This window comes from Diospyros lotus, chromosome 14 (genome assembly GCF_014633365.1).
Source record: "Diospyros lotus cultivar Yz01 chromosome 14, ASM1463336v1, whole genome shotgun sequence".
Classification (NCBI taxonomy): Eukaryota; Viridiplantae; Streptophyta; class Magnoliopsida; order Ericales; family Ebenaceae; genus Diospyros; species Diospyros lotus.
In genome coordinates, this window is record NC_068351.1 from 7,918,400 (window position 1) to 7,990,488 (window position 72,089).

The 72,089-nt window shown below is 33.2% G+C and overlaps 1 protein-coding gene across 2 annotated transcripts; it reads right to left on the reverse strand.

Annotated features, from left to right (window-relative positions):
- Nucleotides 1-24,088: 24,088 nt before the first annotated feature.
- LOC127790545 (uncharacterized) lies at nt 24,089-26,121 on the reverse strand. Of its 2 annotated transcripts, none has more exons than XM_052320105.1 (2): nt 25,612-26,121; nt 24,089-24,215 (listed from the first exon to the last, which is right to left on the reverse strand). In XM_052320105.1, the coding sequence occupies exons 1-2, from the start codon at nt 25,889-25,891 to the stop codon at nt 24,190-24,192; spliced, it is 306 nt and encodes a 101-aa protein (XP_052176065.1). In that variant the 5' UTR covers nt 25,892-26,121; the 3' UTR covers nt 24,089-24,189. The 2 variants fall into 2 exon arrangements, with proteins under 2 accessions (XP_052176065.1, XP_052176064.1); XM_052320104.1 differs by lacking the exon at nt 24,089-24,215 and adding an exon at nt 24,241-24,583.
- Nucleotides 26,122-72,089: the final 45,968 nt, after the last annotated feature.

Here is a 72,089-nt window from a genome sequence, read left to right on the forward strand (position 1 = left end):
TGTCCTTTTCGCGAGCTCCCTCCGTAAGTCGCGAACTCATGACCTCGAGCTCGTCTTGAGCTCTTCCCATAAGCCTCGACCACAAGCTCATCCCGAGCTCTTCCCATAAGCCTTTGAATAGGAGCTACCTGCTCACACCCATAAGCTTTTATATTTTACCTTTCACTTACTTTAATACATAAATGTAAATAAGAAAGTACCCCCTATTTGGATTCAATAAAAATATCAAAAAAATCAAAATCCATAAAAATAAAAAGATAGAATTTTGGTTTTAGTACAAATTTACGAATTTACAATTTTACCACCCTCGAAATACATAGTTTTCGTTTCTTGAAAAATTCATTAAAAATCATTCTTACAACAATGAATACTAGTTATCAAAATATCGGGAGTTAGTTTTTCAAAATGAAGACATTTACAAAAATATGTTCTAATTGGCCCTTCGCCTTAGAAAAAGTTCAGATTTCTTTTGACCGAAAATTTCAAAGCAAATTTTGAAATTCATTTTAGGAGATTCTTTTAAATATTTTTAAACTCTTCATATGTATAAGAATAAAGGTAGTTTGGTTTTCATTTGAACAAAACTATATTTGACATGCGTGAACAACTATCCAGTATTATGAGATGGGCATAAAATATATATAAGTATGGCAACAACTTGTGAGAGGAAATTCTTTTTGGGTTGCCATTCTTTCTTATGATTGAGATATGAGCGAATGCAAGTAAATGCATACCATCACTGGTTAAATGAAATCACAACAATCATATGATGAGAAAAATAGTTATTAAATTTATAATACTCCTCAGCTGGTGAATCGAGATTTAATATTAAATAGCATCTCTCAAAAATTATTCTTGTGTTGTAAATTACATTAAGTATTTATGTGTCATAAATTACGTCTTGAATGTGGTAAACGTTATGAAGTAAGATATGTTGAATTTATCTGATGATGAAAAAATACCCAGTATGGGTAAGTGATGTTAACAGTATGAATATCGCGGAAACAAGAATTTAAATACACGTGGTTGGCAAATGCATATATGATGCATACATGTACATGTTATATATATATATGTCTTGTGCACCTATTATTTTGCGCAGAGGGAGAAAGGGTACCCTAGAGCACCTGGCGCGAGACGAGGTGGCCATAGCCCGACAAGTTGGCTCCATACTTATTGTGAGGTTTTATGGAACTTATGCACTTTTGCATGCATCGACTTATGGCTTGTGAGCCAGGAGAATTGATATTGATAATAAAATGATGCACTCTTGCATGTATTGATTGATGGCTTGCGAGCCTGTGATAATTGATAATGATATATGGTGACATGATATATTAAGTTGAATTGATAAATTCATGAATTATGAATCTTATATATAATTGTGGAGTCCTTGATTACTCTTTTTGGTGTCATCGTGTTCTTGGATCCTATACATTGTTCCTTATTTCTCGAACTTGCTGAGCCTTGTGGCTCACTTGATTTTCTTTGTCATTCCAGGTAAAGGAAAGACGGTTATTGGGGGCGAGTCCAGTAGGACTGCAGCCCAGGGATAGTGGTGTACGGAGACACGTCATAGCTTTAAAAATCTTAGTTAGTGATTTGGTGAGATTTGTAACAATGAGAATTTACTATGTTATGGGCATTTGAGCCTCTTATTATTTTGTATGGCCATCAAGTTTAGAGTTATGAGATGTTGGGAATGTAATTAAATTTTATTTAAATTTTCGCTGCTAGAAATAAAATGAGTTGAGTTCAGTTTTGTTCTATCATCTCTGTAATGACATTTTTTCAAGTATTCGGAAGCGTGCCTTACAGTAATGGCGTAGTGGTTGGTCTTGGTGGTGATGATGAAGATTTTTTTTCTAGTCACGATGATAACGACGGACTCTATTCACAATGACAACAACAACAATGACAGTAAATGCATCTATTTTCTCTCTCTATCTTTGATTTCTTCATTTTTTTTTCTTTTCTATTCTTCAAACTTAGATATGGGTTTGAGATGAAGGGTTTCACTCTCTTTCCTTTTATCTCTATTTCTTTCTATGATTTTTTTTTCTTCTTCTTCTTCTTCTTCTTCTTCTTCTTTTCTTTTAGGTTCGAGATAAAGGGTATCTATCTCTCTCTCTCTCCCCCCCCCCCCTCTCTTATCTATCTAATTTTCTCTCTTTCCTTGATTTATTGTTCTTGTTCTTCTTTTTCTTTCTCTTTCAAACCTAGATTTGGTTTTGAGATGAAAGGTTTCACTATCTCATTTTTTTTTTCTTCTCTTTCTTTCTTTACATGATAAATCTAGGTAAATGGTGCACTACAAGAAAAATAAGTTTTAGTGATGGAATTTAGTGACGGAATTATTTCATCGCTAATTAACAATGGATTCGTGACGGAATTAGTGACGAGAGACCCGTCACCAGAAAAGAAAAAATAAATAAAATTTCAAATTTAAATTTTAGAGAAGGGAAAACCTGTCTCTAAAAGAAAAAATAAAACTTAAATTTTAAATTTTAGCGACGGGACGAACCCGTCGCTAAAAAGAAAAAAATAAAATATGAACTTTAAATTTTAGAGACGGGCTAACCCGTCGTTAAAAAGAAAACAAATAAAATTTAATTTTAGTGACTAGCAAACTCATTGCTAAAATGAAAAAAAATTAATTTTAATATTTAGCGATGGGACGAACCCTTCGCTAAAAAGAAAAAAAAATTAAATTTAAATTTTGGCAACAGGACGATCCCGTCACTAAAAAGAAAAAAAAATTAAATTTTAAATTTTAGTGAAGAGCAAACCCATCGCTATATAGAAAAAAAAATTAAATTTTAACGATGGGATAACCGGTCGCTAAAAAGAAAAAAAATTAAATTTAAATTTTAAATTTTAGCGATAGGCAAACTCGTCCCTAAAAGAAAACAAATATATAAATTTTAAATTTTAGCGACGAGATAACTTGTAGCTAAAAGAAAAAAATAAAATTTAAATATTAGCGATGGGACGACCTCGTTTCTAAAAAGAAAAAAAAATTAAATTTTAAACGTTAGCGACGGGCAAACCCGTCGTTAAAAAGAAAAAAAATTAAAATTAAAATTTTAACGTAGTTTATATTTAAATTAAAAAATTTATAATTTATATTTAATGTGAAATTCATATTTTAATTTCATATTTTAGCGACTAAATTTATATTTTTGACTCAATTTAATCAAATATACTTAATTTTTTTATTGTTTTGATTACATCTATGAACTTGTATTTATCTTTAATTTTTCATTTTTTTTATCACATTTATTTTTGATTACATCAAAGTAAATAGGTTAAATTGATTAAAAAATAAAGATATAAAAATTAAATTAACTTAAAAATACAAATAAAAAAGTGTAATTAAATAACAAAAAATTTAAGTGACTTTACAAAAAAGCGTAAAAGTACATAATTGAATAATATGTTGTCCTTTAGTAGATATCCATCTTTTTAATTTATCTCTTCTTTTTATTTTAAATTTATCAATTAACTCATTTAATTTAATTTAATTCAAATAATTTATTTTTTAATTAATTAATTGAATTCAATTAATTAGTTTAAAAAATTTTAAACTATGAGCTTCCCCACATAGTTTTCATAGTTAAATGTAAAATTTATAAAAATTCCAATTAACTTCAAAATAAGAACAAAATTTTTCGTTGCTAATATAATAATTTATAAATTTCTATTTGAATTAGTAATGAAAGAAAATTAATAAATATTAAAATTAATATTCATTAAATAAGTTTAGAAAATTTTGGAGTGTAAATGTAATATTGAAAAGTTTAGAAGAAATACTATAAATATATTTTATGCAAATTCATAATTAAGGAGTCTTCTAGATTGGTTGGTTCACGCGCGTGACTTCCTTCCAAGTGGTTGGGGTTTCGATTCAAGGGGCATGTAGCTGAAGGATTATTGCTGGGAAATAATACTAGCGCGGCCACATGGCGAGCAGAGGGAGGGTTAGCGTGGGCTAAATTCAGCGACAAAAACCAATCCCATCATTGATTAGGGATGGGGGCTATCCATCACTAATCAACGATAGGATTCCCCCGTCGCTAAATTTTAGCAACGCCAAGTTTAGCGATGAAAATTGATCTGTCGCTAAATCTGTCACTAAACTATTTAGCAACCGATTTTTGAGGTATAGTGACGGAAAATTCCAACACTAAATGCAGGATTTTTTGTAGTGGTGGATGAACCTAGGCCTAGTTTAGGCTTATTGCGATGAATGATTCATTCTCTCTCTCTCATGAATATAGTTCATTATATATAAACCCATACCATCTAGGTTCACTTGGGATAAACCCAGATCTAGTTTGGGTTTATCTTCTCTCTTTATATTCAAATGGCCTTTGGGAATTGGTGATTGGTGATTGGTGATTGTTGATTGCTTGTTGTTTTCTTATTTTTATTTTCATTTTCTAAATCAAAGGAGAGGAGTGAGAAAGAGAAGAAAGATAAGAGAGATGAAGGGTAAATTGGTCATTTAGTTTTTTTTTTTTTTTTTGTAAAATAGAGGTAGTTATTGTCATTTCTTAAACATCAGGAGATTTCTTGCAATTTTACCAAACCTCATGTGTGTGTGTGTGTGTTTTTAATTTACTCTTAATTATGCATGATATGAAAATGTGTACAAAATTTGTAGGCTATTAAATCATTTAATGAGAGGGTTCACTAAAGAAATTCTAGGTTTAATTAAGTCTCTCTCTCCCATCCAAGTTATAATTTTCTATTTCTCTATTGTTTCTCCCATTGAAAACTTTCATATAGTTCTTAGTGAGAGGAGGGAGGGAACACCTATTCAGAACACATGAATCTTCTCAAGTGGCCTTAGCAACAATGAGATGTCAGAGTGTATTGGGTTGCGTATTGGTGGCAAGGCAAATCCTTATGAGTGATTGTCAATGGTCTAGTCCTATAGACATCTGTTGGGTTTCCAGAGATCATAAACAACGAATGAAGAGATAAATTTGAAAGAAAAACGAATTTATTTCACCAAAATAAATTCTATAGATGAATTATACAAAAACTCTCTATTACAAAAATTCTCACTCTCTAACTTCTCTGGATCCTCTCAAGCTGAGATATCTAACACAAGAAGGGATAGGGTATTTATAGGGGATCCAAGGGTTGCCAAACTTGCCACCAAAGTAATGAACAGTGGTTGACTTGTTGCCAAAGTGATGAACAGTGGTTGACTTACTACCAAAGTGATGAACAGTGGCTGACTTGCTGCCAAAGTGATGAACAATGGCTGGACATCTTTAATTCTCCCTCTCCAGCCATATTTGGATCACTTGTTATTTGACAAATATCCTAGCTATGTCTTTGCTTAGCTCTAGATTTTCTTGAGTAACAACCTTTGTTAACATGTCAGCTGAATTTTCCTTCATATGGATCTTTATTAATTTCAATAGATGTTGATCCATCACTTCGCGTATCCAATGATAGTGAATATCAATATGTTTTGTACGGGAATGAAACATTGAATTCTTGCTTAAATCCAGAGCACTTTGACTATCACAATGTATCTTGTAATCCTTTTGTATGATACCTAGTTCTTAGAGAAAACGCTTTAATCACAATATTTCTTTCCCAATTTCTGCTACTGCAATATATTTAGCTTCTATTGTGGATAGAACAATGCACTTCTGTAATCTTGATTGCCATGAAACGGCTCCTCTTGCTAAAGTGTAGAGAAATCACGACGTAGATTTACTACCATCAAGATTTCTTGCCATATCTATATCAGTATATCTTTCCAAAATTGGATTAACTCCCCTATAGCAAAGACATGCTTTTGGCGTACCTTTTAATAATATGAGAATCTATTTAATTGCCTCCCAATGTTCCTTTCCAGGGTTAGAGAGAAAAAGGCTTACTGTGCTCACTATGTGAGCAATATCTGGTCTGGTACATACCATCGCATACATCAGGCTTCCCACTGCTGAAGAATATGGTATTGATGACACCGCCTCTATCTCTTTCTTGGATGAGGGGCACAAACTCTTGCTCAACTTGTAGTGATTGGCTAATGGAATGCTTACCAGTTTATCACTGTGCATATTAAACTTCTTGATCGCTCGTTCAATGTACTTTTCTTGAGATAACCATAACCTCATGTTCTTCCTATCTCGAACTATGTGCATTGCTAAAATCTGTTGAGTCGGTCCTAAGTCCTTCATATCAAAGGACTTGTAGAGTTCCTTTTTCAGCTGTTTGATTTTCGTTGCATCTTATCCCATAATCAATATATCATCTACATATAGTAAAAGAGCAACAAAGTTCCTATCAGGAAACCTTTGAATATACACACACACTGATCAGCAACAGCTCACTTGTAACTTTGACTCACCATGCAAGCTCTTGTACCACTGCCTTGGTGCTTGCTTCAGACCATACAAGCTTTTCTTTAGCTTGTAAACGAGGTTCTTACCTAAAACCTCAAAACCTTCTGGCTACTGCATGTAGATTTTTTCATTCAAATCTCCATGAAAAAATGTTGTCTTGACATCCATCTGTTCAAGCTCTAGGTTTAACTTGGCTACCAAGCCAAGAATGACTCTTATTGAAGTCATTTTTACAACTGGCGAAAAAATCTCATCAAAGTCAATTCCCTTTTTCTACTAAAATCCTTTGACTATCAACTGAGCTTCGTGTTTCACCACCTTTTTGCTGCCATCTTTCTTTAGCTTGAACACCCATTTGTTTTTCAAGACCTTTTTCCCCTGTGGAAGATTGACTATCTCATAAGTATGATTTTTCTGCAGAGATTCCATCTCATCCTGCATTGCTAATAGCCATTTTTCTTTATCCTTATGACATACAGCTTTTTGAAAATTCTCTGGTTTCCTATCTTCATTAAGTAGAATGTACTCGGATTTTGGATATCTTATTGACGGAATCCGACCTCGTTCAGATCTACGAACTTCTGGGTTAGGAGGTTCACTATTATCTAATTCTTGTGATGGTCTTACAGCTTCTGGTGGAGGGGGTTGTGGCTTCCTTTGCTCAACACCTTCTGTAATATCCAAGTATTTTAAGAATAATAATAATTAATTTTTTGTGTTTAAAATATTTTTGTCATCCACTAGAAATTATAATTGAGAAAACTAATGTGATTAAAATTAGTGGGTTAAGTTAAAAAAGGAAAGGCTAAGTAAATGGGCTTAGAGTTAGTGGGCTAAGTTGAAAAAAGAAAAGGATAAGTAAATGGACTTAGAGTTAGTAGACTAAGAAAGTGGGTTTAAAATTAATGAACTAAATAAAAGAATAATCTATTCAAAAGAAGATTTAATGAAAAATAATTAAGGCGAAAAAATAATTAAAGATAATGAATGAAATAATTGAGAAATGTGGGGGACAAAGTAAGGTGTGGACAAATAATTAAGATTATGGGTGAGATTTAGTGGAACATAATTAAGAAAGATAACAAAATAATTAAAGATAATGGGTGAAATAATTGAGAAATGTGGGGGACAAAGTAGGGTGTGAACAAATAATTAAAGATTATAGGTGAAATTTAGTGGAACATAATTAAGAAAGGTGACAAAATAATTAAAGATAATGGGTGAAATAATTAAGAAATGTGGGAGACAAAGTAAGGTGTTGACAAATAATTAAAAATTATGGGAGGATTTAGTGAAATATAATTAAGAAATATGACAAAATAATTAAAGATAAGAGTTGAAATAATTGAGAAATGTGGGAGATAAAGTAGGGTGTGGACAAATAATCAAAGATAATAGGTGAAATAATAGAAAAATGTGGGAGACAAAGTAGGGTGTGGACAAATAATTAAAGATTATGGGAGAGATTTAGTGAAAAATAATTGAGAAATATGACAAAATAGTTAAAGATAGTGGGTTACTATAATTATGCCAAGCTTAATTCAACTTTTTATAAATAGAGAAAACTTGAAAGGTTTGAGGACTTAAATTAGAAAGAGAAATGTTGTAAGAAAAAAGATTTGAGAGTGAGAGAGAGATTTGAAAAAGAGAAAGAAAGAAAATAGGGAAAGCAAAATATAGAGAAAAATATCAAAAATTCATAGAAAAATTCTATAGGCTGGGTTTAGTAGTTCGTATGAAAATTTGTGACAGAAGATATCGTTGGATATGTAAATCGAGATTTCATCATAGTATAGAAGAATACCTAATCACTCCACGAGAAGGTGAGTTATCTTCGAAAATTTATTAAAAAATTTTAGAAATATGATAATGATATTTTAGAATTGTTGATGATGAAATTAGAAGAGAAATGCATGATTGGTATTTATTATGAATTTTTTAGGCAATAGATGCTTTAAAATCAAAGAAAAAATGAGAAATAAATAAAATATGGATTCTGAAAATTATGAAAAAATTTCTAGGGCTTAGGAATATTATTTTAAGAATTATTGTAGAGATAAATTAAGAAAATTTTATGAGAAAGTATTTAGTTCATAATCTTGAGGAAATAATAGGAGGAAATGGGAGAAATTAGAAAAATTAAATAAAATTAGAAATCTGATTTTTAAGTAATTATGATGCCCATGGTACGTCAAGACTCATAATTGAGTACGATTGGAAGTTTGACGTGAATTTTGAGGTACAATTACGCTAGGGGCAAAATTATATTTTTGCAAGGTAAGTGGTACTTCCCAATTGGATTTAGTTTTATGAAAATACTTGGTTTGTAAGTGGTACTTCCCAACTGGATTTAGTTTTATGAAAATACTTGGTTTGTAAGTGGTTCTACCCAAAACTCAAATTTTTATGTAAATGATTTTGTCATGTTGTCATGTCTTGATGTGAGTATATCATATGGATTGCATTTATACGTATTGATGATAAAATATGCATATGAGCATGATGAGATTCACGATCATACGTTGCATGGATTTGGGATTAGGTACTCACGTCGTTGCTTTGCTAAGGGTGCACTCATACATCTCAGTCTGGTGGGGAGACTGTAAAAATGGCGAGTAATCTTAAGGTGCAGTCGATCCAAACATGAGAGTTATGATGTTATGTGCATTGCATACATACATGAGCATTAAATGTTTTATTCCCTTACTTAGATGATTTATTATCTAACTTGGGCTTTGTCCCTAGAATATTCAAATGTTTCAGATGGAGATTGTAACAGAAACGAGGATGAATAAGGCATGAAATGGCACTTAGCAAAGTGCATGATGAGTTGAATGTATGTTATATAATCCATGTATTTAATTTCTGCAACTTTGAATTCTGAACATTTTGAGGAATGATGATGTATAGTCTCATTTATAGTTAATTATGATGTATAACCTTATTTAGGTTAATGAGAATGTAAGAATTGATTTATGATTAATATTAAGATGTTAGGTTTGATTCTAGTTTCCGCATTTAATGTTTGTGTTGATTCTCTTTCGAGATAAATGTATGAAAATTTTGGGATGGATAAGAGCAACGATATGGTTTAGTTTTAGTAGTATTGAAAAAAAAAATTATTATCTCAAAATTGTCCTAAGTAATAGCGCGCTCAAAAAACGTGGCGTTACACCTTTTGCTTCTTCCTCCTCTTCTGCTCCTGGTATTTCTTCAGGCACCAAATCATTATCTGTGGCAAACTGTGTTGGTGCTGGCTTTGAAATATATTCCTGGGCACTAGAATTTGGATTATGAGATATTGTGGGCTTTTCAATGTCTTTTATCGTCTGGTTTTCATGGAACACTACATCCCTGCTTCTGATCACCTTATTGTCCTTTGGGTCCCATAACTTGTATTTGAATTCCTCATCTCCATAACCTATGAAAATACATGGGTTTGTCCTTGCATCGAGCTTTTGTCTAAGCTTCTTGGATAAAAGTGCAAAAGCTAAGCAACCAAATACTCTCAGGTGAGAATAGGAGGGATTCTTACCAGTCCATATTTTCTCCAGAACTTAAAAATTCAGCGGTGTTGATAGTGATCTATTGATTAGGTAACAGGTGATTCTAACTGCTTCTCCCCAGAATGGTTTTGGCAACTTAGCCATACTGAGCATACTTCTGACCCTTTCCATAATAGTTCGATTCATTCTCTCGGCTACACCATTATGTTGTGGGGGTGCATGGGACTGTCTTCTTATGTCGGATGTTGTGTCTTACGCAGTAGGCATCGAACTCCTTGTAAGTGTATTCGCCTCCATTATTTGACCAGAGACATTTCAACTTCTTTTCTGTTTCACACTCGACCATGGTATGAAACAGTTTAAAGTAATCAAATACTTAGTCCTTTGTCTTTATGAAATACGCCCACACCTTTTGAGAAGTATCATTAATGAATGTAAAAAATACTTGTTTCTGCCTAATGATTCAGCCTCCAAAGGACCGCATACATCAAAGTGTACCAGACTGAGCAACTCTGATCTTCTTGTTGAGGAGTAATTGAAAGAAACTATGTTGTTTTCCAAATAAGCAGTGATTACAAGGATCTAGAGCAGTATTTTTGGTAACAGTAATGAGTTCCTTCTTTTCTAGGGTAGACAAACCCTTCTCACTCATGTGACCAAGTCTCTGGTGCCACAGATTCTGAGAAGGTTCCATTTCTACTATGTTGAGGTTGTCTGAACATATCTTCACATGAGTCTTGTATAATGTGCCATAAATATGTCCTCGAGCGACTACCATGGCATATTTTATCAACTTCCATGTGCCATTGCTAAACTGATTCTCAAAACCCTATTTGTCAAGAACTACTCCCGAAAGTAGATTCAGCCAAATATCTGGCACATGTCTAACATCCTTCAAGGTGATTATGCTCCCAACGCTTGTTCATAGCTGAACATCACCAATTCCATCAATCTTAGAGGAACTGAAATTTCCCATCTTCACTGTTCCAAAATCACCAGCTTTATATGTTGTGAAGAAATACTTATGGGGAGTCACGTGGTAAGATCTTGTAATATCTACCACCTATTTTGTGTCTTCTCTTGAGACATGAAGGCATGTCTCATCATGGATGGAACAGTAAGCTACATCTCCATGGATAGTGACTAGTGTTTCTCCATCCTTATTCTTCGACTGAGAACTATCTTGACCTTGCTCTCATAGCAATTTTCGGTAGTTCTTCTTTAAATAACCCTCAATACCATAGTGGTAGCACTTGTATGTCAGCTTTCTCCCATCTATGGATTTGTCCCTACTTTCGCTCATTCATTTCCCCTTACCGCGACTACTTCCTTGCTGTTTCCCTCGATTTTCTATTACAAAGGCATGAGTTTGGTTCGTGTTCATGTCATTTCTTCTGACCTCTTCGTTGAACAAGGCATCATTAACCATGGATATGGTAAGTTTTCCATCTGGGGCCAAATTGATAAGAGAGACTACTAACATCTCCCAGCTGTCAGGAAGGGAACTGAAAAGTAAGAACGCTTATGTTTCATCCCAAAGCCACATTTCTACAGATGACAACTAATTTACCAGGCTCTGGAACTCACTAGTGTGTTCGGTAACTGAAGTTCCACTTCTCAGCTTTAGATTAAATAATCGCCTCATTAATAGGGCTTTGTTTCGAGTGATCCTAGCCTGGTACATGTTCTCTAACTTCATTCCAGAGGGCATATGCGTCAATCTCTTGTGCTACATGGTGGAAGACACTATGATCAATCCACTGGCAGATCTGACTGATAGTTTTTCTGTTTAATTTTTTCCACTCTGCTACCTTTGAAGGATCAGGGTTTACACCTATTAATTCCAAGGGATCATACAAATCTCTACAACTGAGGAGATTTTCCATCTGAGGTCTCCATAGTGTGTAGTCGGTGGAAGTGAGCTTTATCATAGCTCTTGATGATGATGATTCCTCCATTCACAATAATTTATTCAAAATCAAAGTTAAATATTCCAAAATAAAGTGCACCATTGCTTCTGGAAGGGTAAAAAATAGCATATTTGATTCTTTTGGGGTCAAATTCTAATTTGTGAAAAAAATAAGGGCTAAAGTGTAGTTTCTGAAATTTTAGGGGTTAAAATATAATTTCATAAAGATTTAGGGGCCAAATTGCAATTTTAGAAAGTTTAGGGGTCAAACTATAATACCCCATGTTCGTATGAGGTTGCCACGTAATTTCGATAAGTTTAAAATACCAAAAAATTGGTTTGATAGTAGTTATAAGTATCGAATCGACTGCAGAGAATGTCTTAGGGTGAAATTACCTAAGGAAAATAATATGATCACGATGAGCGTTCCGAGATAAGATTTATAGTATCAAAAGAAATTGAATTGGGAACAGTTTTCGGTACAGCTAAAATGTAGCTATCATTTAGGTTGCAAAATCAAATCGTTGTAGGAGGTTCTCAAAAAATTAACGAAATCTTAGGGGGCTCCGATTTTGTGTAGTGAACAACCCTTCAGTAGTTTCGGGATGAAACTACAGCCCGGAAAGGACACTGGGGCGAATTGTTCTTTTTAACTAAGTTTCAAGTTATTAATTTTGAATTTTCGGTATCGTAATATCAATTAATTTGATGTTTAAGGGCATAGTTGCAATAAAGAAATTAGTCAAGTGAAATTAAGAAGGAAATTTGGATTTAAGTGTAATTTTCCTTAATTAAATGTGTAATAAATTAGTGTAATATAGCTTTATAATTTTATATATATGCATTGTGCGTGTGTGCAAACTGCTTCGTGAAGTTTTTGGAAACGTCATGGCTGAGTGTCAGAATGGTGGCCAAGTTGCAGAGGGGCATGGCTGAGGTATGGGCAAGAGTAGAGAAGAGCTTGGCGCCCAAGCTATGGAATGCATATAAATAGAGAAGAAATGGGAAGCAAATGGCAGTGAGCAGCTTCTGCCGAGAGAAAGGAAGAGAGGGCTAGGTGATCGAGGGAGAAGCATGGAGGTGATGCTGGAGGCCCGAGGCAGCTACAACGATAGCCGAAAGCTGTCGAGGTGGGTTGCAACAGCTTGCGGCAGCTATGGCCGTAAGCTCCCAGCAAAACCGAACGGGGTAGCGGCGACCATCAAGCGAAGCAGCAACGTCCAACAAGGTGAGGCAACTCGGGAGGATCGTTGGAGGCTGGAGTGTCGGCCGGAGTGACCGAAAGGCGGCCAAAGCCGGCCGCACAGCAACAGCAGCCATGGCCGCAAGGTGCTGCAACAAGGCGGCAACAGCCGCGGCTAATGGCGGTCGCATACGACTGCCAGCAGCGATGCGACGGGCGGAGCGAGGGCAGCAGTGGCCGGGGAGGCTGGCGTCATCCGATGGATGGTAGAGGCGGTTGGAGCAGGGAGCCGTGTGCTGGAGTTGCAGGTCGCACAGGTGCAGAGGAAGAAGAAGGAGGGAGGAAGGAGAAGAAAAAAAAAAAAGAAAAAGAAAAGAAAAGAAAAGAAAAAGAAAGAAAAGAAAAAAAAGAAAAAATTCTTGAAAAAATCCCGAAAAATAGGATTTGGATATTTACTAACATTCCGGAGATTTTGGGCGAAAAAACGATTCGGGCACGCGTTTCGAGAATGTAGCACACATACCGAGAAAGCCGGAGGGGCTAAATCAAGGTAAGTAAAATTCTCTAGAAATTTCTAGAAATTCAAGAATATTATTTTATGAATTTTTGTAGTGAAATATTTGAGAAAATATTTTAGAAATATTTAGTTTGGATTTATTGAGGAAAAATAGGAAGAAATAGAGAGAAAAATAAAGAAAATACAAGAAATTATGAAAAAATAGGTTTTAATACTTATTTAAATAAATATGATGATTAGGATGCTTTGAGACTTGAATTGAAGTGGCTTGTGCGAATTTTGAGGTTGGCACGCAAATTGAGGCGATTTGCACCCAAATTGAGGCGATGCATGAATATTAAGGTAGCCCGATAAGCTTGAAAAGGTAAGTGGTACTCCCAAACTGGATTTAGGTTTATGAAAATTACTTGGCTTGTAAGAGATTTATGTTCAAATCTCGATCCTCAGGAATGTTTTCATCATATTGACATGCTCTGATATGTATTCATCACGTAAATTGCATACATGATATGACTATGAAATGCATATGTACACGATGATATCATTGATCACACGTATTGAGACCGTAGGGAGTACGAACTAGCACCGCTACCAATGGTGCCCCCAGACACCCCGGCTTCAAAAGAGGTGGTCGTAAGAATGATAGATAGCATAAAGAGTGCAATTGACACCTACGATGAAAGACATTGCATACACACATGATATAGCATTATGTACCCTTACTTAGATGGTTCATCATCTAATTTGGGTTTTTGCCCCCTAGAATATTCAAACGTTCCAGATGAAGATTGTAGCAGATTCGAGAATAAATAAGGCATAAAATGGTACTTAGTAGAGTGCATGAAGAATGAAATGTATGTTATGTAGCCCATGTATTTAAGTTTTGCTACTTTGAATTCTGAACGTTTTGAGAAATGTTGATGTATATCCTTATGGTTAATAAAGATATAAGATTTGATTTATGATCAATGTTAAGATATTAGGTTTCGATCATTGCTTCCGCATTTGATGTGTATAATGATTCTCTTTCGAGAAAATGATTGGAAGTTTTGAGACGAATTCGAGGTATGATGTGGTTTAGCTTTTAGTTTGAAAGAAAAAAAAAATTATTATCCCAAGTCATAACACGCCCGGGAAGCAGGGCGTTACACAAACTATAATTCCAAAAAACTTCAGGGACCAACCTTTAAATTTGCCAAAGTTCAGTTGTATGTTAACGTGGTAGCCGCATGGAAATGACGTGGTAGACCAGTTGATGTGGCGGACGACGTGGTAGTTGACGTGGTCGTCCTCAACCTCCAGTAGCACGTGTGGCGCGTGACTCATGTGAAGGCCACAAACAGATATTCAGTAGGCGCGTTCTGGCTCTGTTCAACCTGTTGAAAATACCACCGTGCTTGTCTTGGCATGAGGAGTCTTTTAGTATGATCAAAATACCAATTGGACGTGATAGAAAAAATTCGAGTTTGAAGAACAGAGGCTATGTTCTTCAATTTCCTTCTCTAGCACTCAAACTTGGTGCCGAACGACAAATAAACCTCTATTATTTTCGCACTCAAACCTCTATTATTTTTTTTCTCTATTTGTAACGAAGAAATGACGATGAACAAAAAATCATGAGGAACGGTGATCACTGATTACTTGTTGTTTTCTTATTTTTATTTTTATTTTCTAAATCAAAGGATATGAGTGAGAAAAAGAAGAAAGATGAGAGAGATGAAGGGTAAATTGGTTATTTAGGTTATTTTTAACAATAAGGGTAGTTATTGTCATTTATCAAACATTAAGGTATTTCTTGCATTTTTACCAAACCTCATGTATTTTTTTTTTTTTTTGTGTGTGCAATTTACTCTTAATTATTTGTGATATGAAAATGTGCAATGAATTTGTAAGTTATTAGATTGTTTAACGATACGGTTCATTAAAGAAATTCTAGGTCTAAGTCTATCTCTCCCATCCAAGTTATAGTTTACTATCTATTGTTTCTCTAATTGAGAACTTTCATACAGTTATTAGAAAAATGGGGAAACATCTAGGGGTGTGCAAACGGTTATAACCGAACCGAACCGAATCGGTTGCTATAACCGAACCGAACCGACCGACAGCCCAATATAACCGAACTAACCAAAATCGAAAATAACTGACTCTAAAATATGCTACCCGAACCGGACCGATAACCGAAGTTTTGCCTATAATAATAACCGAACCGGTAATCGATCACTATATAATCGAACCGAACAGGCTGGTTCGGTCTATTTGTTCGGTCTAACCAAACCTTTGAAATCTACTGAACCGACATTCATGGATTCCTACCCGATCACTATCAAACATTTTATGTAGGAAAGAAAGCATAAAACAAAGTACAAGTGTCAAACAGGTCGGTTCACATAAGAAAGCATGAATTGTACTCAAACTTCTATTCCAAAAAATAAAGCATGAATAACTATCTCTAATTTGTAAATTAAATTGTTCACACTGGCTATTTTCAGTATTTTGAATACTCTAATTGTAAGTAAACAAAGCATAAATAAGTATCAAATGAACAAAATACAATTTCAGAAAATAAAATCACTTAACATCAAGGACTTAAACCCATACCACTGCACTGCTGTTGTAGTCCAAATTTCTTGAAAAATGATGCATTGACATTGAGGTTGCCAAGACCAAGAGGCAAGAGCTGGTAAATTAACCACTCCATTTTCCAACACAACGGCACAACCTGCACAAATTATATCATAGTTTCAAAATAAAAAAAAAAACTAGTAAAAAATAGTGAGTTCTGCTAACTAATGAATGCATTTTTGAAGCTCAATAAATAATAGAGAAGTTTTTGTGCAGTTGTACAAGTTCATCCAAGTAATGTACTAATGTAAATGGACTGGAGGCAGCAACTCTGGGTGTGCTAACGATTTTTCAAAATAAGCAAAATAAATACACAATCCTAGGTGATGAGTGTGCTAATTATTATCAAGTTAAAAGACAACGTGCTATGTTCTATTATCATCCAAAATAAACAAAATAAATAAATAAACCCAATACAATATATGTATTGTATTGATTGAGAAAAATCACTTATTAGCAGTATACTTAAACTAATTAACTTGATCAAATTGATTGTCTCGATATTTCCTGTTCCAAAATTCATAGCATGAGAAACTAAACTAATTAACTTGATCAAATTGATTGTCTCGATATTTCCTGTTCCAAAATTCATAGCATGAGAAACTAAACTAATTAACTTGATCAAATTGATTGTCTCGATATTTCCTGTTCCAAAATTCATAACATGAGAAACTAACACAACACATGTGCACTATCATTGGAATTCAACAAAAACATATGGAAAGAAACAACAATCATTTTAGCAAATCCCATGCCATAATTTTCAGGATTAAGTGAACATCGCAAATGATGAAAGGAAATAAACAAATTGAAATCAAACATATGGAACCCTAATGCTTGTTCACAACCAAGTCAGTAGGATTAGATTAAAAAGATGAGGGCACAGTGGGGTATGATGAGGCAAGACATAAATTAGGTTAGGTCAAGGATTCTAAATATCATCCTTGCCTTGACCCCAATTGAAAAAAAAAAAAAATAAGGGATTTCTTGAACTTGACTTGACTATAGTGTGGTGAAATAGCCTTTGACTTTACCCAATCAGTGTGGGCAGGGTTAGGTCTCTGCAAGTTCAATCCATTTTGCCAACTCTACTTCCATGTTTGTCCTCCGGACGGATGGCAAAATTGGGCACCAGCTCCAATTGAATCAACATTTTTTTTTCTTATTTTAGTCTTTTTATTGAGTTGAGTGATATGTTGATAAATATAGGAAACCCATCACGATGGGGTTAGTGATCGATTTACAAGTCTCTATCTGTTTCTCTTTATCCCCACTAGAAACCCCATCATGCGAGGTTGGGTTTCATTGAAAACCCAACTCAATCACTAGAACTCTCTTTTGCTTTTAAACTTGGAACCAAATTTGGGTTTGATTTCTTTGAACATTTTGGGTTTGAAGCCTTTGAGATCTAGGTTCTATTTCTTGGCTTCAAACCCAAATGGATAGCCCGGGCGAACAGCAAATGGATATATTGTATCCATGCACACCCCATGCATCGATCCCATCCTCTACTAACAGCAAATGGATAGCCCGGGCAAGTCTTACACAATCAACAAAGCCATCAACAATTAGATCATTTGCAGAAGCTATCAACTAAACAACATAATCATGAAATCCAAAAAATAAACAAATTTCTTTCAGTAATTAAAATAAAGAAGCAACCACCATTTACAATACTTACAGTTTCCAAAAAATAAACAAATCTCTGGTGTTGCATTCAGAGCATCGGAAATTAAAACTGATAACCAGCAACATCAAAAGGCTATAAGTAATCTATGCAAAAAGTAGAACAAAATCAAATAAAAAATTATAAGGCAACATGGGACATGAACATTGGATATCCCTTCAACCAGTCATCAATAATTTTCCACCAAAAGAATATCTCTATCAAAAGAAGCAAAGTTACCTGACTTGTTGCACTCAGCCAGTGCTCAAGGCCAAAAGGCCAAAAACCCAAATCTAGACTTGCAACAAAGTTCGGGAGCTCCCCCAATCCAGAAAACAGTCATCTCATAGAAACAATACAAAGTAAATGTGTAAAAGAAAATGTGTAATGAGTCATGACTCCTAACTTTGTCTTGTTAGTCCAAAAAACCCTTAAACACAGTCAACCAAAGCAAACCAAATTACCAATAGATAACAATACATGTCATATTGGAGAAGTCAACTGTCTAACCTTCTAAAAACACATAAGAAAATGGCCAGATACTTCTAAAAACACATATTGGAGATGCTAAATGAACTAAAATGTTGTATATATGCTTCATTCTAAATCTGTAAAATAATGCAATAAACAAATATTAACTAATGCATTAAACACATAAAAACAGATACTGAAATTGAAATATTAAGAGGCACAAATTCTCTTACTTACAAATGCATGAGTCTTTAAAATCTAAATTTCCACTGGTGCGGAGCTGTCAACGATAACCTTTGCCAATTCTAAAACAAACAATACATAAAATTAATTAAATAATTTAAAAGTAACAAGTATTGAACTAAAAGTAAAAAAAAAAAGAGTAACAATTAGTTTACCTTCTTCAAGTTGTTCAACATGATTCAAATCTTCTTCAACACTCATTAGGGTGGTAGATGACCGAATCCAATCTTGCGTACAAATCAAACTTTCAACCACTTTAGGAGAAAGAGAACTCCTAAATGGATCAAGTACTCGACGCCCTGTACTAAAGGCAGACTCAGACGCAACAATAGAAATTGGAATTGTCAATACATCCCGAGCCATAGAAGATAGAATAGGAAACCGATGAGAATTCACTTTTCACCAATTCAAAATGTCAAAGTCATCAGTTTCTCCTCACACACTTCACTGAAATACTTATCCCATTCTGAAGGCACAGTTGTAGACCCACTACCACTAGCATACTTAAACTTTTTGAAACGAGAACTAAGTAAATTTGGTCTGCCAAATTTTCCCTTCTCACCATTCTCCACAATAGATGGAGTAAACACTTGAGACTGCTCTCCTGCTTCACCTTGAGGCGTCAATTTTTTTTTATATTCTTCATACAAAACATATACGACATCTTTTAAGGACAAAACTGCAGCAACCCCTTTCTCACCTGGATACATCTCCTGAAATGCATACTCCATAAACTCTAACTTGTGCCTAGGATCAAGTACCACAGCAATATAAAGCAAGTGATTTATTTTTTTTGGATCCCCCCAATATTTATCAAACTTTTCTTTCATTTTTCCATCCATCTCACTCAACTCAAGATCATCACCCTCCTACCACTCATGTAAAAGACAGTGAACGGTACTAATCTCATAGAAAAAAGTGTTGGAGGTGACATATGAAGTACCCAAAACCCGCAAAGTAAGCTCATAAAATTGTTGCAACACTCTAACAAACATTCTGACCCTCGTCCAATCCTCTGGCTTGGGTCTTCCATCAATAGTAATAACCTATTGCAAGTCATTATTCCAACTACTCGTACCAAGATCAAGCATAAAACATGGCTCTTCCTCATCAAATCTCTCAAAAGCCCTCTCAAACTTTTGAGCAATCTCTAACATCAAGTATGTGGAGTTCCATCTAGTTGCAACATCCAACGACAATAAGCCTTTACACTCTATTTTTTCCATTTTCACACATTCTTTGAATTTTCTTAGTCTTGCTGGAGATTGCCTAATATATCTGACTGCATCCCTAACTCTTGTTATTGAATCATCTAGCTCTTTCAACCCATGTTGCACAACTAGATTTATTATATGAGCCACACACCTAATATGCAAATAATGGCCACTCATAATGCTAGCATCCCATTTTGTCATTTTTTTCTTGAAGTTACCCACAGCAACATCATTTGAACTAGCATTATCTACTGTCAAACTCAAAACTCTATCAAGTTTCCATCCCATTAAACACTTCTCAATTGCCATAGCAATGGCATCACCCTTGTGACTATATATTGGACAAAAATTTAAATTTTTTTTCTTCAATGTCCAATTGTTGTCAATATAGTGTGCCGTCAAGCACATATAATTAATCATTTGAATGGAGGTCTATGTGTCAATGGTTAAGCAAACTCTTTGACATGAATTTTTTACCTCATTCATCAATTTTAACCTCTCTTCATTGAATAATTCAAAACAATCACGAGAAATTATCCAACGTGAAGGAATCCGAAATTTTGGATAAATCACATTAATGAAATGCCTAAACCCCTTATTTTGGACAAATTTGAAAGGCATCTCATCCACTATCACCATGCGAGCTAAAGCCTTTCTAGCAAGCACTTAATCAAATCTCCAATTCACCCATCCCATACTATCCCCCTCTCTCTCAACCCCCGTTGAAGTTGGTTGCAAGTTTAATTGCATTTGGTGGGTTTCCAAAGCATGAGGGTGTTTCTTACATGTTCCCATATGATGCCTTAGAGCCGTAGTCCTATTTTTTTGGGATCACAATGGAACTCCCTAGAACAATAGTTGCATCTTGCTTTAATTTGACCCTCTGAATTTGTAAACTTTGTAAAATGATCCCACACATCTGACCTAGCTCTTAATGTTTTTCTCTTTGCCTTTCCTAGTGATGTTGCACCTCTATCAGCTTCAGATTGACTATCTTGACTTGGTACTATTGGTGTAGGTCTTGAACTATCATCCATACTAGGGATATTTGTTGTGTGACTAGTGTTTTGTTCTCTTGCCATCTAAAATTAATACAATTGTAAATTTGTAATTAATATGTATTGTATTTAAAGAGTGATTTTAAATATATTCTAGTTGTTGTCATTTGATTTGTGTCTTAGGGAATGAAAAGATCTCACATCATTTATAAGTAAAACAATTGAGGAATTATGCAATCTGTTGAATGTTGACAATCTGTTGGCAGATTGTTTTTTGCTTCTGTTTTTTTTTTTTTTTCCCTTTCATTTTGATTTCAGTTTCAATGGATTCCTAGATTGAGGCATTATGTGGTTTAATTTAATAATTTGAGCTCGATAAAGGCATTTTCTTTAATTTGACAATCTGTTGACAGATTGTTTTTTCTTCTGTATACTGTATGTGGTTTAATTTGAGCCTAATGAAGGCATTTTCTTTATTTAGGAAAGCTTTGGTTGTTATAATACATGTGTTTATTTCATTATGTTATTGGTGTTTGTTGTGCTATCTTTTGGTAAAGTCTTCATATTAAAAATCAAACATGGAAAAAAATCATATATTATATTCTAATTGTATAATTTGTATTGTTCCCTTACATACAACATACATTATTTTAATAAACACACACACACTGCCAAAGAAGGTAATAAAAACTATACAGTTGATGCAAAAAGTATCAGCCAATAACTATATCATTTTTATAAATGCACACAACAAGAGACATGCAGTTTGAAAACTTATGGTGTTTATGAAAAAGTAAAAGGGAAAAGAAATAACTAAATTATTATTAAATTTGTTGGATTACTACTTTATTCATATTTTGACATTTTTTTTAAAGTTGTTAATGCATGTGACATGACATTATAAGATAAGATTTCATTATTGTTTAACTGCAAAAATTTCAAGATCACAACATAAGAACAATGGATTGGTTGTGGTAATTATTTTTAAGAGTGACATCCAACCAACCACATACAATATATAATCATTTACACGAAAATTTTTCAAATTAGTGGACATCAACAGATTCAACACAACAGTGCATCCAACCACATATATACAGTATAAAATCATTTACACGCTTATTGCTCAGATTAGTAGACATCAACAAATTCAACACAACAATTACATGATGACATCCAACCACATACAGTACAAAATCATTTACACGAAAATTTTTCAGATTAATGAACATCAACATAACAGATTAGTGAATGGACAAAAGAAAACAGAACAACAGTCAACAAAGAACAAAATAAAAGCATTTACACGAAAATGTTAAACAGTTAACAAAGAACAAACTAAGGTAAGTTACCTTTAACCTTTAGGAGTGGACGGACAGACGGCTAAATCGCTTTAGGAGTGGACCGTGGACCGTGGACGGACGCCAGTGATATCTGTAAAACAAAAGAACAAAATAAATACAGAGAGATAGAGGCATAGCCGCATAGAGCAACTAAGAAAGAAAGAGAGAGAAAGAGAGAGGGAGAAAGGGATCGCTCGAGAGAAAAAGAGATCGCGCGATGAGTCGATAATAGAAGTAGAACTAACCTGTTGGACGGCGGTGGTGACGAAGGACGGCCGAAAGCAATCGATGACGATGGTAGACAGCGATAGTGACGGTAGGGTTTTGGTAGGGGGTTAGGGTTTCAATTTCGAGCCCCTCTCTTTCTCGTCGATTAGAAATCTGGAGAAGGCTCGAGAATGCACTCGAAGTCCCCTCACGCACGGTTAACTGAAATCATCACAAAACGACGTCGTTTATGATACACAAAAATGATGTCATTTGATCATTGGTCAGCTTTGATTAATCGGTTAATCGACCACCAAACTAAGCTTATATTTAACTAATCGAACCGGATGACCGAACCGAACCGAACCTTGCTGACCGAACACATAACCGAACCGACCAGGGGTAACCGAATCGACCAGTTCGATCGATTCAATTCGGTTAGTTCAATTTAACCGAACCCCTGCACACCCCTAGAAACAACTACCTTGAACACATGAATCTTCTTATGTTACATTGGCGACAATGAGACGTTGGAGTGCATTGGGTTGCTCATTGATGGCAATGCAAATCCTTATGAGTGATTGCCAATCGTCTAGTCCTACAGGCATCTGTATACTTCATTTGGCGTCAGCATAACAATTGTTGTTTTTATGGGAAGGTGCATCCAACTCATCAACTTGCTTATCTTATTCAAAGTGCTACTTAGACTAAATTATTCACTTTACACTTTCACCAATCTCTTCAAGAGATAGCCTTTATTCATTTTTGGCGTATCCTAGTGGATTGTCTTCGTTAGTTTTGTTGTTATTTGACTTATTGCCCTTGTAATCTCTTTATCTTGATAGTTTTTTTTTTTTCTCTTCTTGTGTTATTGCTCAGGACATGTCCTACCTTGACGATTGTTTCATCTATTTCTGGTCAATAAAATTCTCATTTACAAAAAAAAAAAAAAAAGAATTGCTCAAAAAAAGACAGATGACTTCAAATTTTGAGATTTATTTAATCCTTTTTCAACTGTACATTTTATTTTAAAATTAAATGACATATTTATCGTAAAAATTTTGCAGTTAATGGTCGATCCATTTATAATCCAGCGACTATCATAAGCTTGGGCACAGTGAACAACATGCAACAACAATATCAATTTGTTGGGAGTATAGCAATGTACGTATATATAAATATATAATATTGTTTTTCTTAAATTGTTATTAAATAACAAGAAAATATATATTTTTCTTAAAAGGCGTACTTAAGTCTTTGCTTTATTTTCGTCCAAATGCGTACGCTCTCTGTCAACAACTCTCAACTGAAGTTCAACTAATTAGGGTCCATCTTGCCAATAAATTTTGCTGCATTTTCCAATGAACATGAACACAAAACATAATTATAGTGTCTAATTTTTTTTTTCACTCAAAATACCCCTTTCATTTAGTTTACTGTGCAAATTCAAAAGTATTAATTAAAACAGTTGGTTCACATTTAAGTATTAATTATAAAACTTAGGATTTGGGTTTTCCTTATCTCCAAATTAACAACAAAAACTTTGGAAATTAATTCAATTTAATAGTTTAATTACCAAATTTAGTTGAATGAAGGGGAGAGGAATTTGGAGACTTTGGTGCTTGAGGGCTGGCTCCATATACATCTTATGAAAAGGTTTGCATTCTCACATACTGAATTTGATGGCTAATGGCTTGACTTCTGCTCCCGCTTGTTAATTTTGTTTTTCATTCCCATATACATACATATATATACACACAATCTCCAACTACTGCCCATTCCAATTCAAAATCATAAATTTATTAGCGTTACTATTTACTATATATTATGTTGACCTAACATGTAACTTGTAGGCTTGAACATTCATCCAGTTGACTTAACATGTAACTTGCAGGCTTGAACATTCATCCAGTTTCAGTGTATCTTTTCGGTATCAGATTCATGGACCCTTTTGAGCTTGATGGACTGATGGACATGCAAATACATTGATGTCAGGTACGGATGCATGGAACGTATGTATGTGTACGTGCAGGGGAAATGTGAACCAAATGGATACGTATCCGTACAAACGAATCTTGTGTCAAAGTTAAATATGCAAGTAAATAAAGCAATAACTAAAGCACCATGAAATGTGAGGAAGGCGAGGAAGGGAAGAGTACTGCCAGCATATGGTAGGTATCTATCTACCCCTTTCTCGGCCACACATGACACAACCAACCAAAAGGTTGTCTGTTGGGCTCCTTACACTTGTCAATCCCCACACCAACCTTCGTGTTTATTAGTTAAAAGCCGCTTCTACATTACAGTTTTGGGTATCTGTACTTTAAGGTTCACTGTAAAGATATAAAATTAAAAAAAAAGAGATATTAATACTAGCAGCATACTCTAAAATTATCCGATTTGTCAAAACAGTATCATTTGTGCATAAATTTAAAAAATAAAAAATTAGTTATACATTAATTAAAAAAAGAACCATGATCACTAAGAAAAGAAAAATAGCTAGCATCCCCAATCACTACACACACACACATATATATATATACATATACATTTCTTGATATGAACTTTTTTTTAAAAAAGAAATCCCATATAAATAACTCTCATTTTCCTTTACTTGGGGTATTTGTTCATTATGTAGGTGCAGGCATTGATATCTCAAAAGTAGAAGCAAAAATAATAAAGAACTGGATGCTGCGAAGAGTTTTTCCTGGGCAAGCAAAAACAAGCCTTGCCCCCCCTTGCCCCAGCAAGACATACGCCCACCTTCACAATTAATCAATCTTCTCCATCTCAGAGTCAATTAATGAAGCTGTCCAAATATATATATATATATATATGAATGTATCTAAACAGACGAAGCATGTATGTGCTCATAGTTTCAGATTGAGATGTCGGCAAAACCTGGGTACTTAGTCAAATAAAGATGGCAGAAAATATCTCGATTATTTGTTTTGGGATGTTTCAAAATTATAATTATATCTTTTACTTGTTTTCTATTACTGCTTAAAATGCAAGAGATAAAATTCGACCATAGTGGACGAGCCAATCGAGTGACTGGGTCGACACACAAACCAGTTTCCATTAGAATTACCAATAAAATACACCTGAACAATACCAAGAGATATGTCCATTGGAGAAGTGGAAATTACAGTAGGTAATGAATTAAGGCTTCACATCATAGTAAGATTGGAGAAATTAATGGATGGAGAGAGAGAGAGATGAGAACTGCATAAATATGGACTGATGATTAGAGCGAGAAGATGAGCAGAATCCATCGATAACTAGCCGGCGGAGCATATATATACATAAATTAGCTTTGGATTCCTTGGTTAGACTGAGGAGGCCGCGCGATTGGGATTACCTGTGGAGGATACAACGCCATTAAGACCAAGAGGGCCATGATCAAGACGGGAACGAGGAGAAGCGTCAGAGGCGGCGGAGGAAGTGGCGGCAGCACCAGCGGCAGCACCGTGAGCGACGCTGTTAGTACCACCATCAGCATAACCACCACGGAACTCCGGCTCAAGTATCTGGACATCAACAACCCCATTATATATTACTGACAGGAACCCAGTCCCTTGATGATGATGATGACGATGATGATGATGAAGATCAGATGAATCAAGCCCACAAATCATCATCTTCTTCCATGTCTCAATAGCACCTCCTATACCATTGCCGTTAATGTGGCTGATCAGATCAGAAATGCTGGCTACTCAAATTTGGCTGATATCTATAAACATATATATGTACACATGAGCAAAGATGATATATATATATATATGTATAGTGGTGATGTTTGTAAATGGGGCAGCAGCCGACTATCTGTACCCCAAATTCGTCTGGAGAGTGAACATGTCAACAAGTAAAGTTCAATGCCACAGTAGCCCTTTTTAGCAATAAAGTATTTTGTGTCTCCAGTCACCTCGCCAAATAAAATTAAAATTATTGTCTCGAATCAATCACATCACATTAGGTATTCATGATAAAATTAAATTTTATTGATAATAATATTCACTCTATTAAATGTATTTATAATTTTAATCTTACCATAAACACATAATAACATATAATTAGTTTAGAGCATTAATTTTATAGTCCATCTGATGCACAAAATGCTTTCTCGTTTTGAGAGCTAATTTTGAAGCTTTGGAGGACTTCCCCTTGAAAAAAGAGAGATTATTTTTTTGAGGATCTACGTGTTGCAGAAGAACACTTACCAAAACAAAGAATTAGTAAAGATTATAAGCAAAATCAAAGAAATATCGAAACAACCAATAACACAAAAAAGTAAAAACATAAAACTCCCTATAAAATAGCGTTTCAAGGCTCAAATCTGGAGTTGTTCAGTTTGTACCACCCAAGTAACTCCAAAGAACAGGGACACCAAATCTCACGGAAGCACACAAGAACCAAGCCACGAAAACCCCCAAATCAAACCCCAAACCCTCTCAGCCAGAACACAAAATCTCTTACCCAAACCACATAGGTTTCGCTCACAACAAGATCCACTAAGGAACAAGAGTAATCACTAAGATATGGGACAAAAAACAGTGACCAAAAGCTTACCTCTAAAGGATCTGTCGAACCGTATAAATAAAGGCTACTCATTGCTCGACCAAGGGCTTCCAAAGGAAAGGAATACCATTTCCATGGAAAGGGAGATCTAGCTGAAAGAGGAAGAACCGACTCACGAAGATCGACCATCAAATAAAACTATCGGGAGAGCAAAGAGAGAGAGAGAGAGAATCGGCCGCCAATAAAGGGCAACAGAAAACAGCAAGGGGCCTTTTATATGACGATGCTAGGGCAAGGCAAAGGGCTAAGTGGGTCTGGGCTTGGGCTTCCTTAAGTCTTGAGCAAATAGGCTCAGCCCATTTCTCCTCCAAAGGCTTAATAAATGGCTTATGACCCGACTTCTTTAATGAGCTGCCAATGAATGATACGAACTATGGACGGTACTTTAATCCCGAGCTGAAGCCTATGAAGATAAACCCGAAAAAATTAGTCATAGCCTTGGGCCTCATTGGGAAACAAAAAATGACAAATCTCCACCCGATTCCCAATGAGGACAACACACACAAACAAAACAAACAGCAAGCATATGCAAAAGAATGCAAATGATGCAACATAAGCATAAGCAATTATCAAGTAACCTTACCAATGTTAAGAAGATCGAGACAACTTCTAAATTTGCCCACAGGCAAAATTTTAGTCCCCATATTAGCAGGATTATATTTAAAAAGCACTTTTTCCAATCTAATAATGTTTTAAGACACAATATCACGAATGAAATGCAATCTCACATCTATATGTTTAGTGCATTCATGAAAAACAAGATTTTTACATAAGTGAATTGCAGATTGACTATCAAAGAAAACAATCACATTTTCATTAAGAACACACAGTTCATTTAGCAATCCCTTAAACCACAGGGCTTCCTTAATAGCCTCTGCAGCAGCAATGTATTCAAACTCGGTGGTAGAGAGGGCAACAATATGTTGAAACTGAGGCTTCCAACTAATGCATGATTCACACAAAGTAAATACAAATGATGATGTGGACTTCCTATTATCTCTATTACCAGCATAGTTTGAATTAGTAAACCCTTTTAATCTCACATTATTAGACTTATGCTTATATATTAATCCTACATTGTAGGTGCTCATCAAATACTTCAATAACCATTTCACTACTTCTCAATGATAGGGACCTGGGTTTGTCATAAATCTACAAAGTATATATAGGCACTAAAAAAAGAAGTTTCAGAAAACAGTAACTGTAAGACAAAAAACTCAAACAAGCTGATACAGATTTACCGAGCTAGATCTCAAGAATGAGATCTAGAAAAGAAAACGGGTTGGGTCTCGCAGACCTGCCAGCCTCCACACGTCGCAGCCTGCCAACTACGCGTGCCTTCACTAGCCGAAGAGTAGGCTGGCACGCGTCGGTCAGAGCGAAGCTACTCAAATGAACGATCATGGATCTAGGGTTGGTTTACCCTGAATCGCTCACTGCACAAAACAATAGTAGTTAGACGATTCAAGTTCCAACGTAAACCCTAGAATCACTTACCGTGTAAATCGATCGAGAAAACCAGAGAGTTTTTCGATTAGGTTTTGATTTCTCACAACCCAGGAGCCACACAAAGCTCTAATACCATTTGTTGCGAAAGAACACTTACCAAAACAGAGGGTTAGTAAAGATTATAATTAAAACCTAAGAAATATCAAAACAGCCAAGAACACAAAAGAGTAAAAAAATAAAACTCCCTGTAAAATAGCGTTTCAAGGCTCAGATTGGGATTTGTCCAGTTTGTACCACCCAGATGACTCCAAAGAATAGGAACACCAAACCTCACGGAAGCACACAAGAACCAAGCCATGAAAACCCCCAAATCGGACCCTAAACCCTCTCGACTAGAACGCAAAATCTCTTACCCAAATCACACAGGTTTCACTCACAACAAGATCTACCAAGGAACAAGAGCAATCACTAAGATATGGGACAAAAAGTAGTGACCGAAAGCTTACCTCTAAGGGATCTGTCGAACCGTATAAATAAAGGCTACTCATCAATCGACCAAGGGCTTCCAAAGGAAAGGAAGACCATTGCCATGGAAAGGGAGATCTAGCTGAAAGAGGAAGAACCGACTCACAAAGATCGACTATCAAAGGAAACTATCGGGAGAGCAAAGAGAGAGAGAGAGAGAGAGAATCAACCACCAATAAAGGGCAACAGAAAACAACAAGAGGCCTTTTACATGACGATGTTAGGGCAAGATAGAGGGCTAAGTGGGCTTGAGATTGGGCTTCCTTAAGCCTTGAGCAAATGGGCTCAGCCCATTTCTCCTCCAAAGGCTTAATAAAGGGCTTATGGCTCGACTTCTTTAATGGGCTGTCAATGAGTGATACTAACTATGGACAGTACTTTAATCTCGGTCCGAAACCTATGAAGATAAATCCAAAAAAATTCGTCATAGGGTTTGGGCCTCATTGGGAAACAAAAACAACACTACGGATTGGAAATCAAGGAACAATTTTTGGAATGCTATTTTTGATAATGGATTGGTATTTTATGAAAGATTTGAATGTATATATAGGTTCATTTTGGAAGTAATTTTTTGGATATTTGTACAATGTTATAAAACATTTATGTCTATATATATATTAGCAAGGTTTGGAGGGGTTATCCATAGTTTTGATTTTTTTTTAAATTTCAAAATCAGATAAATATATCAAATATATATGTTTTCCAAAAGGATTTTAGAAATTACTTTTGAAGAATTAAGATCAAAATATTTTAATTATAAAAAAAGATGTTTTGGTTTCGAGTACCACTGGATCAAAAAATACATAGTTTCGATAAGACTATTTTGGGATTTTTCTTTTTTTTTTTTTTTGCTAAGTAAACTAAATAATTATCTTTGCATTTGACTAAGTGAAATTAATTAATATATTAGGATGCGTGAATCTGGGAGTAGATTAATTGATACTGTTTAAAAGAAATGGGAGACTTGGAAATTTTCTCGATATAGAATATATGGCATTCTTAAACTCCCTTGAAAGCCCCTAATTTTTTTAAAATTCTATTGGAAGAAATACAATCAACTAGTCAACCCCTTGAATGGTTCAAGTTGGCTCTTGGTCTGATTTTCTGGTTGTTTAGTGTATATTTTAGTTTCATTGACCGGATGTAAAAATAATTTTTTAGTTAAAATATTTTTAAACAATCATATCCATTACTATACGTAGTGGGGTCTGGTAAAGTACTATGTTATCCTTATCGCTATTGCAAAATTTTACCTATCATGTGGTGAAAATTTACCCAACCAATGTGAAATAGGACAATTTTTATGGATTTATGAGAATTAGTTAGACAGAAAATATGAATATTCATTTTACAAATATAAGTAAACAAATAAATACAATTAATTAATCAAGATTGACTCCAAAGATGTCTGAGATCTTTGAAGTCAATGTTTGAAGTCCACTTTGAGACTTTGGAAGAATCAAGCTTGGAAAATATTTGCAAGATGGAAATATATGTTTGGAAACAAGAAAATGCATGGTTCTATGCAATAAAAAATACCAACGTCAAACTGTGCTTCAAAGGAACAGTTTGAACCACTTGAAAGGCCAAGTAAAAACCATCATTATGGATTTGGAAATAGTGGGAATTAGTTCTGAAGAGATGACCAGAAAGTGGACTTCGAAACAAAATATTAATTGTTTTTCGAAAACGGATTTGTGCAAATTAAGATGTGTTTTCAAAGCTTAATTAGAATTTAGAAATTAAAACATTTCAACATGCATATATAGAGAAACTTGTTCTAAGAAATATGTTTAATTACACATATATATATATATATATATTGGAAGGAGTTGAAGCTTGAAGCTGAAGAATTTGAAATTTGGTATCCTGATGAACGAATCAGGAGCCAGAGTAAAGACTGATAGTGTGGTGTCAAAGAATTGGAAGCTAACTAGGCCTAAATGGATGGCCTCAATAATTTGCTTTTTTAGGTTTTGCCATCTTGAAAAAGAAGGATATGATATAATAATGCCTATGCTGAAATTTGCTCGTCAAAAATTCAAAGTTATGATGGAGAATGACCCAAAATGGATTGGTTCATTCGCTTCTCTCAGTCCCTGTCGATTAATATCCTGTACTAATACATATACATCTGCTTTTCCATCATCATCCATGTCCCAACAACATTACATATACATGAACATTTTGTGACCACCAAGCTAATATTCTTCGACTTCATTGAGTACCGTACGTATTGGAAAATATTTTTGTTAGGTAAAAAATTGTCAGAAAGCTAATTTACAATGTCACTTTGTCAAGGAATTCGAGTGGGCTGGAAAACATCATTTTTTGCCCGCAATACACGTAACTAACGTCATAAGCTACCACCTTGTGTGGTTGAGAAGCATAGGTTCTAATAGGACAAAAAAAAAAAAACAAAAAGATTTGAAATGTAATTTTAAACAAATTAACCTTACGAGATTGGAAGTGACCAAACAAAAGTCTCCATATTTGACGCATTTCCATGCCTGCATTTATACATGCAATGAACAACTGTTAGATTTATATATATTTTGATTGGTCTAATAAATTAAAAATTAACTACAAAAGTTAAAATTTATTAAAACTTAATTGGGTTTCGGAAACCCTTTTTTCTTTAGCCTGGTTAATTACTTTTGTGTGCTTTGGAGTATTAATCTGAGCGTAGCTCAGTAATCAAATTTTAGTTTATTGGTATTTGGGGCTTTTTTTTTTTTTTTTTTGGTTAACCATTGTAATGTTGTCATTCTCATTAATTGTTTCCAATTCTTTGGAGCTGCTTGGCCAAGATTTTATATTCAATCTAAAGGTACTTGATCTGTTTAGAGATATTTCTGATTGTATCTGCTGTACACTCAATTTAAAAAAAAAAAAGAAAAAAGCAGATATGCACCCAGCTAGATTTTCTCATGAACAGGTCATGATAATCTTTGGAGAGAGAGATGGAATGGAAAGAAGACTGGGTCTTAATCATGATTAATTAGTAGGGGTGATGAAGAAGCTGCATTTGGACACTCTTGGGGGAGCAAAGGCAAAAGCGGGAGGGGGGGGGGGACGGGGGGACGGACCAGTTTTCACTCATCCAAAGATAGTGGAGACTCGGGAATTAAAGGCCCTTTACAATTTAATTTGTATCATGCAATGTTCACACACACTCACACACACACACAGATTCATAATTAATTGCAACTTAATTCATTAGGCCCCATTAATAATTGATTCAAACACCCTAAGTCCTAATCATTCCCATCCCATCTAGCGAAAATGTTATTTGTTGCTTTCAGTTTTAATTTTACGTTCTTCTAATAATTAATTAATTAATTAAAGTGGACCATAATAAGACAATATATATGAATATTGGACAAAACATCATCAACTCCTCGTATTTCTAGACTAATTAATATTGCTATGGAAAAGATCGTTTCAATAAAAATATTTTATATAAAATGATGTAACTATATCTATATCTATATATATATAGCTCGTTCCACCTATTCACTGCGTAATAAATATATATTGTATATATCATATATAATTTCTTATTCATAAATTATTCTGAAAACATTTTTGGCATAAAAATGTATATTAGGATCGACATATGTACTGTTTTGTTGCTCCATAACACTGTATAACTTGAATCAAATATTTTTATGAAACTTCGATGAGAATATAAGTTTACTTCTTCAAATGGCAATACTTTTTGGGGGTCTCAAAAATAGCCTATAAGTTATGCACACCAAATAACCCTTGAAAATTAATTAATTTATTATTTGCCTCCATTAAGTTAGTGGAGGAAGAATTAATGCCGGATTAGTCTCTCACGCACACGCAGTCTCTTTCAGTATTATGTATGCCATTGAAGGGATTTCTTTTCTGGTCATATATATATATATATATATATATATATATAAGAGTGTAAAACTTGCTTCCAAAAGATCCATCCATGCAAAGTGGGAAACTAAACCACATCCCCTTTTTCAGTTGATATTAATTTTTACAAAGTAATTTAATTTATTTAGATATATATATATAAATATTATACTTCTCAATCTATGATAATTATTAAGTCGTACTATTTTCTTTTATCTTCTTTCCATTTTTTGTTTGCAGACTTATTGAATGATTGTCGATGATGTTAGAAAAAATAAATAAATCCACATGATATAGGAAGTCACCCAAAAATCAACATTTAGTTAGATTGTTAGTTTGACTTTAACTAGAGAACCAACCCAACCCAGGCAAACACTTGTAGAACTAGAACGGGAGATGAAACATATATCTTTAAGAAATTTAAGATAAAGTGGGGCAAAACATCAGCCAAAATAAAAGATAAATTCTTAAATATACTCCAAACATGATAAAAGGTAATTATTGTTTATTCAACTTTATAATTGCAATTCCACCAAGAGAAAATCTCAAAGATTTATCAAATAAACTTTGAATCTAAAGCAATTCTTGTTTATTAAGCAATCAATTTGGGTCAAGTCCTCTTAGTCTTAGTGCGTGCATCCTAATTTCTACTACTCAAGATAAGATAATATCTACCACACAAGATAAGATAAACAATACTCGGTCAAAAAATCATAGTTTAACTCAATGTCAGACATACTAATTAAGAGAAAATTAACTAATCTTCAGTAACATAGATAAAGTCGGGTATACTTATCACAAAACTCATCCGAAAGAAGTTTAAATCTTAAATATCGAATGATATGATATTCAATATAATCTTTATAATAATTTTTTATTTTCATCTCTCTTTTTAACTTAAGTATCAAATGATATTATCTCGATTCAGTCTTAAGATAAGTTTTTCTTTTTATCTACACAATCTGTCTTAATCCTTATCAACACCATACATAATTGAGATCCTAATGTAATCAACCATTTTAATCAATTAATATTTTGCTCATGTTAGGTTTGCACTTGACTCCTTAGCTCATTGAATGAACTCCCTTTCTCTTTCTTTCTCTTCTTCTTTATTAGATTAGACCACTATAAAATTTAGATAAAATCAAGATTAATCGATGTTAAATATGCTACTATTTTTCAAGCAAAAAAAAACTTGTAAAGATATTATTTTTCTATCTTAAATTTATACACCTTCAATTTCTTGTTCAGAGTAATGATATTGTTTTCAAAAAATTTCATAAAATATGAATTTCTAGATCATTCTATACACACACACACACACACACACACCACCCTTCAACCTTCAATCAAACTTCAAAGTGGGTTGACATAAGACACTATGATTATGAATATTTTTGTGTGGCCAACTTTAATTCTAGCTAGCGGGGCAGGTTTGATGGATGCAGCGGCCTCTTTGAACATGGAAGATTCAATGTACCCTTGCAGAAGACATAAACTAAAGTAAAAACAAGAATAAATGCCCCCACCTGGGCCTGTCCCTTTCGCTTTGAGACTTGAGAGGTGAGAGGTAGACATATATACAAGCAAGGGAATGATTCTACCCAAATCCAGTCCCTTTCGTCCCAAGTGGTTAGTTATGAAACTTTGTCTCTCTCTCTCTCTCTCTCTCTCTCTCTCTCTCACTCATATATCTATATATAGATAGATACATACATCCTTTCAGGATATATTCTACGTTATTGCTTTTTCTATAATCATTGCCCTAACATTACTGCCAAAAACTTCTACAACATTATCCACCCATCAACATTAACTAATAGGTAAAGGGATAATATATATCTTAATTTTTATATTTATACTTTTTTTATTTAAATATTTAAAATTTTTATTATTTCAAAAATATTATTGAACTTGTAATTTTAAGTCAATTACATATTAAATATTTTATTATTTTAATTATATTCCTAAATTTACTATTCTCAACAAATTTATCGATACGTGAAATTAACTTAAAATTATATAATTTAATAGTATAATTGAAATAATAAAAAATTTAAGAATATACTTGACTCCAAAGTACATAGTTTAAAGGTGTTTTTGAAATAATAAAAATTTTAAATGTCTAAATAAAAAAAATATACAAATACATGTGCTAATTTATGTATTTGGCCAATAACTAAATGGTATGTTAAGGATAAATTTTACACACTATTTATAAAGTTTTGTTAAAATGCATTAATTATTTTTGGGAATGATTTTACTACCCATAATTTTTGTTTAAGTTTTTTGTTTTTAGAATTAAAGAAAAGAGTTATGATACACGAAAACTTCTTGAGGGCACACTGTTGGCATTTCAGAAACACCAAGAAATATTTTTAGACTATTTTTGTAATTTTAAAACTTTTCATGGCCGTTTTGAAATATTAGAAAAATATCAAAACTGCGTTTTTGATTTAGAAATGCATTTCTATCAATAAATAGAGATGAAGTTTTTTCTGTGTTTAACTTAGAATTTTTAATTTTTTCTAAATTTTTTTTGAATGTATTATGAAATTTATATTTATTTTATATTGAATAATTAGTTTTTATAATTTTATATATTAAAAATTAATATTTACAAAAAAAACCTCTATATTTTTTTAACTTATGCATTTCTCTACGTTTTCATTTTTTTTTTAAAATGACATTTCTCATTTTCTTTTTATATCATATTTATTTTCTATTTCAATTTCTGATAATCTAGGAGGAAGATGAGTGTTTTTAATTTTTTTTTAAAAAAAATTACTAGTCATTTTTAGTGATAACGGGTAAATGATTCGTGTATATAAAATTCAAAGGAAGTACATGCTATTATTTAAAATATAAGAGTTAGTTTCAGCAAATTATTTATAGTGGTGTGTGAAATTTATTTTAAAATTAACAAGTGTACTTGGAATACTTTTTAAAGAGATATAAATGCATTATGTTTTTAAATGAAGTGTATTTATTATATTTTTTAAAATTTTTAAAATAATAGTTAAGGTTCGATAAGTACATCTTTACCTTAAGATAAGGTACATTTATTTTTACTTTCTAAAGAATGATTGATTAAGTATTTTAAAATATAATATATCTATCATTAATTAATCAATTATTTAAATTTAAAAAATAAAGTCAATAAATATATTTTATTTAAAAATAATATCCACTGATTGCACCTTTAACCATATTAGATAATATTACTGTATTGTATTGATTGAAGTGATGCGGTAAGTTATATTGATGGACACGACAGCTATGTTTTCAACATTTATGGATCATATCACATTAATGGCGGATGTGTCATGATTATTAATTTGATAAGGAGCTAATTGATAATAGATCAAATATTTTTATTAATTAATAATAAATATATTATATTTTAAAATAATTTATCAACTAATAAAATTAATATTTAAATATTAAAAATAAAATATATTAGATGTATCTTAACGAATGTTGGAGACTCATTAGCAAAACCCTTAATATATTGTGAATGGTTAAAAATGTTACCAATTACAAATTTCTTTTTTTTTTTTAACCAAGTACAAATTGCATGTAATTAAGAGTTATTTGAAAAAGAAAAAAAAGCGTTGTTTGGAATTTATGTTCTTACCAAAGAAAAAATAAATAAATGATATTTTGTTTTTCCTCAATATAATGCATATATATTATTCTTTTAAGAGCTCACTTCTTTCAAACTTTTACATCTAATGTTTGTTGGCAATATTTATCTAAATTGGCCAAATTTCCATGCACTCATAGTGTTGAAAAGATATCAACCAAACAACACCACTTAGACCAAATTTATTGAGACAAGCTTAAGTTAAGAATTTTAAAAGGAAGATGACACCGAAGTCAACAAACTTGACAAGGTTAAACATTGAACACCACTAATAAGAAAGTACAAAAATTACGTATATATATTAAAAAAAGTTAAAATAAGTCTTTAGGTTGTGTTCTTTTTACTGTTTTTAAATTATTTTTATTTTTTAATTTTCTAAAATAATGAAAATACATTTTTTTTGTTGTTTTTAAAAATATATTTTTGAAAAAAAAAAATTATAAATAAAACTCAAAACAATAAAAAGTTGTTTGGAGTGTTTTCATCCAAAATAAACTCTAAATTCAAAATATATTTATTTATTTATTTATTCATATTTTATTATTATAATAGAAAAAATATTATAAAATTTATTAACGTTAAAATGTATATATTTTTTTAATAATATATTAACATTAAATATTCTTAATTTACTGAATAATCAAATTTATTGAATAAAATATCATTAAAAATTATTTTCAAAATTTAAAAAAAAACACGTTTTCTAATTTTTGTTTTGTGAAATAATTTTTTAAAATGACAAAGAGAACAGGTTTTTAATTTTCTAAAAACAGACTACTAAACAGAAAACTGAAAATGAATTTAAATCTCAAAATTAAAAATTAAAAATCGAAGAGAATGCAGCCTTAGTCTCTTGCCATCGACAATAATCTCCACAAATAGAGGCCAAAACAAAATAGGAAGATAAAAAAAAGAACCCAGTTGAGGGCCAATCTTGGGCAACCACAGCTTCACATCCATGAGCTCAAGAACGAGGCCAGGCCCTTTTGCGATCCCATGGACGGGGCAGGGTCTCAGGGGAAAATCCAAGTTCATGGCGATGCATTGGAAGTAGGCCAAACCCAAACACAGGGGTAGGGTTGGGGTGGGAGAGGGAGAAATCAGGCCAGGGTTTGTGACCATAGCGATGCTGGGGTCAAAAAGGGCCGGAAAAGAAAAGGGAGGATGCGAGCGGTTAACACAAAAGGCAATTTCTGGAAATTAATAATAAGCTAACGCGCATTAAAAATAATTACACGATTCGATTGGATGTTGCAGGGCATTAATTACGAGCCATCTAACAAACACAACAATTAATGTCTTTAATAACATATTTCTTTAAGGCAAAATGAAAGTGTATTGAAAATTGTCACTTAAAAGTATTAATAAGAGTTTGAAATAATTACGTTTTAGAGATAATTTTTTTAAACTTTTAGATGCAAAAGAATTTAATACTTTTAAAAACATACATTTTACGGCAAATTAAAAATGGGTTTTTAAAAAATTCTCTCTAAAAAGTTTGTTATAGAGACAAAGTGAATTAAGTGGCTCAAATAATTTATACTATTATATAAGTAAAAGAGAATATTTTGGTGTTATGAAATCTTGTTAATAAAGTGAATTTTTAAAATATTTTTTTATATTTTTTTGTTTAAAAAAATAAAGACAAAACTTAGTTACCAAGATTTTATGTCATCATTTACAAAAATAAAGTACTTAATATTACCACTATACTAACTCTAATTTAAATTTTGTCTTAAAAACATAAAAACTAAAACTTTTGCCTAATAAATTTTTATTTAAAATATTTTATTTTTTACTTCCAAGTGTAATCACTACAAAAAAATTGATCTTTTGGGGTGATTTTTTTGTGACGGTTTCTAAAACCGTTGCAAAATACGGTCTTTTGCAAAATATATTTTTTGTGACGATTTATTTAACATTTAGCAGCGGTTTTTCAAAATTGTGGCAAAATTTATTAAAAACTTAATTTTACAATAATTTTTAAAACATCGTCGCTAAATTCAAATAAAATTTAATTAATATTTACGGTGGTTTTGAAAAATCAAAACTGTCACAAATATTTAAAATATATTAAATAATTAAATATTTTTAAAAAATATTAAAAAAATTAAATTTAGCGGTGATTTTAGAAATCGTCGCTAAATTTTAAAAATAATTAAATAAAAATTAAATTAATATTTACGACGATTTTTTAAAATTGTCGAAAAATATACTTTTTTAATCAATTTAGCGGTAGTTTTTAGAAATCGTCGCTAAATTCAAAAATAATTAAAAATAAAAATTCATCAAAAAATTTAATTTAAAAAAAAAATAAAAAAACATGTAGAAAAATTTTAATAATTTTAAAATGAAATTTTAAAAATATAAATAAAATCTTCATTTTATTTTTTAATCAATTAATTTATTTTATTTAATCTAATTAATTTATTTAAAATTTATTCCATTATCCTTTTAAAAAAAATCTATTAATTTATGTTTTTCAATTTATATTAAAAACATATAGAATATAATTCTGAAAAATGAGATTGGTTTAGTATATAATTTATATGCGCGCATAATTAATAAGGAGACTTCATAGATTAGCTGGTCTCACGCGCACACGCGGGTACGGGAGATTGCGGGTTCGAATCCAGAGAAAGGAGATACTGGAAAATTCAATTTCCAGCATCGGCGTGTGCGGACATATGGCCACGCGCGCAGAGGGGCTCGCGCCCACAAGTAGGGCCAGGCGCGCGGGCGTACGAGCCTGTGCCCGCGCTCGGCCTTGCCGTTTATACGCTGGTGCGATAAATAGCAAAATCACGGCGGTTCCAAAACTGTCGCCAAAATTCAAAAATTTTGAATTTTTTTAAAAATTTAATATTTTACAATTTTTTTGTCACGGTTTCGAAACCGTCACTAAATATTTTAAAACCGCTGCTAAATCACTTAGTTTGCAGGGCTTTACAAACCGCCGCAAAAAAAAAAAAAAGCATTTAGCGGTGGTTATTCCAGCAGTTGCTGAAAATTGTCACTAAATGTTTCACGACGCCTGATATAGCAGTAGCTTTTCAAAACCGTTGTTAAATTATGTTAACCGCCTCAAAATGCAAAAAAAAATCACCGCTAAATATTAAATTTTTTTGTAATGAATAATGGAATTTGGGATTGATCACCACAACTCTGCCTCGAAACTCTTGTAAAGAAAGGCAGGACTATTTCTTCTAATATAGCCTTCAACAATTAAATTAGTAATGGCAGTTAAATAAAATAATAACAAACTCATACTCATATCATTTATTTGTAGGTGTCCATGTTTATATAGGCTGAATGATACAAGATATTTAGAGTCATTTCCAAGATTTGTTGGGATTCCTAAATTTAACTGTTATCAAATATTTAGAGTTATTTTTTAGATTTGTTGGGATTTTCAAGATTTTTTCTAAGATTCTAACTTTGATTGATATTGAAAAATAGGATTCCTAGTTTGAATTTAAATTCAGATATATTTATCAAGTCTAATTCAAGTCCTCTTGGATTAAAATCTAGGAGTTAGATCCAAGTTAATCTCTTAGCTAGATCTAAATCTAAGCTAAATAAGAGTCGCATATCACTTTCTTATTACTTGAAAATAGGGACGCGTGGCTAGTTATGACTTCCTGTTAGGGTAACTTGTTAATTTTTACTTTTTAAATACTCCTATATCACTTTCCTCCACTCCATGAGCTGAGAAATTTGTCTGGTTCAAGGAGTAACAAAGTTGTTTTTTTTTTTTTAGCTCAATAATTTGCTTCTCCAAGAGTTGAAGTCATCTCTCCTATTGAGTCACAACTTCTCGAAGGAGAAGGTGCTATAAGCCTCTTCCAAGTACTGGCTGCTCAGAATGATGAGAGTTTCAATTCCCCAAATATTGTTGCTCATCTTGATAGCTCCTCTTGTCTAGATGGTGTTGCTTTCTATTGTTTACTCTATCAAATGTACGTTACACAACTTGACCAATTGTTGGACTTGACCTTCCAACTGACCTAGATGGTCAAATGAAGGAGGCAAGTTCTCCGATAGTTATTGAGTTGCTGATTTTCTAAATTATTCCCACCTGTCTGACTAGGAAAGGGTCAACCAATAATGACTAGACAAATAAGGTTGGGAGGCTCGATTGTGCAAAAAGATAGTGGTATGCAATCTTGATGCCATGTTGGGCACCAAATGATGATAGACTAAAGGATTGATCACAAGCCTTTTAATGAGCACCTACAAGGATAGGTGGGGCTTGTTTGTTGGGTTTGGGTAATGAAATGACACCACATGCCTAAGATGGGGGGAATTGAGTATTTATAATTTTTTAAAAATTTACGGAGATTTTAAAGAGAAATATGAAACTAGTGAATTGGAGCAAAAATATATAAATCAAGATAAACAAGAGACACAAAAAAATTAGAGTTGTTCGTCTCAACTTGGCCTAATCCACTATTCTAGTTCCCCATTAGAAATTTTGAAATCCGCTATAACCTCTTATTTAAACAAATAGGCCCTTAAGCAAAATGCTAGGAATATACAACTTCCTACTAATAACCTAGTAGACTCTCTAACAAATCAATAGGAATTACAATAATCTAAGAGATACAAATCTCTCAACAAACTCTCTAAAACAAGTCTTAATAAATCTTTACAATGAATAGAACAGCCTTGATAGAAAAATGTGAGTAAAAATAAAACATACAAGAACTTGAGAATGTTTAATAAAAACTTGAAAGCCTAATTGTCAACAACTTTTCTCAAGCTTCATTTCTTCCTCTATTTATAGGCTTTGTTGTCCATCTCTGAAGATATAGTCGTTACCCAGTCGAGACAAACTTCCACATATAGAGATCAACTACAGTTAGCCATTGAAAGATCTGCAACAAAACCAGTCGATTGTTTCTCAAATGTTTATAAGAGCCGAACGACAATTTCCAAAATCCAGTTGACTGTTTTTGTAACTTTCGACTGGAAATGATGCATGTAAACTAAACGGTTGACAGTTTTTCCAAACTAGTTAATAGTTTGTATGAACTGATCAATTGTTTTTATAACCAAGTCGACACTTTTTAATTTTTACTTCAAAATGAATGTTTCATTTAAAGTTTTGTAAAACAAAAAAAAATCATCATTAAAATATAATCAAAATTAGTTCAACAATCTCCCCTTTTTTATGATGACAAAACTTAATAAAAATAGTGAAAAAAAATTTAAACACTCATTTCTCTCCCCCTTTTTATCATAAATCAAAAAGGCAAACAATAATTTTCAAATAACTCATCTTTTTGTCATAAAATTTTGAGAATATTTTTAACAATACAACTCTCCCTTAATAGTGAAAATCTAAGATGATTTTAAAGTTTAAAAGTAGTTTTATAAGTATATTATCCAAAAATCATCAAAATTATTAACAATGCATAGAAAATTAGGGGATAGAGGTATACCATCCAATGTTGACTTTTAAAAATTTCCTACTCTTGGTTGTCAATTTTGAGGGGTGATCTCCTACTTCACTTTTCTCTTTTTTTAATGCTCGATTTATCCATTAATATGTTTGTAACGCCCCGTAAATAGAAATTAATTTAATTTTGAGGTAATTTAATTTAAAAGAAATATCAAAATAATTTGTTGTAATTAAATAAAAATAAATTATGAGATTTTAAGGAAATAAAAAATTAAGGTAATTGATTAATTATTTTAGGAATATTCTGAAATAAGAACAAATTAAAATAAATTAAATTGTGTGATTTTTAGAAGTTTCGAGTGTTTCTGTAATTAGTATGGGGGTGTTGTGTAATTTATGAAAATTTGGGGGTGCTGGCGCGAGTTGCGGAAAAGGCCAAAAGTCACCTTAAATATAACTTAAGTCATATATAGGGTGAAGGTTGGTGCGGGCGCGAGCAGTCACGATCAAGGTGGCCAAGCAGCGGGCGAGGGATCAAATCGCGGGGGCTGATTTTAATCAGCCCAAGGACGTCGAAACGACGTCATTTTGAAAGAGACGGTGGCCTCTCCAGCGGCTAGCCACGCGCTGCCACGTGATGCCCCTCCCTCCACTCATTTTTGGCCGCATTTAAGCCCGATTTCGAGCGTGTTTTGTGCGCAATTCAATAGCAAAAAAAATTACAGAAAGAAGCAGTGTGCGCAGGAGAAAATTTGAGAAATTTTGGGTTCAAAATTCAGATTAAATCCCGTTTAATTCCAGAGTTAATATTCCAGGTATGTAGACAAGCTAGTAATTAATATTCTATACGGTTAGAATTTCTTTTAGAGCTCAATTTTGTTAATTTTGGCGAATTATTGGGGTATTGCAGTGTGTATAATTTTTACCGTGTTGGGTTGAATCGAGCCTAAGGATAGCTTCGTAAAGGCAAGTTCTTTATACCCTCATCATCGATTCTTTTGTTGTCAATTTATTTGACCTCCCTTCGTTGGTTTTGGCTGTTAATAAATTATGGAATTTTAAACGGTTTGTTTTAAAATTTAATTATTAAACTGGTTTCGAGGGTTTTATTCATTGGTTGCTTACGGGGGTTTGTGCCACCCCCAAGCCTATGGGAATGATGTCGTACTCACCCGGGGCTAGGGTTCTTAGCTGTTCGGGTATTATTATTGGATTTTTGGTTGTTTATCGGTTAGAGCGGTTGTGCAGTGGGGGCAAGGATTGGCTGTTCGGTGACGATGTGACTATCGTACGGTCTATCTTAGGCCGTCAGATGGTCTCTCCTGGTCACTGACCACTGATCGGTGCCAGGCACTACTGACTAGCTCTGTCGTTATGTGATTATAGCATGCCTGGTTACATTTTATTCTTGTTGCATGGTTTGGTATGCACATGGGTACGGGCTGCATGTTAGGATTTATCATGATTTGGTTATGCTTGGTCACGGACATTCTAGCTTGGTTATGCTGCATCCAACACGGGCATATGCATCGTGTGTGATTTACTATATGGGCGGAGCATGGCCTGATGCCTGGATGTATGAGCGCCTTGTATCACGTTGATGCTCATTACGCCATTGCATTTTATATGCATTGCATAGTTACTGGTAGTATTTAGTTCTCGGACGGGAGTACCGTTCCGAGGGAGCCTATGGCTCGGGTGTCGGGAGTACCGACATGGACGGGTGACGGGAGTACTGACCCGGGACAGTGCCCACAGGTTTGTTGGAGATCTATGTTGCCTTTCAGGGCAGTGGCAGGTTGGTAGGGGACTTGGGTGCCAGGTGTTTTATGTGGGCCCCAAGGACTGGTATGTGTTTTTATTATGCAGCACTGTTGTGTTGTTGCGTCACATGGCTTGTGTGTACATGTGGGTTTATATTTGGAGTGATCTCATCTTCTATTTCATTTACAGCCTTCCTTTTCATATAGACTTGCTGAGTCTTGCGACTCACCTTGCTTTCCATCATTCCAGGTAAGGGTAAAGCAAAAGTCAAGGGCGAGGACCACGCCACCTAACAGCCAGCTGTGTCGGTAGGGTGTATAGTTAGCTGCCCCCGTCTTCTTTGATGTTTTGTTAGGAGTTCTGACTCTCATTTTTTACTATGCCCGGTTGTTCCTTGTATCTTTTATTTGTTGGCACAGGTGTCTGTATATTTTTATATACTCTTTGACCGTTGTTCCAGCAGGGTACTTGTAGGCATGCATGTATATTGTTTTGCTTCCGCTGTTGTATTTTTCGTATGTATGCATGTTAGGGTATTTTTGTCTTATGTCTATTTCTCTTTCCTCTATGTAAGCGCTTTCGTTCGGATAGACCGGGTGGTTGGGATATCTGGGCGAGGGTGCTTACAATGTTAAAGTTGCTTCTCCATTTGAATGTCAAGCATACTTGCAAAAATAAATTATCCACAAGATTTTGTTGTCTAAACCACTTTGGGTCCACAATTGTTAGTATGAAAGATTCCATTTGAAACTCATATTTGTTTAAACTTTTCGGGATAGTTTCTTATAAAATAATTATTTATAGAATGTCTACATTTCCCCCAATAATGGCAAATAATGTTTGAATGTGAGCCAAAAAAATTATGTTTTCTTTTTATAAAATTGTTTTGTCTTTTCTTCTTTTGTGAAAAATCTTTTCTTTGATTCCTAAAGACATTTTTCAACTCATCCTTTTCTTTGTTGACAATTTCAAGGGATACTTTTAAACTTTGATTTTTCTTTTGATGTCAGCATTTTGAGTTTTCAAAAGTACATTCTCATTTTTCAAAGAATTCACTTCATTTTCTAAAGACAAAATTTTCTTTTTTCAACAATATTTTTTAAACTTAATTTCTTAAAATCATGAACTAATTTTTCAAAAACATCTTGTAAATCTTCAAAAAAAAATTATCTTTTAAACTACAAAAGTTTGAGATGCTTCTTCAAGATCTTCATGTTGGATCATCAAGCATATGTTGTCATCACTAGATTCTTTGCTTGATGGGAATCGATCTTTACCACTCTAAATTGCAAGTGCCTTCTTTTTGGATTTGAAGTAAATCCGGGTTGTGTACCTGGGTTGATTTGCCCATAATGGGCTCGGATCCAATATCAGATCCAAATTTGGATCTGCAACTGCTGTGTGCGATTGCAGAAGAAACAATTGCCAACAATAGTTGAATTATATTTCCACCATTCATAGAGGAAGTGGGCAGTTTAATTTTTTCAACTTGAAGTCTCTCATACACCCATTTAGCAGTGTGAAACTCTCAAGAATTCCAACAACTAAAAACTCTGTGTGTGTGACTCTTAGGCTATGGATACAAAAGGCATCCATTGTGATTTCGTTTACACCAGTAACTCAACTATTTGATCCTATCTTCGTTTTGCAATCATGTAAGTCTGGTTTGATTTAATGTCTTATTTGGTTTATTTTTCTAACATTGGTATCAGAGCATCTTTGGTTGTTTTATGGTTGAAATATGTGTATATGTGTTTGTGTTGAATGATGTATATACGTAATACATACACACACATTAAACACTTGTGCATACATTCAGTAGATGTATTCTTATACACAAGATATACTTTCTATACAAAAATGTTTTGGTTGTATGTATGCATTTGAAATCAAAAATAAATACCAGAGACAGGGGAGTTGATGATGGCTATTTGCAAGGCTGATCGTCTTTTTCGTGAGGACCATCATCGCCACATCTACTCATCTTCTCCTCATCCGGCCACATTTTCAGTGCCCACAACAGTCGCTAACTGATTGTTATTTTCATCTTCTCCATGTAACTCTATGGCTGCAAATGATAGTGACGACGAATGAGATGAACAGTCGCGTTGCTAGTGGCTGGTGGTCTATCGCTAGAAATGCTTTCCTTGTTTTGAGTTTTTTCTGTTGTTTGTGAATACAAAAAAGTGTTATTGATTGTTTAACAAAGTAGCCTTTTTTACTTTCTCTACCATATTTGACTTCATATGTAAAAGAGAAAAGTATGTTGAAATGTAAGAGGCAAAAAGCAAAATGAAATGCAAAAAGTGCAGAGAATTTCTTGATTTGAGTGAGATGTTCGGTTGTTTGCATTTTGTCTTAAGTGAAATTGAAATGAAATGGTTTCTTGATTTGTGAGATTGACCTTTTTTTCAATTTAAGGCCTTGTTTGGCTAGTCTATAATAAAAAAATTATTTTTTGGTTTAAGGCTTGTTTGGCCCAATTGTTAAATAAAATTATTCTGAATTTTTTTATGATAATTTAATTTAGAAAATATTTATTGTTATTAGTTAACAATAAAATAAAAGAAATATTATTATTAGTTAATAATAAATACTTTATTATGGTATTTTTTTTAGGTTATTAGTTAACCATAAGTGGATGTGTCCATAGCATACATTTTGTTTTGTATAAAATTGTTTAAAGAATTTGTTTGTAAAATTCTTATTTTATCATTTTTTTCCTTTAATTCATTTTTAAGAAAATAACACGAGTGTGAACCTCAAGAATCAACAGAACTGTTGCCCAAAGAGCTCAAGTTATAGAAATGAAAAGGCAATTAAATGATTATCAGATAATGGAAGGGCAAAATATATTTGAGCACATCATTACTGTGTGTAATATGATGCAAGAACTTATATTTGCCGGCTATAGGGGTTTATGGACTGAAAAAACACAATATCAATCTTTGTTTACCACGTTATTGCTTATGTTGTTTAGCAATATGAAGAATGACATTATGAAAGAATTCAGGAAGCATGAGTTGGCACATGAAATGTGGAATGCTCTTAAAGAGTAGTTTGGGACGACTTCGGTTGCAAAGGTATGACAACTAACCATTAATTTTGATATTTATATAAAGCGTCCAAACCATAACACGAGTCATCATCTTTGAGAAATGACCAATATGGTCAATGAACTTAAGGATGCTAGTGTGAACCTTACTGATGAACAGCAAGTGCAAGTTGTTATCAAATCCCTACCCCACAACTAGGAGCATATGAAAATTTACCTTACTCATAATGTGAACATAAAGACAATGGTCGATGTTTCATGCAATTTGGAGTTAGATGAGGATCGTATTAAGGCCTCTAGACCTGATACTGATGTCTATATGATGACATCTAACTCCAAAGGCGCTCTCAAGTTTAAGCATAAATTTCCTTACAACGGAAAGAAAGGGAATCATGTCCCAAAAAAAAAAGCAAAGGTGTTCGTTTTAAAAAATCTGTGAGTTACCATGGCAAGGGTAAGGGACCAGCTTGCAATCCCTCCAAAAAGAAGAACATAGCAAATGTAAAGTGCTATAATTGTGGCAATAAGGGGCACTTTTCGTGTGACTACAATGAACCAAAAAAGGTACAAGCCCTAAATGTATTTTCAAATGCTATATATGTTTTGAGTTCAGTACTCTCAACTGAATCTAATCTTTCATAGACTGTTGATTCAAGAGCCACAGACCATGTAGAAAGAGACAAAAGTTTCTTCGTGGAACATCATCAAATACCATGTGGAACTAAGTGGATCTATGTGGTAAACAATACAAAAGTTGAAGTTAAAGGCATTGACACTTGCAAGTTGTGTATATGTGGTGGTCAAACCTTGTATTTATATGATGTATTGTTTGCTCTAGAAATTCAGTGAAATCTTGTTTTTATACCTGTTCTTCTTAGTTATGTATTTTCATGACACGATGGTTGAACTATTTTTAAATTCAATATATTATGGTTGTGGTAATTCAAAATGGTTTAATAGTACTTGATGTAGATTATGTTTCATGTAGTAAATTACAAAGTACCTGTTTTTCCTCATTATTTCTTCTAGAAATTCGCATGAAGAAGATAATATATGGCATGTGAGATTAGACCATATAGGACAACATAGATTAGATAGATTAAGGAAAGAAGACTTATTGAGCCAAGTTGCAAAAGTGAATCTACCAACTTTTGAAAGTTGTTTGGTAGGAAAAATGGCAAGAAAATCATTTTGCAAAACAATTAGAGAAAATGATTAGAGCTGAAAATCTATTGCAATTAATTCACTTCAACAAATGTGGTCCAATGAATGTTAAGGCCAGGCATGGAGGTGTTTATTTCATCACTTTCATTGATGACTATACTCATTTTGGCTTTGTCTATTTGATTTCTCATAAGTCAGAAGCTTTAGAGTGCTTCAAAAGATATTTGAACTTGGTTGAAAATCAATTAGACAGAAAATTTAAAGCATTAAGAATCAAAAGATGTCGCGAGTATTTATCTGAACAATTTATATTGTTATGTGATGAAAAGGGAATTGAGAGACAATTGACAATTCCACATACTCCATAACAAAATGATGTTGTGGAAAGAAGAAATAAAACTCTTTTAGAAATGATTAGGTCAATGATGGCAAGGGAAAAGTTGTCAATCACTTATTGGGGTGATGCATTATTGACAGTTGTCTATCTATTCAATTTAGTACCCTCTAAATCTGTACTTTTTACCCCATATGAGTTATGGACTGAAAAGAAACCTGATCTAAGTCATTTGAAACCCTAGGGATGTGCAGCCTATGTTCATGATCCTTCTCACAAACATGGAAAGTTGGGTTCAAGAGGCAAAAAGAGTATATTTGTAAGATACTCAACACACTTAAAGAGATATATCTTTATTGGTGATCAGGCAAGTAGAGTGTTACCAAGTTTGAATCTCGAGATGCATTTTTCTTGGAAAATGAATTTCCTAGCAAGGGAGAAATAAATCAAAATTTGTCTCTTTATGAAATTAAGAATCAAGATGATTCCATTGTTCAAAATCGTTTAGTACATTTACTTAAAAATGTACCTAGGGATTCTAACCCAGGTGAAAGCGAGACGAGAGTTCCTGAATTTGTTTCATATGAACCTCAAATTAAAAAAAGTAGTCGTGGACACATACCTTAGAGTCATTTCGATGTTGAAGGTGAAGCTTTTCTAATTGCCTCACAAGATGAGGAAGAACCTAATTCTGTCCAAGAGGCTCTTTTTGGACCTGCTAAAAAAATGACAAAAAGTAATGGAAGAAAAATTGACTCAATGAAATCAAACCAAGTTTGGACATTGGTTGACCTTCCAAAGGATCACAAGGCTATTGGAAATAAATGGGTTCTGAAAATCTAGTGCAAAGTTGATGGATCCATTGAGAGATATAAGGCACGTCTAGTAGCCAAGGGGTATACTCAGCAGGAAGGAATTGATTATGAAGAAACATTTTCTCCTATTGTAAGATTTACCTCTATACGCCTTATCCTAGCAATAGTTGCCAGTTTAGATTTGGAAATGGATGTAAAAATAACATTTCTAAATAGCAAATTGGAAAAGAAAATTTATATGGAACAACTCAAAGGTTTCATAAAATAAGGTCAAAAACACAAAGTATGCAGACTCATGAGATTCATTTATGGATTGAAACAATCTTCCAGACAGTGGTACTTAAGATTTCATCAATCGATTATCTCATGTGATTTTCAAATGATTGATGAATACCACTATGTGTATGTCAAAAGATCTAACGATAAGTTCATGATCTTATCTCTTTATATTGATGACATACTTTTAGCTGGAAATGATAAAGAGTATCTTTTGACTATCAAAGATTGATTGTTCGTCAATTTTAAGATAAATGACTTAGGTGAAGCAGCATATATTCTTGGTGTTAAGATCAAAAGAGATCGTTCAAAGAAATTGTTAGCTCTTTCTGAAGAGCTATATATTTGAAAGATTCTTAAACGATTTCATATGCAAGATTGTAAGCCTGTAAATACTCCAATTACTAAATGTGAAGGCTTAACTAGAAGAATGTGCCCTAGAACACCACAAGAAAAGAAACAAATGGTTAGAGTTCCTTATTCTAATGTTGTGGGTAGTCTTATGCATGCTATGATATGTACAAGATCAGATATCTGTTATGCAGTTGGCATAGTGAGTAAATATCAATCAAACCCAGGCCAACCCTATTGGAAAGCTATAAAAATGATAATGAGGTACCTGAATGGTATAGTGGATTATTCCTTTTGTTATCAAGGAAAAGATTTGTCTTGAGGGATATACAGATGCTGACTGTGGAGGAGATTAAAATGAAAGAAAATCTACCTCTAGATATGTTTTTCTACTTGGCAATGGAGCTATCTCTTAGAGTAGCAAGAAACAAACTTGTGTAGCTTTGTTTACCATGGAAGCTGAGTTTGTAGCATGATCAGTGGTAATACAAGAAGTTGTTTGGTTGAAGAGGTTTTTGAACCACTTGGGAGTTGTGAATGACTTATCGAATTCTGTTATTGTGAATTGCGATAGTCAAGTTACAATAGCATTAATTAAGGATCCTAAATATCATTCGAAGACCAAACATATTGACACAAAATATAAAATTGTGAGAGATATTATTACACAGAAATAAGTGTGCTTAGAGTATATCTCTACACACAAAATGATAGCAAATCCGTTCACAAAACCAATTCCAAGAGATTTATTCCAGAGTCATGTTAAATCGCTGAGAATTATTAAATGTTAAATGTATTTTTTTTTGTGAACATTGATATATAATATAATTATTTTTCTCAATTTATGTTAATAAATGATTCATGTTATTTTGATTAATGTCAATTGTGTTTAATACACAAATTACATAATGCCTACACACCTATATATACAATGCTAAGCACAATGCTTTGTGCATATTGCTGAGTGCAATAATTGAAGGTATGTCGGATAGATGGTTGGCTTTTTCACACAAGCAACCACATCTATGATTAAGTGATGCATAGATGAGAGATAAATTTTAAGCATATCATAAATGCAAGTTAATGAGAGCTCATGCTTAAAACAAAATCACCTTAATGAGTTATCAAGATGAGGCTATAAAGGATAACCAAAAGGTGAAGATTCGCTTCTCACCTTACTTGTCTAAGGATGCCAGGTGAGAGTCCTATTTAATAAATATGAAAAAAGTAGAGTTGTGGACTCAAGTTAATTAGATACTGAGTGTATCTGAACTATCACTTGTACAATATTTATATAATGACAAACATGCTCCATGGAAAAAGGAGAATAATACCGTAGCACGTGTTTCATACCACATGTGCAAAGTTCGACCAAAACAGGGTAACAAAAGATATGGATCTCTTCTTTTAGTTATATGAGACCCTCGAGATCATGAGGATCTCAGAAAATACACTTTAACCTTTAACTGTTTTTCTTGAAGTTATGATTCGGTGACAGTTATCTTGGAATGCTACTAAAGACCATGTATGATCCGGTTGGATAGAGCATATCTAAAAAAATAATTGAATTATGATGGAAAGATTTCAGAAAGAAGAAAAAATCTATTTGAGTGTTACATTTGGATGTATTCACAAGTCGACTAATTATAATCATTCGTTGAATTATAATTGTGAATACAGATTTTATTAAAAAAGTGATCAATCAAATTGAGATCTAAATATGAATAAATGTGACTTGATAGTTCTAGGGTATAATATACAGACTTTACTTCAATAATAGAGTTGTTATATATAACTAACAGTTGTATAACAACGAGCTCTCAAAAAAAGAGTATGCTGGTCACATGGCCTATTGTCAATATGGAACTCATAAAGAAATGAGATTATATGGGTATGTGAACCCATTATGTGCGAGTGGGAGATAAAGTAAATCCGAGTTGTGTACCTGAGTTGATATGCTCATAACGAGTTCGGATCCAATACCAGATTCAGATCCAAACCAAATCTGGATCTACAATCGCTGTGTGCGGTTGCAAAAGAAACAACTGCCAACTACAGTTGAACGCTATTTCCACCATTCATGCATGGAGGAAGTGGGCAGTTTAATTTTTCCAACTTGAAGTCTCTCGTACACCAATTTAGCAATGTGAAACTCTCAAGAATTGCAAAAACTAAAAACTGTGTGTGTGACTCTTAGGCTGTGGATACAAACAACATCCATTGTGATTTCGTTTACACTAGTAACTCAACTATTCGATCCTATCTCCGCTGTGCAACAAGCTAAGTCTAGTTTGATTTAATGTCTTATTTGGTTTATTTTTCTAACAGGATTTCTTCTCACTCTCCTTAATTAATGGACATTCGATCTTAACATTTAACTTTTTTTCTATATTTCTCCCCTTAAACTTATCCTTCTTCTCCCTTGGATTTCTTTTATCCATCAACTTTTTCCCTCTAATAAATTTTTTGGACTTCCTAACAAGTACTACTATTTCATCATCTTCATCACTCTCTTCTTCCTCACTATCTTCCCTTCTCATCATAATCTCATGAATCATGAGAAACCCAATCAACTCATTAAACTATAAAACATCTAAATCATTTGCTTCTTGAATGGCTGTTACCTTAGGATCCCATTCTTTGGGTAGACTCCTAACAAAATTTCTAACATTTTCCCCATATGAGTAAATCTTACCAAGAACTTCCAAACCCGTGACAATGTCATTAAATCTAATAAATATATCCCTAATGGATTCCCAAAATTTCATTGAAAAAAATTCATACTCATGAATAACTAAATTTACCTTTGTTTCCTTGATTTGATTTGAACCTTCATGAGTAACTTCTAGTTTGTCTCAAATTTCCTTGGTCATTTTGCATGTGGACACCTGGTTGAATTCTTCTTGACTAAGAGCACGAAAGAGGATGTTCATGGCTTTGGCATTTATTTCTACGATCTTTTTCTCTTCTTCAATCCATTCCCTTATTCTTTCCATTGGAGGGATTGTGATCCCATTCATGATAGTGCCATAGGCATTGAAATCTTGCATCAAATAGCAAGATATCCTCTTCTGTCAATATTTGTAGTTTGAACCTTTAAAGAATGGTGGCCTTGATGAGCTTTAGCTTCCATAGTTTTGAGCTCCAATGAATTGTGCTATCATAGGATCCTTCTTAGGTGATTAAATTAACCTAAGAAAACAAAAACAAAGGAGACTAACCTTTTATACCAATTGTTAGGTTTATATAATTGAATGGCACCACACACCCAAGAGGCGGGGTGAATTTGCAAAAATTTGTGGACATTTTAAAGAGAAATATAAAAATAGTAAATTAGGAGCAAGAAAATATAAATCAAGATAAGCAAAATACACAAAATATTTAGAGTAGTTCAGCTTAACCCTACCTAATCCCCTACTCTAGTTCCCCACTAGAGATTTGGAAATCTACTATATCCTTACTTAATTAAACAAGTACCTCCTACTTAATTAAATAAGTAGGCCCTCTAGTAAACTGCCAAGAATATACAACCTTCTACTTATAACTTAGTAGGCCTTTTAGCAAACCGCTAGGAATTAGAACAATATAAGAGATACAAATTTCTCAACAAATTCTCTTAGAAGAGGCTTGAATAAATCTTTACAAAGAATTAGCCTTAATAGAAAATTGTGAGCAAAAATAAAGCATACAAGAACTTGAGAATGTTTAATAAAAACTTAAAATCCCCAATTGTCAACAACTGTTCTCAAGCTTCATTTCTTCCTCTATTTATAGGCTTTGTTGTAGAGACAACAAAGATTAAGTACAGCTAGTCGTTGGAAGATTTGCAATAAAACCAATCAATTGTTTTTCCAAATCAATTAAATGTTTCTCAATTGTATTTAAGAGTCGATGGACAATTTTCAAAATTCAATCGACTGTTCTAAAACTTTCAATTGGAAATGATGCAGTACCAGTTAATAGCAAATAACCGAGAGCATGCAAATTGAACGATCGATAGTTTTTTTCAAACCAGGTGACAGTTTACACGAATCGATCGACTATTTTTATAACCAAGTCGACACTTTTTAATTTTTACTTCAAAATGAGTATTTCATTTAAAGTTTTGCAAAACAAAAAAAAAAATCAACATCAAAATTAATTCAACATTGTTCATTTAGTATAACATCCGATGCTCAAGTTAATAAGGACACATAGAGATAATAATAATAAACTCGTAATCAGATGATTTTACTTGTAGTGTTCCTTCTTTATATAGATTGAAAAAGACGAGATACTTGGAGTTATTCTCGAGATTGTCTCTTGAATTTTTAAGTCTGATTGTTATTAGATATTTGAATTTATTCTTGAGATTTGTTGGGATTCTAGAAATTTTCTCCAAGATTCTCAATTTTTACTATTAATATATAACAAGATCTTTGCTTTGAATTAAATTTAGATAGATCTATTAGATCTAACATAGTCCTTCTAGATTAAGATTTGGAAGTTAGATTAGGGTTAATCCCTTAATCTAGATCTAGGCTAGATAAGGGGCTCATGTGACTTCCTTATTACTTGACAATAGTGACGCATGGCTAGCTACAACTTGTTGTTCTTTAGGGGTAACTTGGTAATCTTTGTCTTTTGAATACTCCCATATTACTTGCCCTTCACTTTTTGAGTTGAGCAATTTGTTTAGTTTAGGAGAGCAAATTATTTTTCTAAGAGTTGAAGTCATCTCTTTTGCATAGTCTTATCTTATCGGGATGGGAAGGTGCTAGAATCCCCTTTCGAGTGGTGTTGCTCTTGCTCAAAATGATGAGAGTTTTGGTTCCTTTGATTTTGGAGCTAATCTTGTCGTTGCCTCCCATCTTATAATGGCGTTGTTGTTGGCTTGGAAAACATACCTTGCAAGTAACTTGACCAATTATTAGGTTTAACCCTCCAACCAAGCCAAAAGGTCAAATGGAAAAGATGAGTTTTTTGGTGGTAGTTGATTTTCTGGATTGTTCCCACTTGTGTGGCTATAAGAGTGTCAAACCGTGATGGTTGAGCAACCAAGGTTGGGAGGTTCAATTGTTCTAGAAGGCAAAGTTATTCAATCTCTATAATATAATGGGCGCCAAATGATGATAGAATTAGGGACCAACTATCATAGTTTTGTCTCGAACTAAACACTTGTAAAAAATGGTGGAGTTAGTTTCCCCCGATATAGTCTCTGATGCTCAAGTGCTAAAGTTAGACTAGTAAATGAGTAATAAAGGGTATTAAATACTTATAGTTGTTTTGTTTACTAGTGGTGGAGGTTTCATACCTTTAAGGCAAAATTAATATACACTCATTGAACTTTAAAATTGTAACTACTTACTTACTGAACTTTAAATTATTACTACTTACTCACTAAACTTTATTGAACGTCAACTATCCATCACTCATTATAACTCCGTCAAATCTTGCAAACGGAAAATGCCAACGTGGCTAACGAAATCTGATGTGGCAACAGTAAATTTAATATACACTCACTGAACTTTAAAAATGTAATAATTTACTTAATGAAGTTTGAATTGTTACTACTTGCTCACTGAACTTTACTCAACGTCAACCATCCATCACCCATTACATTACCGTTTGATCTTGAAACACTCGTTATATCACCGTCTAATCTTAAAACATATTAAAAGCTTCTTGTATACATTTGAGATCGCTTGCTCTCAAATCAGAAGCTAAAAACTAAATCAATTATTCAAATTAAAAAAATTACTGATGCAAACCAGAAGCAAAAAAATGTCTACTTAGATTTTTTTACCTCCATTACGAACAATAAAATTCACAAAAATGTATTCAATAATGAGACCAAGAGCTAAAAACTCATTTCAGAAATCGTAGCTTTTGGTTTGTAATGGAGGTAAAAAAATCTAAACAGACTTCTTTTTTATTTCTAATTTGCGTCAGTAGCTTTTTTAATTTGAATCATTGGTTTAATTATTTTTGGTTTCTAGTTTGAGAAGTAAGTGATCTCAAATGCATATAAGAAGCTTTCAATATGTTTCAAGATCAGATAATGATGCCCCTGGGGCATAGCTCGGATGGCAAAGGACGGGCCATAATATGCTGGTGTCATCCCAATGAGTTGTTAGTTCGAACCCTGTCCTCCCCGAGACAAATCCCATTATTTACCTCCCCTACAAAATCAAGGGCATGAGCACAGAAGGACTGCATAAGGGCAGTAATTCCAAAATCAGACAATAATGTAACGAGTGTTTCAAGATCAGACGGTAATATAACGGGTAATGAATGGTTAACATTAAGGAAAGTTTAGTGAACAAATAGTAACAATTCAAAGTTCAGTGAGCAAATAGTTATATTTTTAAAGTTTAGTAAGTATATATTAAATTTACCCTTACCACGTCAGATTCCATTAGTCAAGTGTACATTTTTCATTTGCAAGATCTGACGAAATTATAACGAGTAATGGATAGTTAACGTTGAGCAAAATTCAGTGAATAAATAATAATAATTTAAAATTCAGTGAGTAAATAATTATAGTTTTAAAATTCAACGAGTGCATATTAAATTTACCACAAACCTTTATATAGATTAGGGGACAAAAATACTCAAAATTATCATATAAGATTTTCAGATTTGATGATTCTGGACTATGAAAAGATCTCTCATACCAAATAAAGATAGAAGGGAGATGGTTTATTTGAATTTCCTGAGTACGAGATGCCCCAAGTAAAAATATGGTCTCCAACCTACTTGGAGATATGATGAACTACTAGTTATTTATTAGTAATTAGTTCTTCAAATCCAGGTAAGGAGGAGTGTGTCATCTCCTTGTTATTTAATAATATAGTCATGTGACACGACGCGTCTTTAATTTTTAACCTTTTAATGATTCCCATATCACCAATGGGTTATGCACCGGCCCTACTCCTACTTATGTTTTAGAGATTGATAATAACGGTAATTTTTTAATATACCTTTAAAACAAATTTTTAGTGACAACAAAAAAAAATTAATGTCTTTGAAAACATAATTATTTATAAGATAGATTACAAATCATGTGCCTCTAAAAATGAAATTTGTTATAGCGAAGGGAATGTTGAAGCAGAAATCTTGTTACAGCTCCAAAGGCGTAGAGGAATAGCCCATAATTAACAGCAACATTAAAATTAATGCTGCCCAGCGCATAGATCAACTTCAACTCGGATAGGAAGAATCGCTAGAGTGTTATTTTTTTGGTTCTTCAGGTTCTGTGTTAAAATCCTAATCATGGGAGAAAGCTCAACAAACAAGAATTATCTTGAAATTTGGAAAAATGTCATACTGCCCTCACGGAAGGGTTAGAGATAGAAACTGGTTGCTGGCTTCTCTGATTTATATCTTTTGTTGAAATTGTGAGGCTGAGTAATAAGATACGCTCGTGATGGTACGTTAATAAAAAAAAAATTAATACTATACACGGATAACGAAGTCTACGATCGATGTATCTTCAAATTGACCCAGCAGAGGCCCAAATAGGCTCTCTGATATCCCTCATATCACCTCACCCCTTCCGCACTGGATATATATACTCAATATGCAATGACTACTACTTGTGTAATATTGCCTGCCTGCCTGCGCCTTTATATAGCCTTAATCAATTAAGGTCTTTAATTTATCTCATTAACAAAATAAAGTGTTGAATTCTTAGACAAGAAAATCCGCTTATGCTTCGGATTCTTGGATCCGTCCGTCCTTCAAAATATAAAACCGCAATCCTGTCTCTATTTCTTACACACTCCATTACCATACAAAGCTCCAAAAAATTCCAAAAATGTGAGGGATCTTCTCATTCCTTTACCAGGCAAGGTGATCATGGAAGAAAACGTAATGGTGGAGAAAGTCCACGACCAAACTGTCACCTCCTCTCAGGGGCGGATGCAGCAAGTTGGGGTGGGCTGGGGGTGGGCTGAATTTGATCTGAGCTGAATTTTACCTTAAAAATTTTCATTTTATTGTGGGCTGCCCTGGGCTGAAGCCCAGGGCAGCTCACACATGGATCCGCCCCTGCCTCCTCTCCAAAGCCCTCATGCGGAGTTACCATCTAGAAGAAGGAGGAGGAGGAGGAGGCTTGGAATGCACTTGCCAACTTTTCAGACAGTGTTAAGCTTGCTTAGCTTGTAGTAGATCTCTTTGTTTTAGTCCTCTTTATGTCTTTCTCCTTGATTTTGCATAATATAGGGGATATTGTGATAATTGTGATTCGAAATTCAAATTCATCTGTGATGGTACCTCTAATTTGACCATGATTAAGAATTTAATTTTGATCGTGATTGGCATGCATCTCAAATTGAAAACTTACTTTCGTGGTTCACCTTCCGATCAAAATATAATTTTTGTATACATTTACGGACGAGTGTTAATTTTATAAATAGGTTTTTGATTTTTTTAAATTATTATAGCAATATCATCGTAATTATATTTTGTTATTTATGCTCATGATTTTTCTTGACTTGGGTTTTTCACATAAATCTTTTGTGTTCATTTATATGTTTGATGATTTGATCGTGGTTTGTTTTTTATCCAAAACTTTTACAAATCCCAAATTAAGAAAAATTATGGGTAGAAAGAACAAAAATAACACTATGATTATATTATTACAATAATTCAAATGTATTAGGAACTTATTTAAGGACGCAACACTCATATGTAGATGTATACAAAAATTATATTTTGATCAAAAGATGTACCATGAAGATAAGTCTTCATTTGAAGATGTTCCAATTCACAATCAAAATTGAAGTCTTAATCATGGTCAAATTAGAAGTTACAATCATAGACGAATTTGAATTCTAGGTCATAATTATCGCAAGCTCCACCTTGACACAAAATTCAAATATGAAATTATTCGTAATTCTTCTTCAAGTAAAATCAAAATTAATCTCCCTAATGAATACCAATCAAATCCACACAATGTTCAAACTTTGTAATAGATAGGGACTTGGTTAACAATATATGTAGTATTATCATAAGTGCTGAATTTTTTCATAGTAATTTCACCACGAGCAATAATATCTCAAATCAATGTGCTTTGTTCTCACATGAAACATCTGATCTTTAGTAAAAAAAAAAAAAAAAAATGACACTTTAACTATTACAATAAACTGAATTGGCTTGAAGAGTCTCACTAATTTCAAAAAGAATACTCAAACCTTTTTCTAAAAAAGTCATCAATAAAAATCAAAATATATTTCATACTACCTTTAAAGGGTACTCTAGCAAGGCCCTAAAGATCAAAATGGACATAAAATAGTGTTCCTTTCATATTGTTAACTAGATTTATTGAATCTTACTTGTCTTTGCTTACCAAAGACACAATGCTCACAAAATTCTAGTTTCCAATACTTTGCCCTTTTAGAAGTCCTCTTCTACTTAATTCATCCATACCCATTTTATTCATATATATATCCAAGATGTAGCACAATTTAATGATGTTAGTATCTGACAAAATAGAAATAGTAATAGCAGCAGCATCAGTAATAGTAAAATCTTGCGGAACATATAATCTTTCGTACTATTTTTTACCTTTCATAATAAGAGCATCTTTAGTGACCTTAATGACTCCATTTTCACTAATAAACTTGCATCCATTTAAATAAAAAATACTCAATGAGATAAGATTTCTCTTAAGGTTAGAAACATGGCTGATATTAGTTAAAATTCTAACAAATAAATAAATAGGGTGTGTTTGATTGGACAAAAGATGGAAAAGAGAAATATTTTCCAATTCCATAGAAAGCAATTCCCAGCTCCCCTAGTTGCAATTTTCTATAGAAAATGAGTCAAAATATGCTTCAATGTATTGCACTATAAAAATTTTCTATGAAAAATGTTAAGCAATCAAACATGCATGCATAGAAAATTTTTCATTGATGTGACATTTTCTATGAAAAATAATTTCAATCAAACACACCCTAAATATTTATATATTTATATATATATATATATATATGAAGTCTCTATAAGGGCCGGTCCTGGGTTCATAGGTCTTTTTGTCTTGAATCCTAGCTAGCAGCTGTGCTCTAAGGGTTCCTTAATTAGTACCCTCAGTTTTCCAGAGGTGGCCTTGGTATCCCCTGGTTTAATTTGTGAGTTTCACGTACTTGTTACGGGCAACGGTTCTATTCTTCCAAATGGCTAATAACTAATTAAAGTCATGTCTCCTTTACTGCAAAGAAACATCAATGCAATCTGTAAGGTTTGAGAAAAAACACAAACCAATGGCTGGCTAGCTTGCCCATAAAAAATGACCATCTTTCAGGTTATCAGCTTGCAGACGCTGTTGATCTCTCTATACCGTGGAGAAACACATATAGATTCACTAAGCCCTGAAGCAAATATATAGGAAATTAAAACATTTACTTGCAGCAATCAAATTATTACTTAGCAAAAAAAAAAAATACATTAATTTGAGACTATATTTACGTATATAAAAAAAAGAATAATAAAACCCGTCATATACTTGAACCCTAATATATATATATATATATTATATTATATTTCCATTCAGGTGAAAAGTTTTGCGGCAATCAATAAGAATCGCAGCCGTACGGGTGCCGTCGGGTGCAAAGTCAATAAGTGCGATGTAATCTAGTCGTGGGTGAGGAGAGCCATTAGAAAAACAAACCCTAATGTTTGATTGGATGGATAGTCCTGATACAGATGTATCGCATCCTATCCATAACCCACAGCGATAACCTCTTTCCCCTTTTTGAAAATATAATCTCTCGTTCGCATATCTAGATCCCTGTACTGTACGTGGGCTTCCATGCCCCAGCTGCAGACTAATCACTACAAATTAAGACAAAATTCACAAAAAAAATAAAAAATAAAATAAAAGAATAAGGGATCTGGATGACCCTATTCGTTGATGAAGAGATTATAATGATTTTTTTTATTATTTAATAAATTTACTCAATATAGAGAGAGAAGGTGAGGGGGAAGACGAGAACCACCCATGTGTATTTCCTTGTGCAGGTTGTCCCCCTCCTTTCTTGACCAACCATATTTCTCTTCACTGACCCATTCATTCATCATTCACATTCGACAACTTCAAGGAGGTGAATTCGGAAAAAAAAAAAAAAGTAGACAGCCAATCATGTCCCAGAAATGCATGCTATATATATATTATTCTCTTTTATATCTATGAAATTTGTGTTTTCCTATGTACCAAAATCAAGATCTATTTGACGTCACTTCAACGGCATTTTTATTCAGTTTCTGTATATTTTACATAACATTTCAGTTTTAGAGTGATATTTTCCTAAGTTTTCGTACAAAATTTTGAAATTACAAGAAATTAAGGAGAATGCATGTAGATTTAAAGATTTGAAGAAAGAACACTCCCCTTAAAATCACCATTACCATCAATTATATTTTATCTTAATCAAATTAAAATCGATAACACAACATATATATATAATAAAATATCAATTAATTCAGTACTCACCTTAATATATATATATATATATATATATACACTTAAAATGGAAGCATATTTAGCAGCCTCCCTTCAGATTTGGTCTATCCTCAGGTGTATGCTCTCAGGTCTCAATTTATATATATATATATATATATCTGTTGGAATAATAGACTGGATCATGAACGCAGTTCATAGAACATCGAATTAAGCTCATCAATGTATACATAATAAAAACAAATAAAATCAACAAAAACTATGCCCCTAGTTTATAATGCTCGGAGCCTTTGATCGCAATATGTATATATCGATCGAGAGAGAAGAAAACCTAGACGGAAGCGACCGCAACACCTGGGACTTGAGAACGCGAGAAAGCCAGGAGGACCAGGAGCCCCATGATCAGGACGGGGAGGAGGAGGAGCATTGGCGGCGGGGGCGGAAGCGGCGGAAGCACCAGGGGCAACACGAGGAGCGACACCGTCACCACCGCCATGATCGCCACCGACCTCCCTCTGAAGTACCTCAACATAAACCTCCGCGACGAACTACTACTGTTGAACGCTTCGCTCGTTTCAAGTGTTGATGACAGGCGCCATTGATTCAAATCATAGTCCATCATCTTCCACCATCTCAGTAACATCGACGTTCGATTCCCTCAACGCTTCGCTCTGCCGATCGAGTCGAATTCTGGCAAGCACGCGGCGGCTATGTGTGGTTTAATTGTTTACGGAGCGAGAGAGAGAGAGAGAGAGAGAGAGAGAGAGAGAGGGAGAGACGATATTTATAAATGGAGACGGAGAGGGAGAGAGGGAGAAACGAGAGAGGGAGAGACGATATTTATAAATGGAGACGGAGAGGGAGAGAGGGAGAAACGATGTTTATAAATGGAGACGGAGGGGGAGAGGGGTGACGTCATTCGCCGTTAGGAGTGAGATTGGTCGGGGGTCAACGTCGTTAAGGTGATCGTCAAATGACACGTCAGCAGACCATTGGGCAATGTATTGTTAAAATCTTGGTCTGGATACATCGTACCAAGAGAGGTCTCGACATGGGAAGAACTTTCCTCGGAACGTAATAATAATACACTCCCAATTGCCTTTCATTTCTTCTCACCACCTATATATATATATATATATATTCCAGCTGGAAAATCACTTTCATTCAATTTCTTTTCCCCACGTAAAATATTTATATAAAATTGTCAGAGGTTACCTTTTTAATTTATATTTTGAATAATATATAACTCAAAATACAATAAATATTATTTATTTATTTATTTATTATTATTTTATACAATAAAGATTATATATATATTTATCAACAATTAATGGAGCAATTAATTTGAATTTGAAAACATACAGACGGGACGGCAACATAACATTGAGTTCTCACATTCGGCAATATTTCAACCTCTATTCCCCTCAAAGGAGGCCACAAGTTTTGACCACGAGGCCTAACTAGGTTTGGCTTGTGATTGACAAAGGTAAATATTGCTTAGCAAGAGGGGCAAAAAAGTAGAAGAAACTGACAAGTTTGGTGAAAGTTTTCTTTCCTTTCAATAGATAACATTGGGTAGAAAATTCTTACCAAATAGTGTTCATTTTTTTTAAGTAAAATATTATTAGGATGTTGGGACAATCTATATATATATAATATATATATAATAGTTTGTAATTATAGATGTTAATCAAACAAGCTTTGATAGACTAATACATATATATATATATATATTGATGAAAACTCTAGTTCCATGTGTGCTTGGAGCTGATTTTAAAATTAATTTAACATTTGACTCAAATAATTCTACCCATCACAGAGAAAAAGAAAAAGAAATTGAAAACTAAGTTCAATTGGGTTACCAATAAATATTTTTTTATAAGAAGTGGCAATTTAATAAGATATAAAGGAGAGAAACCATACATAGGCCAAATAGTAGGTGATACACTAATTGGTGACGTTTTATCAGTAGGTGATATATAAAATTAACGAGTTCAAGGTGTTGGGTTTAACTTTCACAAGTACTAATTGCTTTTTCCTTCGATTTTAGTCCTATAATTTTATTTATAAGAGGCTTTGTTTTTGTTTTGGGGGCTAAGGAGATTTGATGATGATGTTTTTAGTGGAACTACTGTATAAGAAACTTTTCCTTAACATTATATATTATTGTACATAATTTTTCTTTGTTTTATTCAGAAAAAGCTTTTTTTCTTTGTTAGCTTTTTCTAGGAATTTGTTTTCAATATATGCTCTAATAGACAGTTGTAGGCAATTTTACCGTATTTCGTTTAATGAAATTCTTATTTAAAGAAAAAAATAAAAAATATTTATTTAGAAATGTTTTGAGAATTGAATGAGTATTTTTTTCATTTCAAAAGAAGAAAAGAAATTGTAATTACATTTGGTAGTACTGCTAGGAAAAAATTACAAATTTATGATAGAAAAATGTTCTTATAGTTTGAATCATATGACCAAAAAAAACAACATATTTATAAGGGTAATATTCAAAGCAGCCTAAACTAATTAAAGAGAATTAATGTAGAGACAGTTACATTTTATGATAATATGTGTATTTTATTTTTTTATTCTTAATAAAGAAATGAGCAATAGATTAGGGCAAAAAATGGAAGAACAAACAATTACACCGCCTTCACTCTTCCATAGGCTCTTCAAGTGTTGGGTATGTCAAGTTTGCATCATTGAATCGTGAGCAGCATGGTAGACATCAGTTATTGCTACACAAGGGGTCACGGGCATGCATCTTCAACTCGAACTTACCCGATCTCAACTGTTGCTCGGTTGGTCACGACCTGCGATTTATAGAAAATGTGTGACAGTCCAGCCAAAAATTATATATTAGAGACCTTTCAATTTTTACGGTATAAAAAAAAATATTTTATATAATAAAATAATAATAATAATAGTAGTAGTAGGGAGGTCAATGGAATCAGCATACTCTATCATGGCCTTGGCCATGGGAATTTTGGTGGGGGTTCAATTCTAAATTCAATCCCTTGGCCAATTAAATATAAAGTCGATAATCAAGTTCACAAGTTTTGATGTAATTAATAAGATAACTTTAATTTAAATTGTACAGAAATAGATAGGAAAAATATTTTTGATATGAAATTATTATGGAGACATAATATTTTTTCTAAAAAATAAGAAACAAAAATGTGAGATAAAGTATAAATTAAAAAAATATAAGAATTTTTTATAAATATAATTTTATAAATATATTATTTAACATATATACATACATATCATCATTATATATATGTATATATATATATATTTTTCACTTTTCTCTCTTCCTCGCTCTTCCTTAAGAAATCCTTTTATCTTATCTTCTCTCCCCCCAAGAAACCTACATCCTCTATTTCCTTTTTTCTCCCTTCTTTTGCCACCTGTGTGCTCTTTTTCTCCAACAATCTTTTCTTATTGCTCTTCCCTTTGCCACTGGCCAGTCGCCTCGCCTCTTCCCTTCTTTCGCCCCCATGCTCTTCTTCTCCAGCAAATCTTTCCTTGTTCCTCTTCCTTTCGTCGTGGGCCAGCTGTCTCGCCTCTAACTGTAGCCTTTCATCTTATCGTTGCATCTTCCATCTATGCCGTCTCTTGCTGTCACTGCACACCCTCCATTTCCGTCACCTCTCGTCGTCGCAAACGAGTTTTCAACCATTTTATATAATTTGCGAAACGACCACAGAACGTTTCACAAATTACAAAAACATCCTGAAAAATGTTTCGCAAAATGGTTTGAACCATATTTATCGTTTCCACGCTTTAGAGGCTTGAATAGCATCATACTTTAGATATTAGTAAGATAAAGATAGCTGGAATACTAGGGCATGCGTTATACAGTTATATTTTATTTTAACACGTGTATTTTTTGATTTTTTAACAAATAAATATGTTAGACTTTGAACCATTATAACCTCTAAAAATATTATTTTTAAATATAAGTGTAGACCATAATATTGCTCGTAAATTAAGGAAACAATAAGTAATAAAGCATCATTTCCATAAATTTATAAACTTCATGTTTTTCACATAGTACTAATAAATAAAATATACCTTAATCCATTAAGTCTTCAAAATATAAAAAAAAAAACACTACCAATTGATAAAGAGAATAACAAGATTTGATTTCTCTCCCTTCATACCTAATCTTGATAATAGACAACTATTAGGGGAAATTATCATCAGCTTTACCCTCTATGAACACATTCAAATAAAATAACTTTCCTAAAAGTCATGTTAGTTTTGATTATTCAAGGTTAAGAGTTGTACTACCAATCCCAAGATACTTACCAAAATATTTACTTATTTTGCATAAACATACTCATAAAAGATCACAAATAGTTAACATCATCCAAAAATTTAATTTAATCAAAGTTATCAAATAGTTTCTAACAAAGAAATTGAAAGCTTCTCACCTAATTTGAGACTTGGACCAACTTCCAACTAAAAGTCTGAAACTAGGGTTGATTGTCGAATAAAAGAAGAGAAAGGGAGAAAGTTCTCTAGAAAAGAAAATGAGAATAGAATGAGAAAAGGAAAAGAAGAAGAAATGAGAACTGGAGAAGGCCCGCTGCCATCAAAACTCAAAAGTTTGAAAGGAGAAATGAAAATTGACCGACATTATCGGTAAATAAAAGGAAATGACAATCCATTAGAAATAAAGAGGAAAGGAGAATGAGGAGAGAAAAATAAGATGAAAAGAGAACTTGAGGAGGCTCCCCGCCTCCAAAACTCAAAAGTCTGAAAGGAGAATGGAGAAAAAAGAGGAAATAACAGCCTATTAGAAAAGAACAGTAAAGGAGAAGAAGAAAAAGAAGAAGAAAAGGAAAAGAGAACTCAAAATTCTGAAAGGAGAAACAAAGACTGAAAGAAAAGTGTAAGGATTGAAGTGTGAAACCATTATCACTATCGACTACCATCCCAAATCCCAACCAATCCCATCATTTCGATCGAAACTCTTATTTCAGCCCATTTATGCTAGTATGGCCCAAAATGATCGAGAAATTGATTGATACAAAACCAAAACACTCCCATTCAATTTTTGATGAAAAATTGAGATGTTTCGGTCATTTTGGTCGAAATGGAACAATATTGATAACCTTGCTTGCTTATGCATTTAGCATCGTTTTAAGACATCAGTTTCAAATAGATTCTTTGTTGTTTGGTTGTTGGTCTAATTGGTGCTTTTTGGAGTTCCTTTGGCACTGAGTTTCTATCAATGCACTTTCCCATTTCTCTTGTGGTTGTCTTTTATCTCATTCAAAGAGAAAGAAGAAAAAAAAAGAAGAAAAAATCTTTGATTAAAAAAATAAATGTGACCATCGTAATCAAAACCACATAATTGATATCAAAGACAACCACACTTCAATTAAAAAAAATCTACATTTGATATCATAGAACTATTAGGAATGCATCAACGCTTAAGTGTATCATGCAAGGGACTTATTATTGTTTTCAATTTTTTTTCAAACACACACACACACACATAGCGAGAAGAATGCAAAATAAACCTTTACAAGACTAGTTATAGACAACCATATGCAAATATATACGCATCAAAATGAAACACTAAAGTTACTTTTACCTCATTTTATTGAGATGTTATTGTCGGTTTTGCCTATGATGCACCTAACGCGAACTCCTTCGGTCATGAATAGCTTTTGCCAAACTGATCTGCTCCAATACTTGCTTCCTTGGCTCACCAAGCAAACCCCTCAGGTGTAAGGCACCAAGTTGGTCCACACCTAGACTACATCAGAACCCTTTGCCTTACCCACGTGCTAGACAAGCAATGATGAATTAATGTGACTCTGACCTAAGCTAGGTTCTCCTTGGATGAAACCCAATCATCACACAACCTTTAGGACCAACAAAAATGGGAAATAAGAGAGAGTAAAGAGATGAAGCAGAGGGAAGAAGAAGATGAATAATGGCCTGGGCATGCCTCTACATCTCGGAAGAAAACGAAAGAAATAGAAGAAGAGAAATGTGGAAGTGTATCTCATATGCTGCCCTTACTCCTTTTACATTTTCTTCTTCCTTTTAATTCCTCTCTCTCTCACACACATTTAATGCTTCTCAGACGCATGTGATAATTTGGTACAACATTAAATGCTTCGTCGGGTGAAACGATGGAAAAAAAGTACACGAGATCTAATCCCACTCAATGAAAATATCGACCATTCCAGGCAGACTATCGACAGTTTCCAAAATTGTCGAGTGTTGACCGTTCCAAGAACAACTATCGAGTGTTTCTGGCCTTTCCTTCAAATTTTCACCAAATTGACTCAAGACTCGTCATTAACTCTTAATGGCCTTTCCACTAACTCTTAATAGAACCAAGACCTCTCATTAACTCTTAACGGCATGTCCCATTAACTCTTAATGGCATGTCTTGTTAACTCTTAACAATTTCTCTCTGTTAACTCTTAACAATACATCCAATATCATCATTAAATCTTAATGATGAATGAGAACATGTGACAATAAGAAATCATTAATCTAATGCATTACCGAGTATGTGTGTGATCTTTTAGGTTCATTGCCATGTAGTAATCAAGACACGCTAAATTCTTTGACGCCAATTAAACACTTTGGTTTACTATGAAAAACTCTCCATTTCCTCGTAACACCTTAAAAGATCTGGAGTAACCTCTAGTATAATATCAAGACGATCCTAATGGCAAACAAGCTTTAGTGAACCTATTGGGGCTTTCGATTACTATACACTATAATTTTTCCACTAACTAACATCCCATTCGAGTGAGAGCCATGGACTAATTAAACTCATATGACTCAGTAACTATGTTAAGACAAAATTCAGTGCGGTTGAGATAACATATTAGAATTCCTTTCGACATCAGAAACTCTTTAAAATCTTTCGCACTCTACCCACTCTGGCCAGGGGTTTTCCAACCACCACCAACTGTGACTATATAAGATGTTCGCCTCACACTAGAGGTCAATGGATCCCATTGATGAACATCTGTCTCCATACACTACTACACAAAGACAACATAGAGAGTATTCCCACTTTTTTTATTGGATAGTTCCATTCAACGGCGAATCTCTAACTTCAGTGTACAAGACAAGTTTGTCACATCTAGTCTAAGGATTAGATACACAATCGAAAACCAGCAACAAATCATTAATCCTCTTACCCATGTGATTTGTCACATGCTTCACATTCAGCAGATCACTACAAAAAATCCGTAATTTAGTGACGGATTTAGCGACAGAAATTTTCTGTCGCTAATTAGAGACGAAAATTTGGATTTGCGACGAAATCTACCGTCGCCAAATTTTTTATTTTTTTAAAAATTTAGTGACAGAATCATCAGTCGCTAAATAATTAAAAATTTTAATTTATTTTTTATTTTTTAGCAACGGAATTAGCGACGAAATCTTTTGTCACTAAATAATTAAAAAATTTTAATTTATTTTTATTTTTTAGTGACGGTGTCACCCGTCTGAAAATTTTGCATTTTTATTTAATTTTTTTTGTTATTTTTTAGCGACAGAGGTTTTCCCGTCGCTAAATTTTTTCTTTTGATTTTTTTTATTTTTTAGCGACGGGTGTGACCCCGTCGCTAAATTTTATATTTTTTTATTTATTTTATTTTTATTTTTTAGCAACGAGAGCTGCCCGTTGCTGAATTTTAGATTTTTATTTTTTTATTTTTTATTTTTTATTTTTTAGAGACGGGTGTGACCCCGTCGCTAAATTTTGTATTTTTTTTATTTTATTTTTATTTTTTAGCGACGGAGGCTGCTCCGTGGCTAAATTTTGGAATTTTATTTTTTTATTTTTTATTTTTTAGCAATGGGGCTACCCCGTCGCTGAATTTTGGATTTTTATTTTTTTGCAACGGGGTTTCCCCGTCGCTAAATTTGATATTTTTTAATTAATTTATTTTTATTTTTTAGCGACGAGGTCCATCCTGTCAATAAATTTTTTATTTTTTATTAAATTTATTTTTATTTTTTTGCAACGAGACTAATCCCGTCACTAATTAATAAAAAAATTAAATGAATAATAAAAACTTAAATTTAAATTAAATATAAAATCTCTAAATAATTCAAAAAATTAAATTAATAATTAAAAAAATTAGCCATTAGTTACAAATTAAAAAAAAATAAAATTTATTAATTATGTATTAAACAAAGATTAAATAAATATTAAAATGTATTAAATGCATATTTTATGTATTTTATTTACAAACCAAAAATATGTAAATTGATATGATATTGTAAAATTTATAATAACAAATATGTATTAAACTAATTTTTAATCAAATAAAACTTAAATATTTAAGAGATAAATTAATTACAATATTTAAGTGGTATATTAGTTGAGTTAAAATTTATAATATTTATTTTTTAAGTATTAATTTATGAATTTAAAAGATTTAAAATTTATAAACTTAATTTAAAATAAAATTAAAATGGCTGACATGTAAGTATAGTATATAGTTAATAAATACAGTGTATAGAATAAGGAAGCTCGCAGCTCGCACGATTCGTGCGAGCACGCACGGATGACCAAGGATCGAAACTGAGGAAAGGGAAGAAAGGAGTGCACTGAGAAATTATCCTAGGGCGCCACGTGGGGGCTCAAGGTGGCGCCATGTGGCACTACAAGGCAGCTCGCGTAACCTTCTAGAGCGGGCTATAATTTTTTTGAAATTTAAGTTAGCGGCAGAAACAACGACGAAATTGTTTCCGTCGCTAATTATAATTTATTTTAATTAATTTAATATTCTAATTCTTATTGTTATTAGCGACGGAACTTTTTTCGTTACTAAAATAATATTTATTTTTTACAAAAAATAATATTTATTTTTCTATCGCTAAAATAATATTTATTTTTTAAAAAAAGTTCCGTCACTAATAACATGTCTACTAATCGCATCTCATGTAATATAGCATATGACTCATCATCCTTTATTTTTAGTATCTCATATTAATCAAAGGTAGTAACCCATGTATTAGTCTATAATTGATTAATCATAGTCCCTATCTAATAAATCTAAGGACTAGAAATACCTTTAAAAAATCTTGTAATATAGATTCTTGTCACATATTCTTAATAATTTAAGAATAGGACCATCAGAAAATCTAAGAACTTATTCAAACACATTTAAAGAGCAATAAATGAAGAAATGACCATTTTATTGATTACAAAAATCTAGTACATGTTTCCTTATTACATACCAAATGTCATCTAAATCAAACATTAAAGCACACATTACTAACAAGAACAATAGTATTGAAATTGATTAATTGAATTAAGTTTACATCTCTGCTCATGGCTTGTTTCGTAAGGCTACTGTTAGGATTTAAGATCGAAAACAAACCACCATCAAACACACAAAAGAACATAAAATTTTAATATGGAAAACGCAATTTAAGAAAAACCACGAGTAAAATAAATAAAATATCACTAAAATGATATTATTACTACAATAGTGATATTGTTGTAATAATTTTAAGATATTGGGTATCTATTTATAGATCTACCACTCATCTTTATAAATGTATTCAAAGAAAGATTAAATACAAATCTATAATCTAATTAGAAAATGAGCTACAAAGAAGATAAATCGTAACGAACCATAAAGATAATCTTCAATTATAAATGTATCTCAATCATAGTTAAACTTGAATTCTGGGTCCCAATTATCAAAAACTCCACTTTAATACAAAATTTAAATAGAAAATTATTCATAATTCTTTCTTATAACAAAATTATGGAGAATTAATCACCTTGATGAATATCGTCATATCCACAAAACACTCACTACAGTTAATATCTTCTGCCATACTCAAAATATAGACAACAATACTTGTCTTAGCATATCTTTATTAATCTTAATGAGTTGGCATTCACCAATATACTTATACCCATTTAAATCAAGAGCACTTGCATCATCTAAACCCATCTATGCCAGATTTGCTCACATTTTCATTTGAAAATCTAATATTTCGATCCAACCATATATATCATACCTCAGGGTAGTCATTACAAAGAATATATTATCCAAAATAATGCCAAATGATCGTCTAATAGAAAACAGACTAGGATATATAGTAGATTTGGGCAGCAAATCTAGGGGAGACGGAGCTGGATTTTGGCGGATCTGGGTTGGATGGAAGATCTAGACTGAATCTACCGGATCTAGGCAGATCTGGGCAAAGCTTGGGAGGCTTCGTTAATGGCGGAAGATGGAATCAATGGCTATGGCGAAACTGAAGGGGATGGCCGACGAACGGACGATTATGTTCGGAGAAGACGAACGGTTGAAGGAGAAGGTTCTCCGAAGACGATGGCTGAAGGCGCGATGGCTAAAAGCATCTGATGGCGGTCATAGGCAACGATGGATGTGGAGCGAGGAGCAAGGCGAGGCCGCTAGAAAAGGACGCATATGAATGGCCGCAAGTGGTCGACGAAGGGCATGCAAAGGCCAGCCGACGATGGGTTGAAGCTGTAGAATTGTCGGCTTGAAAACGAGGAAGGCCGACGGTCAGTTGATGGGGAAAATGAAAGGGCCGACAGCTATGGTAAACTCAACGATGATGATGGCGGAGGACGGAGGTGGCGTCGTTAGCAACGATAGCAAAGGCCGACAGTCAATGGCTGAAAGCGAAAGGGGCTGTTAACGGGGAAGAGGAACAGACGCCCTGAAGAAAGGTTAGAGGCTGGCGTAGACAGTAGCGATGAACAAGTGACAACAATCAACAGTGATAGGCGAGGAGGCGGTCGGCATAGCAAAGGTGGCAGTGGTCAATGGCGGCAACGACGGCCCTTGCTGTAGAAGATGATGGACTGCACATCCAATAGCTAAGATTTGTCAAAAGTTGATAATTTGATACAATGGATTGATACCAATTTTTTAGGATATTTAGGATAAAAAATAAATTATAATCAAATCATCAAACATACAAAATAATAAAAAAATTTAACATAAAAAAACTTAACTTAAAAAATCAAGAGTAAAAAAAACAAAATATCAGTAAGATAATATTATTACTACAATAATAATATTCATACAATAATTCTAAAGTATTGAGTATTTATTTATAGATTTATCATTTATTTATAAATATACTTAAAAAAAATAAATAAA

Coding starts and splice junctions, on each gene's coding strand:
- LOC127790545 (XM_052320104.1), bottom strand. CDS start 25,891: ATGATGATTTGTGGGCTTGATTCATCTGATCTTCATCATCATCATCGT. Junction 24,584..25,611: donor TGGCGTTGTATCCTCCACAG/GTAATCCCAATC, acceptor ATATCTTTACAG/TGAACCTTAAAGTACAGATA.